Raw genomic sequence first — 60,948 nt, 5'->3', positions numbered from 1 at the left:
ATCTTCTTTGGCCAGGTGTCCAGTCAGATCGTTCCCTATTTTTCATGGGGTTGTTTGTGTTAGCATTCTTCGTATGTTTTGAGACAAATTCTTCATCAGATGTGTGTTTGCAAATATTTTTCTCCCAGTTTGTAACTTGTCTTTTGATTTTCTGAATAAGGTCTTTCATGGAGTAGATATCTTCAATTTTATAAAGTCCACAGTATTCCTTGTTTTTCTTTGTAGATTGCCTTTTTGTGTTGTGTGTTAAAACTCCAAAGCTCATGATCTACATGACCAAACTCAAACTCACTGTCAATTGTCTTCTACGTTTGCTTCCATAATTTTGAGGTGGGGACTGTCTTTCCCCTCGGCGTGTCCTTGGCCCCTTTGTCATAAATTAACTGACCCCAGCCGTGCGTGTTGAATTGTGGGCTCTCTGTCCGGTTCCTCTGGTCCCTGCGCCTGTTTTTGTTCCAATTCCACGCTGTTTCAGCGACTGTAGCTTTTCAACAGTGTGTGAAGTCAAGTAGGGAGACGCCTCCAGCCTCTTCTCCTTTCTCAGTTGATTGTTCCCTGTTTTCCGAAAACTTTGGGGATATTTGTCTCCATTTCAGTTTGAATTTCCACGGTTTAACAGATTCAGAAGTTCCGCCAGCAGGGGGCGCTGTCTCCAGTAACCGACCACTTCCCGCACCGACCACAGGGTGGCGCTGAGCCCGCCTCTCTGACCCCCACAGCGCATGCGCGTTCCCCGCGGACTCGGCTCTGAGCGCAGCTGAGGGGAGTTGTGTGTCCTCAGGCACTGCCGGGGCTGCGGCTGGGACGCTGGGCTCAGCGTCTGTGCTGACAGGAGCTCGGTCTCCTCAGGACTCGCTGGGGTTTCGGCTTCAGGACAACGTGGGGCTGCGTCCACGCTGACGGGAGCTGGGTTTCCTGAGGACGCAGGCGACGCCGGCGGAAAAGGTGAGGAGACAGTGAGGAAAAGTGGGGAGAAGCTTCCTGGGGGCGACGGACGGCTGCGGGGGTCCGTCTTCATGCGGGCCGGAAGGGCTTGGCGTGCAAAGCTGGGTTTTTGGTCAGGCTGGTGCGCGGTGGAGCCGCGTGGGTTACGGGGTGTGCCGTCTTCCCCGCACCGTTTACCGCGGGGCTGCCTTTCCGCTCGGTGTGTCCCTGGCCCCCTTGTAACTGAGCGGCCCCCCCCCCCCCCCCACCGTGCGGGGTGGGTTCTGGGCTCTCCGTCCCGTCCCTCTGGGCTGTGCGCCTGTTATGAGCCAGTTCCGCACTGTTTTGGGGACTGTAGCTTCGTGATGAAGTGTGAAGTCAGGGCGGGAGATGCCTGCGGCCCGTTCTCCTTCCTCCGGGTCGCCTTGGCTCTTCGGGCTCCTTTGTGGCTCCACGCGCGTCTTAGGAGGATTTGCTCTGTTTCTGTGGAAAATGCCATGGCCTTTCGGGAGGGCCTGCGCTCACTGTGTGCACCGCTCTGGGTAGAAGGCATACTCTAACAATGTTAATTCTTCGTTCCATGAGAACAGGGTAATCTTTCCATTTCTTGGTGTGTCTTTTTCAATTTCTCCATCGATGTCTTAAAGTTTGCAGTGTGCAGGTCTTTCACTTCCTTGGTTAACTTTATTCCCAGGTATTTTGTTCTTTATGGTGCAATTGTAAATAGGGTTGCTTGCTTTCTTTTTCTGATGGTTCATTATTAGTGTTTAGAAATGCAACTGATTTCTGTGTATTGATTTTGCAACTTTACTGAATTCATTTATTAGTTCTAATAGTTTTTTTGTGGAATGAAGTGGAAAATTGGACTTCCAAAATCCCACTGTTTCTACCGTATCCAGGTCGTCCACAACACGGAGGACAGTGGCCCCTAATATAACCTTCCCCCAGTGCCTCTAAATGACACGTGGACTTCGGGTGAACTGGATCTGGGTAGGGCTCGGCTGCTCTATGGAAGCTTGATGTTTTCTCTGCTTTTCTGGCGTGCTATTGACATACATGATGTTTTGAAAAGTAATTTACTTTCCAGTAATTTCAAACATACAAATTTACACACATAAAACAAGTCTTGTATCTTCACTAAATATATTCCTAAATATTGACATTGACATTATTTACAGTGAAATTGTTATCATAAATGCTTTTTCAGGTTATTTATTGCTAGTGTATACATATAAGATAGATTTTTGTGAATTGACATTTTGCTCTATAACTTTGCTGCATTAGTTAGTTGACTAGGTCAAATAATTTTTTGTTCATTATAGGTAGTTTTATATATAAAATGATGTGATCTGTGTTCTGTGAAGAGACAGTTTGAATTTTTCCATTCACACATGGATGCCTCCTATTTCTTTCCTCAAGATTCTGGGTAGGACTTCCGGCATCCTATTGAGTAACAATGATGAAGACCAGCTTCCTGGCCTCGTTCCTGATTTCAGGAGTAAATCTTTGTCTTTAACATTGAGCATGATGTTTGCTGTGGCTTTTTGTACTACTCTTTTCCATATTCAACAAATTTCCTTTTATTCCTGCTTTCTTGAGTGTTTGTATCATGAAATAACACTGGTTTTTTATTGTAGTTTTTTCTGCATTAATTGATATGATCGTGTGTTTTACTTCACACTTTTATTGTGGTTTATTACATTGCTTAATTTTAATATGTTGAACAACCTGAAATTTCTGGTGTAGAGATACTTGCTTATGGCATTATCCATTTAATGTTCTTTTCGTTTCCTGTTGCTATTATTTTGTGATAGATTTTTATATTCATCTTTATAAGGTATACTGGGGTATTCTTTTTTATGATGTATTTGTATAATTTGGTTAGATTCGGCTTGGTGTAAGTGGTGTGGAGGGTTAGCGTTAGGGCTGGGGCTCTGTATGGTTTATGGTTGCCGTTAAGGTTTACGTCTTATGGTTATGTTCACAGTTATGACTTATGTATGTGTATGGTTAATGAATACATTTTATGGTTTATGGTTTTGGTTATGGTTGTGGTTTTGTTTATTCCTTAAGGTTTATGGTTTTGGTCTCAGGGTGTTAGGGTCCTGCGTTAGAGTGGGTGTTAGGACATGGGCTAGAATTAGGGTACAGGTAGGATACGGGTAGAGTATGGGTTAGGGTAAGGTACAGGTTTAGGGTACGGGTTAGGGCTAAGGTTAGCTCAGGGCTTAGGGTCAGGATCAGAGTTTAGGGTGAGGATCCGTGTCGGGGTTAGCGTCAAGGCTGAGCTCGGCCGTTGTTTTCTGCTCCTCCAGCCCTGAGCCCTGATAGAAGATGAATGAAGTGTCTGCTCTGGTCCCTCACTGTTTCAAATTGAACTCAACATCAGTCCAGTGTTCTTAGGGCCTCAGAGGTCATACAGGGTTTCCCTACACCCTCCCTCCTGGGTAGGGAGCCGGAAGGGCTTGGCGTGCAAAGCTGGGTTTGCACTTCTTGAAGTTGTCTCCCACTCACGGGCCAGATAAAATGATTAGAAAACAAGCCAGAGCTGCAGCCCCTTGTCTATCCTGACCCTCACGACCCCACACCTGTTCCTTGGACCTGGCCGGTGCAGCAAGGCCCATTTTCTGTAGCTATGAGCCCCTGAGGGGCGAGGATTGGCTGACCTGGGCAGCCTGACCCGGCCGGCCAGCCCTTCCCAGGTGTGCCTGGGTTGAGGTCAATATGAACACCGCTCCAGGCAGCAAGAGCCCCTGCAGCTGTTCCTGACGCCATATTCTCTGCCCCGTCAGCAGTCTCGGGGCTGGGCTGGTGGGAGGGAGTGAGAGGCCATGGCTTTGTGGGTGGCCCAGTGTGAGTGGGGCTCTGCTGGACTTTCTGCAGGAGTTGCCAGGCTGCCACCTGCTAAAGAAGAGGATGTGTCACCCATACCGGCCACTGGAATTTCTCCCCGGGCAGATGTGAGGAAGGAAAAAAGCAGTGGGGGCCGGGACAGGAGGGGTGCCTCAGGCAGGGAAATGGAAAGCTTCCAGAAGAGCGCCCGGGGCCAGGACCATCTCGGCTGGCCTGCAGGCACCAACTTGGCCTGCGTGCTGTGGCTGGTGTGACTCCAAGCGCTTTCCTCTAGGCTTTCCAGTCCTTGCACAAGTTTTACCTGGGAAGGGTGGGAACAGTTCAGCAGCAGCTGGCCTGGGGCTCAGCTCACGTTTACTCACAGACGCCTCAGCACCGTCCCCCAGCTTTGCAATGAGGACGCTCCTTGCGGGGGGGCTGCTGGCTGCATGGGAGACGATTCCCCACCTCTGACCAACTTCAGAATTCTTTACCACTGGAGCAGGTGTCCTGATAGGGTTTTCATCTGTGTAACTAGTGGGTTCTTAATTAGCAATGTGAACGGTGACATCAGAAGTCCTGAATTAGGGTGGAAATACTTATCCCCAACAGGTACAGGTGTAAAAACCTGGGGAGGCCATGTGCAGTCAGTACCCTTGGGGATGGGCTTCCGAATTGACCCCTCAACATTCTGGTGTCCAGCCACTGCTTTAGGACTTCTGGGGCTCAGTGCTGACTCTTAAGGGTTCTGTAATCCAGCCCCTAATCTGCTTTTAGTGAGACCCGCACTTCCGGGATCCTACAGAGCAGGGTCTGTGTGACCGTTCTGTGGCTTCTGTAACAAATGACCACAAGGTGGGTGGTTTAAAACAACAGGAATTCATCCTCCCCCAGTCCTGGAGACCAGACATCTGAGGTCAAGGTGTTGCAGGACAGAAGTCCCTCCAGAGGCTCCAGGATAGGGTTCTTCCTGCCTTTTCCAGCTTCTGGGGTCTCCAGGCGTCCCCAGGCTTGCGGCTGCATCCCTCCCGTCTCTGCCTCTGTCTTCACGTGGCTTCTCCTCTGTGTCTGAGTCTCTCCTGTTTTGTCTCTCATAAGGACTCTCTCAATTGGATTGAGGGCCACCCTAACCCAGGATGACCTCACTTCGAGATCCTTAAGTACATATAGAAAGACCCTTTTCCCAGATATGGTCCTGTTCACGTGTTCTGGGCGGGGGGGCACATCTTTTGGGGCCAGCATTCAACCCATTGCCTGTGTATAAAATAACCCTCATTTTAGGAGATTACCAAGGTCCCGTATGGACTGGCACAGACAGCAGCTATGTGGGTGGGGTCTGGGCAGAGTGAGGACCCTGGAATCACCTGGAAAGGATGAGTCCTGGCTGCATTAGGTGAACTCTTCCACCACGGGGCACGTGGAAACAGCCACTCCACTCTGTCCGTGGAAAGTGCCGAGTCCAGAAATGGTTATATTGCAAAGCTGGCTCTCCTGGGATTTCATCATCAATAGCATCATGTAACCAATAACTACAGGCTTGGAGGAGTCACTCTCTGGCACATGATGACAGCACTGTCTCTTTAGGCTCATCCAGCCTAGAATAGGAATGTTTGAAGGAGAAGAGTTTGGGAGATTGCGAAGCTTGGTTGTCAAGGAAACTGAGAAGGTTTGTCAAGGAAACTTCTCCCTTAAACTGAAGGCAGGGCTGGGAGAGCTGAACTCCTGGGATCTTTTAAAGGGGCTGCTCTGAAGCACCATCACCCGAGAGGTGGTGTCAGCATGAGCTGGGGTTTGAGAAAAGTGTGATGAGATGAAGCCTGACTTTCTGTGACAGCTGGGGAGGGGTTTGTAAAGCACCTTGGCTTTTAAGGCAAAGTTTGTTGCTGAAACAAAGTGTCTCCCAAAACTGGGCTGAAGCTCAAGATGTCTCTGTCCCCTTCTTGCGAGAGTCCAGGGCAGGTGGGTGTGGGGGCCCAGGCTCTGTCCCCCTGGTTTCTCCTTCCTGCTTCCAGGTGAGGGCTCCAACAAGCAGGGTGGGGTGACCAGGTGGGCATCATGCCCTCCGTCCTAGGATGCAGGCTGGCCAAGGCCCTCACCACCTCCACCCATTTCCCTTGGTAACACGAGGCACTACGCCCCAGCTGGGAAGGCTGGGAGGTGCAGGGTAGCTGTGAACAGGAAAAAGGGAAATGGTTTCTCACGGGCAGCTGCACGGCTCTCCTGTGAGGGTCACCTGGACGGTAGCGCACAGACTCTGGGTCCTGTGAAGCTTCAGTGCTTTGTGGTTCTGGAAATCCTATAGGAGACGGTCCACAGCAGGGAAGCTAATGCTCTCAGTGGAGCTGGTGAAGCCAAAGATCTGCAGTTCAGACTGAAGGTGCCGATGTACATACAGGACAAAACCGTCTCGTGGGATTGGACTTCAGGCACGTTTCACATGAATGCAGTCATGTTACGCCGAAAAGCTTCTATCTTGTGCCTCCCCTCAGGGACCCCCTCCTCAGTTCCTGGGGCTCCTGTAACTCACGTACAGGGGGATGGAGAGTGGGCTCTGTCCAGTCTGAGCCCTGAGTTACCCTGCGTGTGAGTCTGCTCAGGACCACCGTAACAAGTAGCACAGACAGGGCAGCTTGGGTAACAGACCTATCTCCCAGTCCTGGATGCTGTCGGAGATCAAGGTGTGTGCACGCTGGCTTCTCCTGAGGCCTCTCTCCTTGGTGCTTAGACAGCCATCTTCTCCCCAGGTCCTCACGTGGTCTCCCCCTGTGCCTATCTGTGTCCTAATCTCTTCTTGTAGGACATCAATCCTATTGGATTAAGATCCACCCCAGTGACCTCATTTTTACCTTGATCACCTCTTTAAAAATCCCATCTCCAAATACAGCCACATCCTGGGGTCCTGGGCGTTAGGGATTCAGCATGTGAATTTGGGGGGATGTGACTGAGCCTATACCATCCTCCTTAGGAACCAGGTGTGCTTCAGTCCTTCCTTCCCTCAAGTCACACGAGGTGATGTAATGGCTCAAGGAGAGGCCACTCGTGCAGAGTTTGTGTCCCAGCCGGGGAAGCCTTCTCTGCTCTCTTTGATGAGGCCGTGGCAGTGCCGGCCCCGTCCTGAGATGAGCAGTTCTGGGGTTTCCTGCCGTGTCTCCCGGCCTGCTGAGGTGCCCATTGTCAGGGAGCTGAGGAGCCAGCAGCCTAGTGGGGATGCCGGGGACTCTCAGGGCCTTGGCAGGTGTCTCTCCCGGCAGATACCCTAGCGAAAGTGGGGAAACATTTGGGGGATTACAGGCGGGAGAGAGTCAGTCTCGTTTATGCTTCAGAAAGACCAGGTTGGGGTGGGATGTGAGACGCACCGTGCGGGCAGGGAGCTTTGTCAGCCCTGATGGAGGAACCAGGCACCAGATCGGGCTTGGGCCAGGGCTGTGGGCGTAGAGGGGAATTAGTGTGGGAACTGGCCACAGACTGTTGTCGAAATCTCAGCTTCCCTGTGCACCGAGGCCAAACAGAAATACAGAGACAGGGATTTTGGAGGAAGAGAGAGATGGCTTTATTTTTCTGCCAGGCAGCAGGGAAGACACAGCCAGCTAGCGACTCAAGAACTGGGCACCCCCCGGCTCTTTGAGAATCAGGGAAGATTTTATATGTGGGGCTCTCGCAGTCGGGGTATAGGATAAGGATAAAAGTAGTGAAAATCTTGCATTCCTCCTTTCCTTTGCATTATTTCAAAACAGTCACAGTTGGCATCAGGCTGCCTGGTAATTGGGGTCCAGCAGTCTGGTAATTGCGTCCGTTTGCCTCTGGTTTATCGGCGGTGACCTCGTTTCTGAAATGCAAAAGCTATAGGGGGTGATTTGTTAGGAGGGGCGTGTAGAATGTAAGTGCTGGACATGATAAGGTTAGGGAGTGAGAGGCAGGGGATGTAACTCACACAGAGTCAGGGGTGATGGGTGCCGAAGGTAAATTACATAGTGTCATGGAGTGAGGTTAGTCTTGTAAAGTACAAATCTAGTTACTACAAATGAGTGACAAAGTAAAACAAGGAGTGATGAACTCTTTCAGGCCAGGTTATGTTTCTTCTCTAGCCTGTTCACTGTTCCCTTTATTTTCCTTGTTCTCAGGGGAGGGAAAACTTCATTTCTATTTTTGCTACAACAAGACTCTGGAGGAGCAGATGACAGTCACTGGGGCACAAGGAGGGTGGGAGCCTGGGAGACCCCAGTGTTACCTAACCAAACTTGGGTCCACTTGCCCGAGTGCAGTAAAGCCAGTCTACTGACACCGGGTGTGGTGAAGGAAAGTGCAGCTTTAATTGTAAAAGTGCCAATACAAGGAGGACAGGTGGCTTGTGCTCTAAAACCCCAAAGTCCCTGAGTGATTTCAGCAAGGAAATTTTAAAGGCCAGGTGAGGGAGGGGGGTCGCAGGGTATGTGATCAGCTGGTGTACAGTTCTCTAGTTGAAGATGAGGTAACAGGCGGTTAACATTATAAATTATTAGGCAACAGAATCTCTGGGGCTCCCTGTTCATGATCATCAAGTAGTTAATTTCTTCCACTTGGTGGTGGTTTTAGCATCTGTAAAACAACTCAGGAAGTGTGCATCAGACACTGTTATCCAGGTACTTCAGAGAGGAGCTACAGCAGAGGATGTGGGGGAGGGGTCTGTCCTAGGAAGGCCCCGTAGGGTCCTGCTCGGTCACACCTGGTGCCTGGGCTAAGCAACCTGGGAAGGTGGGGCTGCTCCTGGGTGTGGGGAGCTGCAGGATCCCAGTCCTCTGAGGCGCCTGTTAGCCCCCAAGGGAGACGGGGATGCAGCGGCTGGACAGAGGTGTCTGGCCTGGGAGAGGGGTCCGGGCTGGAAATGTCACTGGAATCATCACAGGGAGGGAGAGAAAAGGCCAGTGGGGACAGGTAGGTCACAGCAGACTGTGCAGGTGACTGCGGTCCTGGTGGAAGCAACTCAGAGCCAGAAAGGAGTGGCCATCAGGGGCTGACCTTCATTCTCTTGTTCGTTTGTAAAGCCGTTGTGTCAGAGTTTGAGACACCGCCAGGAGTCGTCTGGGCCCAGTGCTGCCATGGCTTCATCAAAGGGCCCAGGGGGAACAGAGAACCACTGCAGGCCTCGCCCATGTCCGCACTGGGAATGAACCCCATCGGGGCTCCTGGGCTCACAGACTTGAGGGAACCTCTGTCCTCAGGACCGGTCTTCCTCCCTCCTCTCACCTGCTGGTCAGAGGCCCAGGAACCCCCAACCTGGCTCCACCCCCAGGGCCTGGATTCAGAGGCCCAGGAACCCCCAACCTGGCTCCACCCCCAGGGCCTGGATTCTGGGACAGCTTAGGGGTAAGCAAGACCCTCATGCTCCTTTATCTGCTTAGGGATGAGAATGTCTTAAAAGCTGCAAGTGACTGATTACAAAAGACTGGGTGTTTCCAGCAGATATGGGTGGAAAGATGGGGTGTGAAGTTCCTGTGTCTGCAGGGTCTTCCCAGCATGAAGATCTGTGTGTTTCCCCCGGCCAGTGAGCATCCTCCCAGGAAGCCCAGATCCAGGATTACGAGGGCAGAGGCTCTCCCCTTGCTTATCTGTAACTTCCCACGCCCACAGCAAGGAGCCTGGCTCCCACCATCTGCCATTTATCTGTGCATTGCTCCTTTCCAGGTTACATGTGCAGAGGTTTCAGAATTGTTAGCTACTACAGCCTGGAAAGAACTTCGTAGAATAAAGCCCACTGTTTATATACCATCCATTTTGCCTTTAGTCTGCAGATTCCATTCATTTCCAAAGGTGACTTAGGTCAGCACCTTTTATCCCATCCCCTACAGTGAGTTGTTTCCATATATTTCTAATACATTTAGACTCTGTCACATTATGTATTCCATCCTGCAACATGCCTACATTCTAAATAACTAAATTTGAATAGATTATGATTGACCCCTTGGGCTATACACGTCTATGGGCTTAGACAAATGCATAGTGACAGGTATCCATCCTAGAGTATCACATGGTATACTTCAACCCCCCCACCCCATGATCTGCTTATCATCTATGTAGCTTCGCCTTTCCCAGAATGTCATAAATGGGGTCATACTGTGTGCAGCCTCCTCAGACTGGATTCTTTCACTTAGCAACACATACTGAGGATTTATCCATGTCTTTCCATAGGTTGATGGTGCATTCCTTTCTGCTGAGTAGTATTCCACTGCACGTGTATGGGAGGAAAAACAATTTTCCCTCTATTTTTCTAGGTTCTTGGTTGAGACCCCCCCTGCCCCTGTAATAAAAGATTACCAGGAGAAAAACAAATTTAATGACATGTATACCTTCTGAATACAGGGGGGATACCACGGAAAACTGAGTCACTCCCTGAAATGATCCCCTTAAATACCATCTTCAGCTAAAAACAGAAGAAAGATGTTGGGGAACGGGGGGAAGGCCAATTATGGCAGGTTATCGTGCAAAGCACAGTAAAGAAGGGTATGATTGTTTGCACATTTAAGTCAGGACATCTCCATTGATAAGTGTTACTTGAGCTTTCATTATCCTTCTATTTCTGGTGCAAAGCGGGACATACTCTTATAAATGGGGATTTCTGTATTGTAAATGTCCTTCACAAAAGGGCAATCTCTACTCAGTTTTCTGAGATTCCTTTTTTTCTTTTTTTTAAAAAATCAGACAAATAATCCTCGTGCCAGAGGGAGATATTTTGGGGTGGCATATTCTGCTTGCCTTGACATGGATGTATGCATTCATCTTTTGAAGGATATCCTGATTTCTTCAAGTTTTTAGCCATTATGAATAGTGCTGCTGTGCCTAATTGCATCCTTGTTCGCATTTGGACATAGATTTTCAAAGCAGTTGCCTAAATACTGGAAGCACAATTGTTGGATCCCAAGGTAAGACTTATTTAGCTTTGGAAAAAACTGCCAAATTGTCTTACAAAGTGGCTGTACATGCATCCCACCAGCAATGAGGGAGAGTTCCTCACCCTCTAGCAATTGGTATTGTCATATTTTTGGAGTTTAGCAGTGCTAATAGGTGTGCTGTGATATCTCATGATTTTAATTTGTAATTCCCTAATGGTATATGATGTTGAGCTTGTTTTTGTATGATTTTTACTATCTGTATATCTTTTTTGGCTGGGTGTCCAGATCAGATCCTCACCCATTTTTTTTTATGGGGTTGTTTTAGAGGTCTTTGTCTATTCTGAGTCCAGATCCTTTATCAGATACAAGTTTTGCAAATCTTTTTCTCCCAGTTTGTGTCTTGTCTTTTGATTTTCTGAATAACGTCTTTGAGAGTAGAAATCTTTAATTTGATAAAGTCCATAATATTACTTTTTTCTTTTGTGGATTGGCTTTTTGTGTTGTGTGTTAAAACTCAAAGCTCATGATCGAGAGACTAAACCTAAGGTCATGTATTTCTGTGTTTATCTCTGTAATTTTGATAGTTTCACATTTTACATGTCTGTTAATAAATTTGAGTGAGTTTGGCGTAAGTTTTAAAGTTTGTGTCTAGTCATTTCATTTCATACAGTTTCCAGTTGTTTCTTAACTATTTTGGAGAAGTCATGGGGTACTTGTCTGTATTTCGGTTTGCATTTCCACAGTTTAGTGGATGCAGCGGAAGTGCCTTCAGGGAGCGGGGCTTCCACTGAACTGGGAGGTAGCTTGGTCTGCACGTTCCCATTGGCTGGCAGGGAACGTGAGCCCGCCTCCCTGGCCCTCCGCGGGAAGGCCCGTTCTGCCTGCGGACTCGGCGCCATGCGCAAATGATGGGAGCCCTGCCACCTCAGGACCCGCTGGGGCTTTGGCTTCTGGGACACGCGGGGCCGATTCCACGCTGATGGCCGGGCTTCGGGACAAGCCAGGGTCGAGTCCACACTAACAGAAGCCGGGTCTCCTCAGGACCCGCTGGGGCTTCAGCTTTGGGACACTGTGGGGTCCAGTTCATGCAGACAGGAGCCTGGTCTCCTCAGGACCTGCCGGGAGGTGATGCCGCTGAGGGAGAAGGTGAGGAAAAGTGGGCAGAAGGTTCCTGTGCGTGGCTGACTGCTGCGGGTGTCTGTCTTCAGAGGACCCAGGAGAGGAAGGGCTTGATGTGGGAAACTGGGTTTTTGGCCCCTTTGGTGTGTGGTGTAGACAGAGCGCAGTGTTGTTCTTTGGCGCGTGGCGTCTGGTTTTCCCAGCACCATTTATTGAGGGGACTGTCCTTTCCCTGGTGTATGTTCTTGGCTCCTTACTTGTGAATTAACTGACCACATACCTGTAGGTTGATTCCTGGGCTCTCTGCTCTGTTCCTCTGGTCCGTGTGCCTGTTTTTGTGCCAGTTCCACACTTCTTTGGGACTGTAGCTTCGTAATGAAGTGTGAAGTCAGGGAGCGAGATGCCTCCAGCCCGTTCTCCTTCCTCAGGGTCGCTTTGGCTCTTCTGGGTCCTTTGTGACTCCACACACGTCTTAAGATTGTTGGTTCTGTTTCTATGGAAAATGTCATTGGACTTTTGGTAGGGATTGCGTTGAATGTGTACATTAATTTGGCTAGAATGCATATATTTTTTTAATTAAAAAGAATTTGGGGCCACACCATGTGGCATGCAGGATGTGGGACCTTAGTTCCCCAACCAGGGATGGAACCTGCGCCCCCTGCAGTGGGAGCGCAGAGTCCCAAACCCTGGATGGCTAGGGAAGTCCCACCTTAGAATGCATATTTTCACAATATTCTTTTTACCCATGAACATGGGGTATATTTCCATTTATTTTTGTCTGTTCAGTTTTCTTTATCAGTGTCTTCCAGTTTTCAGTGTGCAGGTCCTTCACGTCCTTGATTAAATTTACTCCTAGTTATCTTTTTGGATGCAATTGTAAGTGGGATTAAAAAAATATTTCCCTTTCTGATGGTTCATTATCAGTGTATAGAATCACAAATGATTTTTGTGCATTGTTTTTTATTTTTTGTATCCTGCAGCTTTACTGAATTCATTTTTTAGCCGTAACAGTGTTTTGGTGGTTGAATGTGGAAAACTAGAATTCAGAAATCCCACTGTTTCATCTACATCCAGGTCATCCACAGCACCCAAGACATCGTGGCTCCGAATATAATCTTCCCATGGTGCCTCTTGTAGTATGTGGACTCCTACAAGGGTGATTAGCATCCCCACTGTGGGCGAACTGGGTCTGGGTAGGGCTTGGCCTCTATAACAGAGTTTGATGTCTGTATTTCTGGCATGGTATGACATGGTTGGTTTGATAAGTACTTTATTTTCTAGTAAATTTTAAGTGTATAAAAAACTTTAAATAGCAGTATAAAGTTTTCCACATTCACAGAATACTCCAGTTTGTTTTACCCTGTGAGAGTGTGAGGGCCACTCTCCCAGAGAACCAGCACATAATCCCAAAATGAGGAATAATTATGATTTCCACATTATAATCCTATCCACACACCTGCTTCAACTTTCACCAGCTGCCCCAGCGTTGTGGAAATGTAATTTTCTATTCGAATCCAGTTTTCTCTTCTTGGAACCATCACTGGGGCTTGTCCTCACTTTAAAAACCTTGCTGGATTGAAAGTGTACAAGATGAGCATGATCTGGGTGGTTTTCTGTATGGCTTCTTTCACTTGGGATGTTTTCATTGTTTATCCGCATTGTAACATTGATCATTATTTCATTCATTTTTTCCATTGGGATTAAAAACACATAACATTTACCATTTAAACCATTTTTTAAATAAAATTTATTTTATTTTTAATTTTTTGGCTGTGTTGGGTCTTCATTGCTGTGCGCGGGCTCTCTACTTGCGGCGAGCGGGGGCTACTACTCTTTTTTTTTTTTTTTGGCGGTACGCGGGCCTCTCACTTTTGTGGCCTCTCCCGTTGCGGAGCACAGGCTCTGGACGTGCAGGCTCAGCGGCCATGGCTCACGGGCCCAGCCGCTACATTGCATTTGGGATCTTCCCGGACCGGGGCACGAACCCGTGTCCCCTGCATCGGCAGGCGGACTCTCAACCACTGCGCCACTGATGTTTAATATCTTTTCGTGTCCTTGTTGACCATTTGTATGTCTTGCCTGGAGGACAGTCCATGCAAGTCATTTGTCCGTTTCAAAAATTGTATTGTTTGTCTTTTTGTTGATGAGTTGTAAGAGTCCTGGGTATATTCTAGATAAAGAGTCTTATCAGATATATAATGTGCCAATATTTTTTTCAGTTCTGTGGCCTTTTTACTTTCTGGATAGCCTCTTTTAATGCACAAAGGTTTGTAATTTTGAGGAAATCCAATTTATCTATTTTTTTCTTTCATTTCTTATGCTTTACTGTCAAATCTAAGAAACCATTGCTAAATTCGTGGTCGGGAAGATTTAATTCCTTGGTTTATTTGAGAGTTCATAGATCCTTTCTCGGTACCCACTAGGCCAGGCTTTAGGCCTGGGGTTGAACAGTGTGAGGGTTCAGGGGTCACGGTTTAGGGTTATGGGTCATTGTTGGAGAGTCATTGTAGAGGGTTGTGGTTAAAGGTCATGGTCAGGGATTAGAGTTTGGGGGTCAGGGGCGAGGGTCTAGGGGTCTGAGGCTAGGGTTGTTAGGGGGTTACGGTTAGAGGTTAGGGTTCTTAGGGTAAAGGTTAGAGTTAGGTTTAAGCACAATTGGCCCTCATTGCCCTCCCCTCTTCTTCTCTCTGAAGCCTCCAGAATGGATAGGACTTGCCCTGGGTCAAACAGGAGTCAGGGAGCTGAGGTCAATAACTGGTTTTCTGGCCTTCCTACCCACAGTCCTGGGCTCTGAGAGAAGAATGAAATGTCTGTTCTTGTTTCGGACTGTTTCTTATCCAGCTCAACCTCTGTCAAGGATTGGGGAGGGTGTCAGAAGTCATGCATGGTTTCCTTCTGACCTCCCACCTGGGAAGGGTGATGCTGGCCCTACTCTGCCTGGGCAGCCCCAGGTTCCAGCACAGCCCAGACAGGAGGGCACTCAGTGGACATGTGTGGATTTATACAGAACTGGGTGCAGTGACCTGCCAGCCCCCGGATGCTGCCTTCTTGAGGGCTGGTGGGGCCCTCCTGGCACTGGAGGCATCCTTTGTCCCATCTGAGTGGGCATGAATAGATGATCAAGTCTCAGGCAGGACAGCCCTCGACCTCTGACTATCCAGGCAGGCATCTGTGGTCCTCTAGCTCAGTCCAGCCTGGGCATTGTCAGGCCCTCATGCACAGATACGGAGCTGACCATGATGCTGGGCAATTCAAGAGCTACCTGGGCAGTGTAGACATTCCTTTGAGAAGTTTCAACTACCAACATGCATGTGGCTGAGAAGAAGGCCTCCCGCTCACGGCCTCATAGGGTGCCAAGAGAGGTAATGATCCTCTAGACATTGGAGTGTGGCCCTGACACAACACCCATACAGCAGACCATGGCCCTGCAATCCTCTGTCCTTTCAGTCCTTAGAAACTTTTGACATGCATATTCACTAAGAATCAAAGATATGGGAGCAATTGGACCTCCCAAGGTGAGGTTTACACTGCCACTGCCATTGTCTTGGAGAGCCTTATGCATCCGTGTGGCCTCGGGAAAGCCTGCCAACTATGCGTTCCATGGCATGGAATAATTCTCGAGCCTCCCGTTACTTCATTGCACAAGAGTTTCCTTACCACCCTAGCATTTGGTTTCTTCCCTTAGTAAAGGAGACAGAAGAAACTGGAAAAGGAGCAGTATTGTTTTTCAGGGATGGGCAATTAATATGGCCAGGGAGACGGCATAACTCAGGGCTCCCACCTCTCAGGGGCAGGAATGAGTTGTGTGTGTCTTCTGACGGCACATGGGCTCTTCTGGGCCATCCTCTGAGATGTGAGGACCTGGTGCCCAAGGCAGGAGACTTGAGTTTACCATCAAGAATAATCCTACCTTTTCAGCAAGTGAAAGAACTTCCTGCAGTCTTGGGAGGACAGTAAAAGCACTGGATAAGTAGCTGTAGCCCCTGACCCTAAGTGAACCCCTTTCTTCCTTTTGTGTCAAATTCTGTGCTGTGCAGTGAGCTGTCATTGACATAGAATCTGTTGCTTTCTCCCGGCCAGCATCTGTTGTCATGCCCAAGTGCCTCAGTTTTCCTTTGAGAATTACATCTCACCTGCTTCCAGTCCAAACAGTTCCAGAAGGATGACCCCATGTTCCACCCAGCTCGAAGATGGGTTTACAGCCCACATCTAGCCAGTCCCATTTTCCATCTTCTGGTGATGGGTGAAGTATGAGACTGTAACCCAAGCCAGACCAAAAGCATTTAAAACCATGACTTTCTTGGAATCCAGGAAAAGGAGAAACTCTTTCTCGGAAAATGGATGGTGAGTGGTTGTCAGCCTAGAACTGCTGTTGGCCCAAGGGCAGTGAGAGAGCCTGTGCCTGTGAATGGGGTCCCCCAAAGGCACTGAGCGGGACAAAGGTTTGGAGAGAAGCAAGGTCACACTGAGACAGTGTGAGCCCCTGGACCTGCCAGGTCAAAACCCATTCTTCAACTTGCCACTTGCAAGTATTAATGTATTTATACCCTTACAATAAATACTAATTTATTTTACTTCAGTAAGTGTGTCCAGTTGCTGGGAATAAAAAAAAGTCCTAGTTGACACATCCAAATCAATACTCCTTGATCCATCCTCAGGTGTCCTCACTGGGTAGGCGTGGCTGGGGGAGGTGAAGACACTGGGTGGGGTCATATACTAGGGGAGCTGCCAAACAGCTCTGTCCCTGCTCCTTCCCTGTCCCAGGAGAGGGAAAGCCTGGAACAGTGATAGGATAACCAGTAGGGGAAGAGGTTCCTCAGTGATTAATTGGTCTTTTTGTGTTTTCCGTAATTTAGGGTTCATTTTGGTAATGTGTTTTTACAAAGAAATCACCCATTTCCTCTAGATTTCCTGTTACAGTAGTTTTCTCATATTTGACTTTTACTTTTTCCTGTCTAATTTTCTACAGAATCATCACAAATAATGAAGAAATACTGATACTTTATTATTAACTGAAGTCCCTATTCACGTTCCCTTTGTTATACCTTTCCTTGTTCCAGGGTCGCATAGGACATGGGGTCATCATCTGTTTAGTCTCCTCTTGGCTCTGACAGTTGCTCAGACTCTCCTTGCTTCCATGACCTTGACAGCATGGAGGGCTGCTCAGGTATTGTATAGACTGCCGGGTGCTGGGATTTGCTTGGTGGTTTTGTCGTGGTTAGACTTGGCTTTGAAAAAGCAGACCACAGAGGTGAAGTGCTTCCTCTTCACTATATATCAAAAGGACAGGCTCTTAAGGGAACTTCTCACTTATATTCTTAATTTTGATCACCCAGCTGAAGTAACGTTTGTCAGGTTTTCCCACAGTGAGGTTGATTTTTTCCCATGTCCATCCTGTATGTCTTATGTAGGAGGAAGTCATAATGCAGAAGCCACACTTGAGGAGAGAGGGGTTAGCTTCACATCCTTGATGGACAGCTGAGTGGCTACATACATTGTTTAGAAGCTTTCTGCACAGGAGATTTCTATTTAACACCATTCACCAAAAACTGTGTAATTTATTTTTACCAGTTTGGACACGTGAACATTTATTGTAAACTTTTGGTTATGATCCAGCACTACATTATTAGACTGCTTAGTTCATTCTTGCTTTGGCTGTTGAGAGCTTTTTCCATTTGCTCTTGTTTTCATTTTACATAATTTTTCTTTTGTGGGTTTTTAAAAATTTTTGGTACTTCTTTACTTTCTGATATTTTAAGATTATCCTGCTTCATATATTTACTGTCTCAGTCCTAGCATCAGCCCTTTCTTCAAAGAGCCCTTGTTCCTTTTATTAGAGAATGGTGTTAAAAACTTACACGTGGGAGCTAAATATGCTCGGCTGACAGTGCATCGAAATATGTGCCTGTATCCCAGCCTGTGCATATACACATAATATAAAGGTTTCCATGTGGAACTATGTGCAGGCTAAAGAGAGTTTATACTGATATCTCCAACCTGATCTGTTATGACATGAATACTGTAACCTTCTCCCTTTGTCTGTGACTTCCCACTCCAGTGGTCAGAAACCTGGCTTCCTCCATTTGTCGTTTATTAAATTCACTGCTTGTTCCATTCGATTACTGATATAGTAGTTTCAGTACTGTTAGCTGCTACCCCTCATGGGAAAGAACTTAGAGTCCGCTGTGTATGTATGGCATATTTTGCCTTTGGCCTACAGAGTCTGCTCATTTCCAAAGTTAACTTAGGTCAGCCCATTTTGTCCCACCACCAACAGTGAGTTTTTTCATACATTTGTCAATCAATTAGATTCTTTGTTACATTCTGTATGCCAGTCTTTGACACTCCCATATCCTAAGTAGCTAAGTTTGAATTGATTGTAATTTACTTGTTGGGTTATAAAAATCTGTGGGTGTAGCCAAATGCATAGTGACAGGTATTCACCACTGAAGTATCATATGGACTGTTTCAACCACATATTCCATAAACTGTTTACCATGTCAGTTTCGCCTTTTCTAGAATGTCATATAAATGAGGTCATACAGTGTGTAGCACTTCAGACTGGATTCTTTCACTTAGCAATGTAAGTGTTAGATGCATCTATTTTTTTTTTTTTTGGCCCGGGTTGATGGTCCATTCCTTTATATTGCTGAATGCTATTGCATTGCATGTATATGAGAGGAAAAATAATTTTCCCTCTACTCTTCTGTGTTCTTCATTGAGATCTCCCTTGTAATGAAAAGGAGATGAACTGGAGAAAACAATCAGAAGTTTAATATATACCATGCATACCTCCTGTATACTTGAAAGATACCCAGGAAAACTGAGTCACTCCCTGAAATGGCCCAAGCCATTACCTTAAATGCTTCCGCTGAGAACAAAAAAAGATGTTAGGGAATGGAGGCAGCCACTTAAGGGAGGTTATTAGGCAAAGCCCTGTAAACAAGGGTATGGTTGTTACACAGATTTATATCCAGGCCTGTTTCATTGACATGCTTTTTTTTTTCCAAACATTTATTTACTTAGCTGCGCTGGGTCTTAGTTGAGGCCTGTGGAATCTTTAGTTGCGGCATGCGGGCTCTTATTTGCAGCATGCGGGATCTAGTTCCCTGACCAGGGATTGAACCCTGGTCCCCTGCATTGGGAGCATGGAGTCTGAACCACTGGACCAGCAGGGAAGTCCCAACAAGCTTTTCCTGATATTTAGTCATCATTCAATTCCTGGTCCAGAGAGGGACATACCCTTACAAATGGAGATATCCTTAATAATTGTAAATTTACCTCATAAAAGGGCATTTTCTACTTGGTTTTGAAAGATTCTCCTGGGTCTGTTTCTTTTCTTTTCTTTTCTTTTTTTATGCGGTACGCGGGCCTCTCACTGCTGTGGCCCCTCCAGTCGCAGAGCACAGGCTCTGGACGCGCAGGCTCAGTGGCCATGGCCCACGGGCCCAGCCGCTCCGCGGCATGTGGGATCTTCCCAGACGGGGGCACGAACCCATGTCCCCTGCATTGGTAGGCGGACTCTCAACCACTGCGCCACCAGGGAAGCCCCCGTTTCTTAAATTAATCCGTCCAAAATAATCCTTTTGTCAAATGGGCATATTTTGGGGTGATGTATTCTGCTCCCCTTGACATGTATGTGCCCTAATTTGCTTATGAATTCATCTACAGAAGGACATCCTGATATCTTTAAGTTTTTAGCCATTATAATAGAGCTGCTGTGCATTACTTGATGCTAGTTTTGGTTTGAACACAGTTTTTCAAAGCAGTTGTCTAAATACAAGAGGCACACTTCTTGGATCCTAAGGTGAGAATGTTTAGATTTGGAGAAAACTGCCAAACTGTCTTCTGAAGCTGGTTGCACATGCATCCACCAGCATCTTGAGCTTATTCTTGTATGCTTATTTACTGCCTGTTTATCTTCTTGGGTCAGGTGTGTGTTTCAATCTTTACCAAATTTTAATGGTGTTGTTGGCATAATTTGAGTACAGATCCTTTATCGGATACGTGTTTTGGAAATAGTTTCTTGCAGTTTGTGGTTTGTCTTTTGGTTTTCTGAGTAAGGTCACCAGACCCAAAGTCATGTAGATTTTCTTTTTTTTCTAGGATTTTTATAGTTTGGTAATTTAAATTTGTCTATGGGCAATTTTGAGTGAATTGGTTTAAGTTGTGAAGTTTGTGTCTACATTCATTTCATTACATATGGTTTCTGATTAATTGTTCCTTAACCCTCTTTTGAGAAGATACAGAGAGATACTTGGCTCCATTTCAGTTTGGATTTCCAAACTTAGTATACACAGCAGAACTGCCTCCCGGATGAGGCCTCTGGGTTTGTGAGTGCGGCACTCCCGGCGCTTCTCTGACGTCCCACAGGGGGTGCCGAACCCACCTGTCTGACCTTGGGGGCACAGGTGCACCCTGCCCACAGGCTTTGCTCTGTGACAAGCAGACAGGAGCTTTGTCTCCTGTCAGGGCTTAGGTTTCTGGACCATGAGGCATTGTCCACACTAACAGGAGCTGGGTTTTCTCAGGAACCACCGGTGAGGAGACTCCACAAGAGGAAAAAATGAGCAAGTGTGGAAAATCTTCCTGTGCAGCTGACTGCAGGGTGGGTGGGGTGCCTCTTCAGGGCACTCAGGAGAGAAAGGGTTTAGTGTGGAATATTGTGCACTTTAGTTAGTTTTATGTGCAGTGGGTGACCAGTGTCATTCTTTGGAGACTGGTGTCTAGTTTTCCTGGCACTGTTTGTTGATGGCTTTGGGTAGAACAAAGATTTTTTGTGTGTGTGGTACGCGGGCCTCTCACTGTTGTGGCCTCTCCCGTTGCAGAGCACAGGCTCCGGACGCGCAGGCTCAGCGGCCATGGCTCACGGGCCCAGCCGCTCCACGGCATGTGGGATCCCCCCGTACCGGGGCACGAACCCGTGTCCCCTGCATCGGCAGGCGGACTCTCAACCACTGCGCCACCAGGGAAGCCCCAAACATTTTAATAATAGTCATTTTTCTGATGCATGAGCATGGAATATTGTTTTCTATTGTGTCTTCAGTTTCTTTATCAATGCTTTATAGTTTTCTGAGTATAGGTCTTTCATGTCCTTGGTTAAATTTATTCCTAAATAGTTTGTTCTTTTTGATGGAATTGTAAATGGGATTGTTTTCTTGATTTTTTTTGCTGGTGGTTCATTATTAGTGTGCAGAAATAAAACTGATTTGTGTATATTGATTCCATATTTTGCAACTTTACTGAATTTATTTTTTAACATATTTTTTGAAGTAATGTGAAAAATTGTAATACTAAAATCTCACTGTTTCTACTGCACCCCAGGTAATCCACAGGACCCACGACATGGTAGCTAACTAACATACTCTTCCCACGGTGCCTGTTAATACCATGTGGACTCCTACAAGGGAAGTAAGTATCACAACTTTGGTTGAACGTGGTCTGGGTAAGTCTTGGCCTCTATAACTAAGTTTGATGTCTGTCTTATCTGATTTTCTGGCATGGTACTGATATGGTTGTTTACAAAAGTTATTTACTTTCCAGTAACTTAAAATGTACAGAAAAGTTTCAATAATGGCAAAAAGTACTCACATTTGCCACTTCACACAAAATGCTCAGTGTGTTTTACCCAAGGAACCAGCACATAATCCCTAAATGAGGAAATCCTGATGTCCACATTATAATTTAATACACAGGCCCACTTTAACTTTCATCTGCTCTCCCAACTGTATGAAAATGTCTTTTTCCATCCTGATCCAGTTTTCTTTTTCTGGAACCATTACTGAGTTTTCCCCTCATTTGGACAACCTTGATGGATTTGAAGCAGACAAGATGAGTATGGGATCTGGGTGGGCTTTTCTTTCTTTCTTTTTTTTTTCCCCTTGTGATACGCACAGGCTCCGGATGCGCAGGCTCAGCGGCCATGGCTCACAGGCCCAGCTGCTCCGTGGCATGTGGGATCCTCCCGGACTGGGGCACGAACCCGTGTCCCCTGCATCGGCAGGCGGACTCTCAACCACTGCGCCACCAGGGAAGCCCTGGGTGGCCTTTTCTGTATGGCTTTTTTCACTAAAGATGTTTTTAACGTTCGTTTTTGTAACAAATATCAGCACTACACTTTTTTTTCATTGTCATTACAAATACAAAACATGACTTTAGCGTTTAATTCATTTTACGTATCCAGTTTTGTGGTATTAACTACCTTCATGTAGTTGCACAAACAAGTTAACTAACACGTGTACATCCTGTGTGCATGGGAGATACCCAGGGAATTGAGTAACACCTTGGAATGGCCCAAGACATCACCTTAAATACCGTCTTCATCTAAAACGAAAACAAAGGAAGGGTAGAGTTGTTTCTGTCCACATTCATTTGATTGCATATGGTTTCCAATCGATTGTTGTATAACTAGTTTTAGAGAAGTCATGGGATAGTTGGCTTCATTTCAGTTTGAATTTCCAAATTTAGTGGATTCTGCAGGCTTGATACAAGGTTTACAAACTTGATATTGAATCAGGACATCCCATGGTGTAACTGGTATTAATGGTTTGTTCAACAATTAAAGTTCTGTGTGATATGAGTTCAGCCTGGAGTAATCCAGGTTAGTTTCTATCTGTTATACATTTGTCCCAGGATGAAAGGACAAGGGAAATAAGGCCTGCTTTATAAAAGTGACTTCAAATTAATTGATGGTATAATCTCAACCTGATTTTTAAAAAATTTATTTTATTGAAGAATAGTTGACCTACAAAGTCATGTTAATTTCTGCTGTACAACAAAGTGATTCAGATATATATACACACACACACACATATACATATATACATACTGTTTTTCATATTCTTTTCCATTATGGTTTATTACAGGGTACTGAATATAGTTCCCTGTGCTGTACAGTAAGACCTTGTTGTTTATCCACCCTATATATAATAGTTTGCTTCTACTAATCCCAAATTCCCAATCCATCCCTCCCCCCTGTCTTCCCCTTGGCAACCACAAGTCTGTTTTCTTAAATCTGTGAGTCTGTTTTTGTTTTGTATATAGGTTCATTTGGGTCTCATTTTAGATTCCACATATAAGTGATATCATATGGTATTTGTCGTTCTCTCTATGACTTACTTCACTTAGTGTGATAATCTCTAGGTCCATCCATGTAGCTGCAAATGGCATTATTTCATTCTGTTTTATGGCTGAGTAATATTCCATTGTACATATGTACCACATCTTCTATAGCCATTCATCTTTTGAGGGACATTCAGCTTGCTTCCATGTCTTGGCTATTGTGAATAGTGCTGCTGTGAACGCTAGGGTGCACGTATCTCTTTGAATTATAGTTTTGTCTGGATATATGCCCAGGAGTGGGATTGCTGGTTCATATTGTAATTCTATTTTTAGTTTTTTGAGGAACCTCCATACTGTTTTCCATAGCGGCTGCATCAGTTTACATCCCCACCAACAGTGTAGGAGGGTTTCCTTTTCTCCACACCCCCTCCAGCATTTATTTGTAGACATTTTAATGATGGCCATTCTGACCACTATGAGGTGATAACTCACTGTAGTTTTGATTTGCATTCTCTAATAATTAGCGATGTGGAGCATCTTTTCACGTGCCTATTGGCCATCTGTATGTCTTCTTTGGAAAAGTGTCTATTTAGACCTTCTGCCCACTTTTTGATTTTTTTTTTGAGTTGTATCAGCTATTTGTATACTTTAGAAATTACACCCTTTTTGGTCACATCATTTGCAGGTATTTTCTCCCAAACAGTTAGCACAGGTGCTAGAACAACTGGATACCCACATGCAGAAGAATAAAGTTGGACCCTTACCTCCCCCACCCCGATTACAAAATCAACACAAAATGGACAAAAGGCCTAGATGTAAGAACCAAATTTATAAAACTCATAGAAGAAAACATGATAGTAAATCTTCATGACCTTCAATTTGGTCATGATTTCTTAGATTTGCTACCAAAAGCACAAGCAACAAAAGACAAAATAGATGAATTGGACTTCCTCAAGATGAAAAACAGTTGTGTATAAAAGGAGCAAGGAATAAGATAATCCACCATCCAAAATGGCCCAAGATGTTTGCAAACCATGTATCTGATAAAGGACTGGAGCCCAGCAGCCAGACCCCCGGTGGTCCAGTGGAGTGTCTGTGCGGCCCCTCCCGTCCTCGGTGATCAGGGGATTTCAGGCCCCACAGCACCCGAGGGGTGGACACGGGTCATCCTCAGCACCCTCAGGGAGTGAGTGCTGGATGCTTTTGAGCCCAGATGCACTCCCATTACTGCCCTCAAAGGCTGAAGGCTTCAGCATGCCTCCAGAAGGACACAGAGTATTTGCAAGTCTTTGAGAACCAAGAGAACAGTCTTCACTTTTCTGAAAGGGCATCTCATTATTCCACAGCGTGACCATTTTCAATCTGGCTCTCAGGGGTGCCCTCCCACCTTCCTGGTATCTCTGAGAGTGGCCATGGGGGTTTGGCTGTCCCCAGTCCCCACACCAGGTGACAAGGCCAGTGGGGCCAGACCCTGGTGGTCCTTAGATTCGCTGGAGACTAACCCAGACTCTCAGCGTGCGATTGAACGTGGACGCCACTGCTTCTCCCCGTCACCGATTCTCATCTCCTCCTCTGTCTCTTTTCCTCTTGCTTTTCAGTCTCAGATTTACCTGATGACCACCACTCACAGTTCCCGCAGAGCCCAGAGATTTCTCCTGGAAGGAAAGGTTCTGGAAAATCAGAGGGATAAATAAAGGATGCAGCTGATTCCCGCCTTGTGCTGACGCCCAAGAGGGTGAGGAGAGTGAGTGTTTTCTCATTAGAATTTTAAATCCTCCAAGTAATAGATCATTGGGGGGGCATCCAGTGTTCTCCTGCTCATTCTAATAATGTCATTCCTGAATTTTAATGTGGTAAATAATTTATATTATAAATATGCTGAGGGGGCGATATCCATTTAAAAAATGTTAGAGGTAACTCCAAGGGATTTACAACAAACAAGGACACAGAACCCTGTGTCCAGACACTGGCTGAGAGATTCCTACCCTGAGCCGCAGTCCCCTGGAAGGTGGAGTGGCCATGACTCTCCTCCCGCAGGTGAGCCTACACAGGCACATCCCACGTGGGACCACTGCATCGTAGAATCTTAGAGTGGCCAATGGCAGGCAGCTGTCTAGAGATGCAGACAAGAGAAAACTGCTCAGCAGCCTGGGACAGTCCCAGGGTGAGGCCTTAGTAAGAGCCAGTGTCAGAGCCTCAGTGATAACTTGAAGAGACAGTTCGGGCTGTTAGGGACATCGTCAGAGATGTACTTAGGGACATATTCAGGGCCTTAGTTATGGACAGGATCAGGGCATTATTTAGTGACAGCTTAAACTATAAGGGACAGCGTCAGGGCCTAAGTTAGAGATAACGTGAGAGCCTTAGTTAGTCAAAAGTCAGGCTGTTACTTAGGGATATATTCAGGGCCTTAGAGCCAGCATCATGGCCATAATTAGAATCAGTGTCAGGGCATTAGTTAGGGCCAAAACTAGGGTGTTAGTTAGGGAAGGAGTCAGGTCTTTAGTTACAGACAGTGTCAGGGTTTTAGGTAGGGACAGCGGCAAGCCCTTAGTTAAGAAGAGTGTCAGGGCCTTGGTTAGGGGCAGCGTCAGGGCGTAGTTAGGGGAAGAGTGAGGCCATTAGGTAAAGACAGACTCAGGGCCTTAGTTAGAGACAGCATCAAGTCCTTTGTTAGGGACATTGTCATGGCCTCAGTTAAAGATAACTTGAGTGTCTTAGAGATAGTGTCAGGGACTTAGTTATGGACATCTTTAGGGCCTCAGAGGTAACTTGAGGGCCTTAGTAAGAGACATTTGGGGTCATTAGTGACATGGTCAGGACCTTAGTGCCATCTTCAGTACATCAGTTATGGGCCGCATCAGGGCATTAATGAGGGACAGCTCATGTTATTAGGGGCCGTGTCAGGGACTGTGTCAGGGCCTTAGTTAGGGAAAGAGTGAGGCCATTAGTTAAAGACAGACTCAGGGCCTTAGTTAGAGACAGCCTCAGTCCTTAGTTAGTGTCAGGGCCTCAGTTAAAGATAAGTTGAGGGCCTTTGTTAAGGACAGCCTCAGGGCCTTAAAGGGATGTACATAAGAGTATCTTTGGGCTCCTTACCAAACTAAAACCCCCACAAAATAGAAGATTTTAGCATTCTTCATTCCAGAGAAGCTCATCAAGAGACCATCTGAGGCCAGATTAAAGGGAGTTAAGGCCCTGTACACACACTAAACCTTAGGAGCAACTGTGTCCTTAAACCATTGCTGTAAAACTCCTCACCAGATCCTCCTGCATTGGGACACACAGTTTTTGAGGACACGAGTTTTCTGTGTCCCCCTGTGGCTGGCAAAGCAGTAAAGCTATTCTTTTCTACTTCCTCCAAACCTCTGTCTCTGAGATTCGATTTGGTGCACTGGTGCACAGAGGTCGAGTTTTCGGCATCAAGTTTAGTACCCAATATGGGGCTGACTTGGGGAAGGCCCCTGTGGGTCCCCTGACTTGATTGGACACTTCTGATTTTCTCCATGCCAGCCTCTTTTGAGAGAGTGTAGGGTTGGAGAATTCCTTTAGAGGCCAGACTGCCTGGGACCCTTGCCTGGAGAGGCCAAGCCCCAGTCATACCCCATCTGCCATCCCAGCAGTTGGAACTCTGGGGCAGGAGAAGATGGTGGAAGAGGGACCACCCTAGCAACTGCCAAGGCCATCTTTGCCTTGAGGATGTTCTTCTCTTCCTCCTGCCTGGGCTGCCCTGAATGTCCTACTCCAAGGGATTATTTTGGGGAACCAGAAAAGTAGCATTTAGGATGTTGCGATACCTCAGCCAGCATGTGGTAACTCCCCTGGCATGCACTCTGAGGTCCTTTTAGCCCTGTACATTGGGGGGAACTTTGGTTCCCATTTGGGTGACTTTTCATTCCAGGAAATCTCATTTGGAAGGTGCACCCCTTGGACCGAGGTCACAGGCTAAGTTGAGACTTGGAAGCTGATTTGAGTCTTGTGCTGTTTGGTTTTTGGTTTCTGTTTGGTTTCTGGTTCCTTTGGTTTGAGGCTTCCATTAGTGGTGAGGATTTTGTTTTGTTCTTAGTCCGCGTATGAGTGTTCTATGGTTCAGACATAGGAAGTGCTTCTTCTTCAATTCCATCGGAGAGCCAATGGGCAAAATCCTGGCAGACTGCTCAACCTGTAGTTGTAAACCTAAGACTAAGAAAATAATGGAATTCTATTGTAATTTTGTCTGGCCAATGTATGGATACATTCTTGAAAATGAGGAAAGGTGGTCTTTGAATGGTAGCCTAAATGACTATACTATCCTTCAGCTAGAGTTCTTTTGTCACAGGAAGAGAAAGGCAAAAGAAGTTCCATATGTTCAAGCATTTATGAAGCTACATAATAAAGAAAGTGAGCAGCTAGGTACCAGGCTGATAGTACAAAGAGAAAAGAAAGTCACTTTTTACTAGAGCTGTTAGTTGCTGAATGCAGAAGAAAATAAGGGGCAAAATGAGATGGATACAGAAGGTGATGAAAATTTGTGAAAAGGGAAAACTGAGGAAAGAGTTGTGCATGACCAGGATTTTCTATTGGATTAAATTTAGTTGGGTAAATGGATTTTGTTGGAAGTGGGTTAGGGCAAGACTGGCTTTGGTTTCTCCCTCCAAAGTTTTCTTGGAACGCTGCTTTTAATAACAGCTTGTGAGTTCCTCTGCCTGTGTCTGTGATCTGTATTTGTGTTTGAAATCTCCTTACTTTGGTTCAGTGAATAAGTGTTGTTTGGCCGATTCTAACAGTTCTTTTTATCTCCAGCTAACTTTGAGGTGCTTTAGAAGGCCCCTGAGCCACCTCAGAGAGAAATGTTTGATTAGTATGTTACATTACATGGAATTCCTAAAACTCTAGTATGTCCTGGTAAAATGTTATCAGTCATAATTCTAGTTATTTTTAAATGTTTCATGTAACAGCAGTAATTGTTTCTTTTGTCATTTACATTGTGATCAAATGCTTAACAGTGACCTTTTAAGTCTTTATGTGATTTATAGATAGTTATTGTTGTGCTCTAACACTTTGGAAAAGTGCTCCATCTTCAAGAAGATCTATGTGGAGGACCTTTTGGCAAACACAGGTCTCTGATAAATTTCGTATCATAACGCCAAACTGGGTAAGAAATGAAAAATCTTAATGGAGAATCTGATGGCTTCATAAAAAGTTAACAAAAGGATTGGTTACTGGGTGAACTGGTGAATATGGTTATAACGTTTTTGTTTTTTTGTTACTGGCTTTGATCTGTGTTTTCCAGACACAGGGAAGTCCTTCCCCTGGAGCTACTTAGGACTTTGAGCAGTTGGGTAAATGACACCTCTGTATTGAAGTCTGTATTTATGAAAGTTACTGTGTTGGCTTCACTTTTGCCCTGATGTTTAGGAGGAAAGGAAAACTACCTAGTGAAATTATCAGAATGTAATTACTCATGATGTATCACTGTTTGCTTTAGGTCTACTGCTAAAAGCACATGTACAATGCTTGTGTGACAATTGGGTATGAATAATAAAATGTATGGCCTATATAAAGCATTTTCTCATTAACATACCTCTGAGCATGTTCATGATACCTGATCAGTATTCCCCCAATGTGGATTAACTAGGCAAATATAAAGGAGGCCTAGCGCTGAGGGACATGATCTACACCTGGACCAAACAGCTGAATCACTCTGGCATTGAGGGATTGATATTTTGATCATGAATGCTCTCTATTGAAAAACTTGTAATCAAAAGGGAAAAAAACTCTTCACGTATTGAGGTGTGAGGAAGTTACTTTGGCTTATACATGGTTTAACTTAAATTTTACTGACCAAAGAGGCCCATTTTGTAGCCTTTCGGACATGCATTGTACATCTGCTTTGGCATTGAGGAGGGGAATGCATTTGACAGTCAAAAAGGAGTAACTATGCTTCAGACATCCAAGGTAAAGCTAAGTGACCATTGTAGATGTGATTTTAGATGCATTCCTGTATTGTTTTTTTGTTTTCTTTTTCAAGATTTTTTTTTGATGTGGACCATTTTTTAAGTCTTTATTGAATTTGTTACAATATTGTTTCTGTTTCATGTTTTGGTTTTTAGGCCACGAGGCATGTGGGATCTTAGCTCCCCACCCAGGGATCAAACTAGCACCCCCTGCATTGGAAGATGATGTCTTAACCACCGGACTGCCAGGGAAGTCCCCACATTCCTGTATTGTTGAACTTGAATTTCTGAGCTATGTCAGACTTGGGATGCCACTGGCCATTTTCAAAACAATGTCTGCTGGTAGCTGCAACTGTACGTTTTCAAGGACTCCTCTCTTAACTATTAAATTTTAAACAATGATGTTAGATCAGATACTAATAGAAAGATGAGACATATGTGTAGTGGTCAATAGCTCCTGTTATGGATATGTTAATACTACATCAGAAGTTAAGACCTACTTAGGTAGAATTAGACAACTGGCTACAAAGTCTCTCCGAAGTGCCAGTTCCAGACTGGGTTTCAGACTTATTCTCCTGAATTCCTAAGGGAATGGGATGTACTTTTACTATTAAAGTTTCAGTTGTTACCCCTCCTATTGTAACTGGGTTGGTTGCACCAAAATGGCAGACCAAGGGATTGAGATCTTAATCATACGAGTCTCAGGTCCAGGACTTGGAACTCAAATATTTGTAATTTGGTATCCATTCCCCCAGATTTAGGCAGGATGATGCCCGCCCCCGCCCCCAGTTTCAGCAGGAAGCAGCCAGAGCAGTCGTTGCCCCGTTGCCTGAAAGATGTGGGGAAAGATAAAACTGAAGTGGGGATTAAAACTGAGTCCCCTTAAAACCGAGTTCCTGTGCCAAGTTTATGATTGATGTCTCAATCTGAAATGATTATTCCTTTTTTTGTCAAAAACCTGTTGTCCTAAAGATTGGGGAGTGTCTAGAAGAGGAGGAGTTAAACTGAGTGGGACTCTGTGGGTCTCCTGGGCACAGAAGCCTTTCTGTGTGCCTCCTAACTTGTTTGTGGGGAATAGACTAGACACTCCAGGACCTTCCCTGAGTTCCAAAGGGTGGATTCGAACAGTTGCTAATCAGGGAAGGGAGGGGATGCAGAGACAGGGAGGAACAGTCAAGAAACAACAGTGCAGCCTTGAGGCAGGGTCCTGGTTCTGCCTCAAGGGATACACATAACAATATTTTTGAGCTCCTTAAGTAACTAAAACCCCCAACAAATGGAAGATGTTAGCATTCTTCATTCCAGAGAAGCTCATCAAGAGACTGTCTGAGGCCAGATTAAAGGAGTGCAGGCCCTGTATACACCCTGATCCTTATCAGCAACCACACCCTTGAACCAGTGCTATAAAACACCTCACCAATCCTCCCCGCACTGGGACACACAGTTGTTGAGGGCACGAGCCTGCCATGTCCTCTATTGGCTGGCAGAGTGATAAAACTAATCTTTCCTATTTCTTCCAAAACACTGTTGTTGAGATTCGATTCAAAACTGGTGCCGAGAGGCTGCTTATTCAGTATCAGGTACAGAGTCAGGCTGTTAGAAACAGTGTCAGGTCTTTAGTTATGGAAAGCCTCAGGGAATTAGGGACAGACCAAGATATTATGCACAGCGTCAGAGCCTTAGTTAGGGAGAGTGTCAGGGCATGACGTAGGACCAGCATCAGGACCGTAGTTAGGATCAGCATCAGGGTCTTAGTTAAAGACATTGCCAGGACCTGAGTTAGGCACAGTATCAGGGCCTCCATTAGGGACAGGGTCAGTGCTTGAGTTAGGGACAGCCTCAGGGCCTGAGTTAGCGATGGCCTCAGGGCTTACTTAGGGACAGTGTTGGGACTTTGGTGAGTTGCCTCATGACATTACCTAAGGGTAGTGTCAGGACTTCAGTTATTGACGGCATTAAGGCCTATGTTAGGGACAGCTTCAGGGCCTTAGTTAGGACCAGTATCAGAGCCTGAGTTAGGCCTAACATCAGGGTTTGCATTAGGACTAGCATTAGGGCCTTAGGTATGGACAGTGGCAGGGTCTGAGTTAGGAGTAGCTTCAGGGCCTTTGTTAGGGACAGCATCAGGGCTTTTGTTAGGATCAGAGTCATGACATTAGCTAGGGACAGAGTCTGGGAAAGAGCTAGGGATAGTGTCAAGATTAGTTATTGAGAGCATCAGGGCCTGAGTTAGGACCAGCCTCAGGGCTTGAGGTAGGGACAGAGTCAGAGCCTGAGTTAGGGATAGCCTCAGGGCCTGTGTTAGGGACAGCTTCAGGGTCTTAGTTAGGGACAAAGTCAGGACCTGAGTTAGGGACAATGTCAGGGCCTTAGGGACAGAATCAGGACCTGAGTTAGGGACAATGTCAGGGCCTTAGCTAGGATCAGCATCAGGGTCTTAGTTAAAGACATTATCAGGGCCTGAGTTAGGCACAGCATCAGGGCCTCAGGGATAGCTTCAGGGCCTGTTAGGGACAGCAACAGGGCTTTCTTAGGGACAGTGTCAGGACCTTGTTTAGAGATGGGTCAGGATATTAGCTCAGGATAGTGTCAGGACTTTAGTTATTGCCGGCATCAGGGCCTATATTAGGGACAGCTTCCAGGCCTTAGTTAGAGACAGTGTCAGGGCCTTAGTTAGGACTAGTCAGGGCCTGAGTTCACCCCCACCCCACCCCACACACCAGACAACCTCCCCAAGCAAGGGCAACACTAAGCCTGAGATTTGCCCTGTGCCTTAAGTACTGTCTTCATCCCCTTAAAATAAAAACACCCTGGAGTGCAGCCACCTGAATCGCAGCACAGCCTAAGTGAGAACCACCCCTCTCTGCTGTGCCCCAAGGGACTCAGGGAAAAAAGCAGATGCGAAGAACAGAAGTGTAGAAGGACTAATAGAATAGGAATAAAATAGGGATAATGAAGAAAAGGAAAACAGACTGAAGGGCTGGAGGTCATTTATCATTTATAAAACTTTATACGAAGTATGAAAAATAGCCCAGCAGGTTTCCTGCCTCTCAAGTCATGTCACTGCATCACGTAGTCGTCATCCCCAATATGGGATTCCTGGGCTCTGCTCTGCATCTGGGCTGGCAACAAAACAGTGTCTACAGTTTAAGCCCACTTTTAAAATATATGCATATACACATATACATATATGTGTGTGTACATATACACATGTAAATACGGAACTGTGTGCAGCATTAAAAAGAACGAAGGTGGGTTTGTACACACCATCATAGAAATAGGTCTACATCATAGTATGACTTGAGAAAGCCAGGCTGCAGAATAGTATGTATGGTCCTGCTTCTGGGAGAAAAAAAGGAAAGACTGAGAGAGAGGGAGTGAGTGGAAGAGACAAAGAGTCACAAGCCAGTTCACACCCTCACTTCACTCAAATTTCTGCACAAAGTGACAGCCTGCGAAAGCCCTTCCCTGATGACCCCCAGAGCTCTCTAGCCCCTCATCCTGCTTCACTTTTCTTCCTAGTACTCGTCACATTGTATATTTGTCTTATTTATTGTCTGTCTGTGAGTACAAGGGTCTTAGACTGTTCTGTTCATCCCTGAGTCCCCAGCAACTAGAACAGAGTGCAGCACACAGTAGGCCCTCTGGAAGTATTTTTTGAATGAATGAATAGAAACTTCAAAGAAATAGTCTATAGGGAGTGGAATAAGTGGGGAAGTATAGAGGATATATATTTTATTTCTGTACTCCTGTAGTCTTCTGCTTTGTATTGCAATATTATTTCCCTATTAAAAATCAACTGCAAATTGGGGAAGGAAGGTCTTCCTTTAGGCTGAGCTTGGCATCTAACCCCCTGAAGCTCCCTAGTTCTAACCCAGAGCCAAGCAGAGCAAGGACCTGTCTTCCTTCCCTGTGACGGTCTTTCTTGCCTTCTCTTTCCTCCCTTCTCCAAGCTGAACTGCTCCCTGTGTCCCTGTACTGAACTCAGAAGGACTGAGAAAGGTGGGTACCGACCACGACCATACACAAGGCAGGCATTAAGCAAGAAGGACAGAATGAAGGGAGAACAGATTCACTTGTGTTTAAGGCAGGAGAGGTCTTGGGCTGAAACAATACAGTACATGGAACAACAGACGCAAAAGCACTTCAAGGGAAAAGTTACCAGGTTACCAGAAGAAATCACATGCTAATGACGTCCTCCTCACTGTGTGACTGACGGATCTTCATCCCTTCAAATGCTGTTCTTTAGACTCCTACTGTGTTTGTCAGGCACTGCACCAGGCGCAGACCTGGCGTTTGCTCCCTAAAGCAGGAATCTGTCAGGAGGCTTGCAGCTTCCTCATTCGCTTTGTCACAGAGCAGGATTCCCACTACTTCACATCCCTTCTCAACCCGCAACCCAAGTGGCAGGAGAGCAGTGTGGCCCATCACAGGGGTGGGGACCCAGCACCTGGTGTCCTACATACACTGTGGACTCTCCCCAGCAAGACTGTGCATCCCTCGGACAAGCTAGTCCAGGGAAAACCAAGCTTGTGAGTTTCTTCCTTAGCAGCATGACACAGGTGGCGTATCTCTAGTGCACTGACACATGGCTTCATAAATCAGGGCAAGAAACGTATACATGTTTCCTGGTCATGAGGCCTGCAGATCCTCATCTTAGGGACATGGAACTTCTTCCCATAAGTTGAGGCTCTCTCGAGGAGGAAAGCATCAGCTCCATCTCTAAGCTTTACAACAAAAAGCAAGATTATCTACCCCATTTAGCCAAAGTGGCTAGAGAATGAGATATATGAGTAATCTGAATAGTCCGATTAATAGTAATAAGTTCATTCTTTCCCTGTTTAACCAACATAAGTTTTTCCATTCTTAAAAAAATGAAAAAACGACTCGCTCCTTCTTTTCTCTTGAGTTGGTTTCTTCACTGTCTAGCTGTCCCCTTGCCAGAGCTGCCGTCACTCCTTGCCACCTGAACCCCATAACAGCTGGCTTCTGGACCTCAGCGCCAGCTTGAATGTCCTCTCTTGAAGTTCACCAGTGACTTTCTGGTGCTTTTCTCAGTCTTCAAGTTTATCTGGATCTCCCTACACTTATTACGTGGATGGCTCCCTGCCTCTGAAACACCCTCCTTTTATTTCCATGCTCTGTATCCTCAAGGTTCTTTTTCCTAATTCTCGAACACACTAAATGAGATTGTTGCCCAAGAATGTATCCACGGCCTCTTCTCTTTCTATTTGCCCATCCTTGTCAGTCCCGTGTAAGCCCATAGCTTTACCTTGCACCTTTGAGAAAAGACCTCAGAAGTTGGTTATCCTTTGCCCTGACTCTCTGCCCAGCTCCAGGCCAAAGGCCCACCATCTGCAGACCTCTCCCCATAGAAATCGTGCCTGGACTGCCAACAAATGGACCAAAACGCTCCTTCATGCACCCTCTAAAATCCGGGTCATGTGTCACCTTCCTCCCAATCCCTGTAGCTAAAACCCACCTGCAAGTATGTCCTCCTTTCTCTGAGCAGCTGTGGTCCTTGGCCTCACCTCTTGTCCCAGGTCACCATTTCTGCAGTGCTGTCTAGTTATGTTTTCTGGGTTTCATTCTCCCAGGCTAACCTGTCAGCTCTCCTACGTACGTGCTAAAAGAATGAATGAAAATATCCTTAACAGCACACCTAGAATGAACAAAGCATGTTAACATTTTAGTAGACACTTCCCTTCAATATTCTCTTACCATCTTTCCCTTTGAGCAACTCTGTGCCAGGTACTTAACTAGACACTGCAGATGTTGCTCCTACTGCCCCCACTACTTCCACTGCTTCTATTAATATTGATACTCCTGCTGCTACTATTAATAATAACAATAGACATTCGGCACTTACTATGTGTCAGGTACCGTGATAAGCATTTATGGGGATTACGGCATTTAATCTTAACAGCCGCCCTGTGAGAGAAGTAATAGTTTCTCCCCATTTCACACATGGGCAACTAAAGCAGAGAGGAAAACTGGGTAACTTCTTTGTCTTCAAGGAGCATTTAGTCCAGCAAAGAAAGACAGGCCTTGGACACACAATTACAGTGTGCTGCATGCTGTGAAGGAAAAGCGCAGGATATCACAGGAATGCATAATAAGGGGACCTCGCTCAGGCCAACGACCAGGAATGCTTAAGTGGGAATCGGAAGGGAAAAATGAGAATAAACCAGCCAAAGAGGAAGGAAGAACAAGCCATATCGAGGGGCCAGGCTAGCCCTGGGAGCTCATGGTTCACAAGGTGCTAGGCACTGACAGTGGGAAAAGAGTGCCGTCCTAAATACAGCACCCATCCCCTGCAACTGTCCTGTTCACTGGAAAGGGAGAAAAGCTGCATCGCCCTGCCTGGGGGGCTGGGAACTGGACTCACCTACCAAGCAGAGCTCCTATTTTCCATTCACATTTTAAACGCAGGATGTGGAGATGCATTTATAATCAAATGCTTTGTGGAATGCATCCTGCTTTTAAAAATCCTTCATGGGGCCATACTTTTTAAGAGTTTCATCATCAAGTGTGAGCAAAATGTAATAATGATGATGGGTATAATAGATTCCAGTTTACCAAAAATGCAGAACCTCTCCCAGAATTCCATGGAAAGAGTTCTGTGCCGTCAAGTCAAAGGGGTTTTGTCTCAAAAAGAGACAATAGTAACAGTCCCATGGCAGTAAGCCCTTTAGACAGCTCATGCAATAGGGTTACCCAAAGTACTCTGGACCAATGAATTTCAAGAACAAGAAAAATATGAACTGCATTAATAGAGTGTAGGCTTGTGTGTGAAAGGCATAATATATCTTTTAGTATTTTAAGAAGAATTTCTAGCATAGTCCAAACAAGTGCAGATATGAGATGCAAATCTATGATTTATAGATATTAGTTGGCCTATTGGTTGAGATCCATCTTCCTGTCTCCTGTTTGCTGGAATCACATGGAATAGGATATGGAAAATTCATTCTAACAACATGCTAATTGTGGGAAGATAAAATAGAGATATGGTTGGAAAAATAGTAATATGAAGGAGATTGTTTTTTAATGCTTTGCAGAATGATTTTACTCATTCTGAAGAGTGCAGCTCAGCTTTAGCTGTGCAATTGTTGTATACAGTATAACACTAATTTTGCCTAATAATGTCTTCTAAGAAATCCATGACCATATTTTTGGATTTTGTTGCTGCTTTAAAGTTAGAGAAAAGCAACCTGTTTTCAGAACAATTAACAAGGTTTACAAATCACTGAAGTGAAAACTTGCGAAACTCCTGTATATTTTAGAATAGTATATTAGCAGTATGTTTTTTTAAAAAGGAGAAAAAAGAAGTTTTGACATACATACATATTATAGATACAGAAGAAGTTACTATTTGGGACTTCACTAAGGAAACACATTAATCTCTTTTCTATTTTATTTCCACCTGTAGAGTTTTCAGATTGCTTTCCCCACAGGTCCGTGGGCAGCAAATAAACCCACCCATGCTGAAGCGGCAGCTTAAAGTCCTAAATGGTTTGGTCAGTAGCAGTCAGGAGCCAAGAACGCTCTGTGCCAGGAGAGCCTGCGTGGCTAACAAAGCAATCAGCAGCCCTTCCCTGGCGCAGAGCGTCGTCGTCGTGCTTCATCCAATTACTCAGAGTATATCAGAAGCAAAGTGCCAGGGTTATTTTACGAAGAATTAGAATCCTAAACTGCAAGTTACAAGGCTGTTCTCTGGTTTACTCTCTCCCATGTGGAGGGTTGGCTGAGGCCACGGAAGTGAATGTGGTCTGCTTGCCTGGTTTCAAACGTAGCTTCAGACAAAAATAAAGATACTCATTTGTGGACAACATGAATGTTTATACCTTTCAGTGACTCATCTTTGCCATCCTTCCAAAAGCTCGATACATTTAAGAAATGTTAGCTACACTGTCATAGTTATATAAAAGGTAACTAAGATTAAGAGATCAGATGCAGGGTTGGTGTGGGGAGGAGTGATGCCTATGTATGTATGGTCACATTTTTAAGTGGAAGAATTAAAAAGGGGAACTATAACTTTCACGTCTTACCCAAACAGAGGTTTCTGCAGACATCAACAGAACTCTTATTTTACTAGCAATGCAGTTGAGCACATATATTAACACTGAAAGGGTTGAAAGGAAAAAGGGGACAGCACTGCTTTGCACCCATTAACAATGTGATATCAAAATGGAAACATACGTCTTTTAGGATGAAATCTAATAAATAATTGAGAACCACTGTGATGCCTGACACTTTACTACCAAATACTCACATCTAACAGTTTTTAGATTGTCTAACAGAAGATAAACATATACCCAAAAACAGACCTGATTCACCTAGATTTGAGATACAAATTCATCTTCTCTTTGCTAATTAAAGGGAAAGAACAAGGTATTTCTTACCTGCACGTGATTTCGTGTGTGGGCAAGACTCGGCGCATCTCTGGGTTCTCGTCTTGGCCTTCATACGCTACGGCCTGTAAACAAAGGCACGATTTGAGCTAAGAATGGAACCAAGTAGCAGAGGACAAACTACCATAATCGAGTTCTTGACCATTCACCAGTGCTGCAAGGCCAACTAGCTTTCAGAGCCAAAGGCCTCACTGGGCTGATTGTTTTAAGACAGTTGTTAAGGATCAACCCAAATTGAGTGGAAGGGGATATGTTCCTCTCTGTCCCATCAACCACCTTATTATAATGCACATCTTTGGATCCTTGTATGAAATGGGCTTCTGTCATCAAGACAACCACAGTTCTCTCTTCAATTCAGAATAAAAATAAATCTAATAATGGGGAAGGAAAAACCCCGAAGGCTTAGCAGACTGAGATACTAGTGATTTAAAATATAGAAAAGCACATGGATTTTATTTTTAAATGATTTGTATTTGTCGCCTCATTTTACTACTTCCAACTCCAACATGTAATATTCTAGAGGTAAGTAGCAGAAAACAAGTGAGGCTATGGTTATGAGTCCACTCACTGTCTTGTGATGATTCATCAATCCAGAAATCCTTCCTGCCTACAGGTTGAAAACGTGCTCTCTGGGGAGTATAACCACCCAAACAGTAATACTCGCCCGCGTATGCTGGGGGAAGGGCAGGGTTGGGCGGGGAGTTAAGCCATAGTTATCTCCCTCAACTAAGAAGAATTACATCTGACTCTCAAAATTTGGAGTCCCAAACCACCTCACCAGCCAAGATGTTTTTAGTAATATGTGTACAAACATGTTACTTAAGGTCGCTGGAAGTTTCCTTGAGACCTCTGCTTACTGGAAGATCTACATGTTAATACCTGGGCCAGAGAAAAGCTCACAGCTATGGGTAGAGCAGTGCTCTGCATGGGGATACATTTTAACTAACTTGACAATGTAGCACTGCGTAATACTAATATAACACAGCTTCAAATTCTTAATAAAATTACTTTCACACATTCAGATAACTCAGTTTCTCGGTGATGAAACTACTTAAATTAACCAGAGACTATCCTTTTTTTAGGACACACAAAAACTGCAGTAACTAACTTATAGTTGTCAGGAATGTGCTTGTTTATGAACCTGAGACTTTTAGAACTGTAAATGATGGAGGACAGCTTATGACACTCTGTGTGCAGACCCTCAGAGCAGGCTCTGGCTTTGTTACCTAACTCCAGTACAAAACAGAAATTGCAACACATTAAAAAATGAGAAAAAGTACCTGTATAAGGAGAAAACATTTCTCTACCATTGGCCCATCAAAAGCATTTTTTATGGTTAGCCTGTTATAACCCTATAGTTTTAATGTTTTATTTTGCCATAATTTTAGATGTATAGAATTTTAGATGTATAGAAAAGTTGTGAGGATATATAAAGAATTCCACGATACTCTACCCAGATGCCTCAAGTGTTTACATTTTAGTAAATTTGCTTTATTCTTCTTTCTTTCTCTATTTTCTTTTCCTGAACCATTTATTAGTTAACTGCAGACATGCCCTAAATACTTCAGAATGTATTTCCTTAAAACAAGGAATTCTCTTACATAACCATAGCACAATTATCTGAATCAGAAAATTAACATTGGTACAATACAATAATCTAATCAACACCTGAGATTCACCAAATACCCAGTAATGTCCTTTATAGCAAACAACAACAAAACCAATACCAATCACAACATTCAGTTGTCATATCTCCTTAAAAAAGGAATATTCCTGAGTCTTTGTATTTCATGACATTGACATTTTTGAAGAATACAGGTCAGTAGCAGTCAGGAGCCATTTTGTAGAACATCCTCAATTTGGGTTTGTCTAATGTTCCCTCAGGCTTAGCCTGAAGTTATGTAATTCAGGCCCGGAATACCACAGACAGGATGCTGAGTTCTCCTTGTATCACATCACACTGTCAACTCATTCCACTAATGCAGTAAACTCTGACCATTTGGTTAAGGGGGTGCCTGCCACCCATCAGAGAGCACAGCCAGATTTGTGTACTGTGAAGTTACTACTTTAAGTAATTCATAACTATCTTCTGGGGAAATCATCTAGATTATGTTAACATCATATTATGACTTAAATTTTCACCCATTAGTTTTAGCATGCACTGATGATGCATTCCTGCAATCTTAAAAGACCTTTTAAATACCCAAGAAGTTGCTTTACTCAAGAAAATGCATTAATTGAAAATATTTTAAAAACCAAAACTTACATCTGCCTGATTTACTGCAATCACTGCTTTAAAAAGTCAAAGAAACACTGTAAATAACTGATGAGATCTCATACATGGTGCTAAAACATTCTATCATGCATTTCTGCGAAATCCTATTATCACTACATGTTTTGTACGTTCTCTTAATACCCCTGAAAACCTCTGGTTCAACTTTAGTTTTCTGTCATGCTAAACTAATACAAGTAACTTGGTAAATGAAATTCACAGGTATTAATGGGGTTTTCCTTCCTGTTTAAAAAAAAATTGGTTTTGGGAGGAGAAAGGAGTATCAATTACATCAGACCTTCTCATTTTGAGTCTTTCTAGATAATACCAATTATTTTTTACTGAGGCTGCTGGTTCCACTGAAATCAGTGGGCCCGTGATGATACTCAATTAAAGAGATGCTGCAGGGCGCTTCCCTGGTGGCGCAGTGGTTGCGAGTCCGCCTGCCGATGCAGGGATCGGGCACGGGTTCGTGCCCCGGTCCAGGAAGATCCCACATGCCGCGGAGCGGCTGGGCCCGTGGGCCGTGGCCGCTGAGCCTGCGCGTCCGGAGCCTGTGCTCCGCAACAGGAGAGGCCACGACAGTGAGAGGCCCGCGTACCACAAAAAAAAAAGATATGCTGCAGTGAAAATATGTTGACGACCCCCCAAAACAGTAGATGATCCATGGTCTCCCAGGTATTCCATGTTTTTGTCTTTGGTGACTGAACATCATTCGTTGAAGGCCCAGGGCCTCCGTAATACATCTCTACCAATCTCAACCTGCCACTTCGCTTCTGGCAGCAGAGTCAAAATGGAGAATCTTTCTCTACGTCAAGCATAGAAAAATGAAAGCATGAGTTTGGATTTTTGCTCAGAAATAGTTAAACTCTGGGGACGGAAGGAAGCATGAAGTTTCTTCTGTCCCTTTCCTTGGGGCCTAAGCAGAACAATACTTCTCAGCACATAATCACAGACAAAGAAGTGCTTGCTGCTTCTGTGACTTCTGAAATAAAAACAAGTGAACCAGAGAGTCTTTTCTCTCTCCTAAGGAGTAGAACTAAAATCCTGGAAATAGAGTAATAATCTAGAACCTCAGTGTAATAGAGTTAGCTATACAGTGAAACTCCATCAAAGGCAGCTCCACCTCCAACCTCTCCTAAGGAGTTTTTGTTACTGAAAAAGCTTGTTAAAACACACACACACACACCACACACATAGCACACTATCATATAAAAGTATGGTCCAAGAAATCGACATTCTGATGAGATCCAACATAGGAAAACAGGATAAGTCTATTTTGATGAATGTCTCCGATGTAGTGTCAACAATAAAACAGACTTTTTAAAAATGTCAACAAGTTCTCCCTCCAGCTTTCACACACATCAAATTCTACCGTGTACATTTAGTACACACGTCAAGACTGGTTCACAGTTCAGCAAACGCAGACTTCGAGCCTAAAAGGAAAGGGGTCCTCTAACACCAGCTTAGGGAGAAGTTTCTGCTTGTTTTCCCAATTTAATATGTGCCTCTGTGGGGTGTGAGTGAAGCTCGTTGAGGCCGGATCAGTTGGGAGATCACAGAAGCATATAAACAGCATTGACTACTTTAAGTGAAACCATTTTAACAGACAGCTGGTTTAGGAGGTAGACAATGGAACACCAAGAAGAAGGCTTATCTTCAACCTCCATAGTAAGTCATGTGTCTGCTCACTGGGAGGAAGGGAGGTCTGCCGTGAAAGCGACAAAAACAACAGTGGTTTAAAGAAATCAGTGTGTTCATCAGGAAGGAGTAAGGATGGGAGGCCTGTTCCAGAGATGGGCAGGAGGGGAGAGGAAGCATATCAAATATATTATTTAAATAAACGAATTGATGGTGAAGCAAGTGGAGGTTTAACCTAAGAAACAACAACAACAAAATACAATATCAAATAGAAAATGATGTTTACATTAATCCTGCCAATGCAAATAAATCCCTTAAGGTGGCAGGACTGCTTGTACAGGAAAAAAAGGAAAAGAATAAACAGCACGAACTTCATCTCAACTTTAAACACCTAGTGAAACTGATAAACAAGTTGTCAAAACTTGACATGTTTGGAGCAGATTTATTCTTCGGATATACTAGCCTCCCTTAATGTTCTCCTCTAATGAGAATAATGAAAATATCACAATTGTTTTAAATACTCTGTTGACTTTCTGATTGAGGGTTTTTTCAAGAATAATTTTTTTTTTTGCGGTACACAGGCCTACTCACTGTTGTGGCCTCTCCCGTTGCGGTGCACAGGCTCCGGACGCGCAGGCTCAGCGGCCGTGGCTCACGGGCCCAGCCGCTCCGCGGCATGTGGGATCCTCCCGGACCGGGGCACGAAGCCGTGTCGCCTGCATCGGCAGGCGGACTCTCAACCACTGCGCCACCAGGGCAGCCCAAACTTTCACATTCTTACACAACAATAGTGCCAGAAGGTTTGCTGTGAGAGGATGCAATGCCATCAGTTTCAAATGCCCAATTACACATTAACCTATACCATCTTTGAAAAGAAATCAATCAATAGAAAAAATCTGCCTCTGTTGCCACTGTTTTAGAAGGCATCTTGTGAACTGTGGTTCATCTCCACCTTTCTAAAACATCACTGGGTCTTAAAAGTTAATTGCGATAAAGACCGCATAGTAAAACAGAAAATACACGGTGGACTTACACAGGGATCACACCTCAATGGCACGCGGAAAGAAATACAGGGAACTGAGCACAGTTTTCTTTGTTTACTTTTCAAATAATTTTAACTCTTTGTGTTCCATGCAAAACTGAAGTGGGCAAAGAGGATACTTTTGACTTTGGTTCATTAAAGTCTGAAAGGTTTTTAGGAACAAAATTTTTTCATTAGGGGTCTTTCTTGGTGTACAAACCGACAATCGGAGACTTGCCATCATTAATGTAGAAAGACAGAGAGAGAAAGGGAGGGAGGGAGGGGGGAGGGGGGGGACAGGCACATAGGCAACCTGTAACTAACAAAAACTCCCAATTTTCCATTTAAATCGAAACAGTAACCTTGAAAATACATCACTCTTTTTTCCAAATACAGAATAAAACGCCAAACCTCATTTGTCACCTTAAAGAATACATTCAGGAATGTACAAAGTATCTCCTTCAACCAGAAGTAAAGTGTCCTCTAAATACAGATTGTCAACACGACTTTGGCAGCAAATTACCAAGAATCAAAACTAATAAAAAAAATATGAGCCCCTGTTATCAACATGCTGTAATATTAATCATTACTTTCAACCACCAAGTTCCACTGCTTGTCATTAAAAAAAAAAAAAAGTGTTAGCTAATGCGGTTTGAGAAATTTCCAGTAGGTGAGGGAGCCTTAGTTAAAAATTAACCTGTGCCAAAGAAAACACTACAAATTTGACGTTTCATAAACAACTGTATCAAACAGCAATCCAAAATTAATAGTGAAATAAAAAATTATTTTGCTTCACTTAGCAGCTTGGCTACTGGTGAACAAATTACAAAGATGTAATTTAAGCTCAGCAGCTAAGCAGGCCTGTTTGCAGAACTGAATTAGGGAAGTTGCATAGGAATATCATATTCAGTATGCTGTTCAGTTACACCACAGCCCTGAACAAAAAGAGGACGTGCACCAAAAGCAGGTAGCTTCAGAATGCATCTTTTGTGTCTCAAATAAAATCTCTCATATTATTCAAACACCAAGATAAAAACTGAATCATTCTAACAATATCATGCAATATTTCTCTTTCTAGCAGTAATAAAAGATATTTCACTCATATGATAACTACATTTACAACTATATTAGTAGATACAACTGGCTTTGTCAACTCAATGGGGTAATAATAATAAAATAATAAAAGCATCTAATTTATTAAGCACTTAATGTATGCTAGTCACTGTTCTAAGCATTTTCCATGTATGAATTCATTTAATTTTCACAACTGAGCTTCCAGGTAGGTGCTGCCATTACTTCAATTAGTTTCCAAATGCTTACATAGTTTAATAACTAAGACCAAATCATTCTTGCTCAACAACTATATGAACAATTCACCAACATCCAGACACTTCTTCATTCCTCTCAGCAACATAAGACACAAGAACAGACTGTGTAGTCATACAAATTCGATAAATGCATCACTACTAATATGTTCGTTTTTAATGCTGTTCAAACATTCACATGGAAACAGCTCTAGCGTAAATATCCCCAAACAAATGACTGTATATTATCCAGGAGGGAGCAGTTGGACCGCCAGACTGGGAAAGTACTAGGCCATCTGGCTCTGGCAATCTCTCCAAAACCATCAGCTTTGTTTTCACCCCCAGACTCCAAACAACACATTTTCCACTGTGATGAGTCTACATCTTCCCAAACACAGGTCCTGATCATGCATAAAAATTCCACACTTCTTCATTCCTCTATATGCAAGAAAATTCAAATCACCTGCATTTTTGACATGTTACCAAAGAAGAGAGACAGCTGCTAAAATACAGCTCCTAACTATAAACTTGCCGTGTCATTTTTTGTTTGTTTGTTTCCCCAAATATATGAAAGAACCTCTCTGCTGGCCTAGTTGAATTCCTTAGGAACATATTGATACACTAAAAATGTGCTTCTCTACCAATGAAGAACCATGAACAGAAAGGGCTGTTAATCAAATCTATGTAGCTGTGGCAGGATATGATGAAACAATCAATAGGAAAAAATGCACTTGCATCAATAACTTAAAGTACCAGGAACATCAAAACAAATATATAAAGATTAGCTGGAAAGAGAACTATAACAGTAGTTCTGATTATTGTACCTTAGACTTCCCACTGCCCTGGGGTTTTTTAGGGGTCCCCTCACCATATCACCTACCTTCAAATCCATACACACAAGGATTATGTGACTTATTATTTTTCCCTTTCCAAAAAAGAGCTTTGGTTTGGGGGCAGGGAATGTTTTGTTTTTGATAACTTTATGGAATTTGGTACTCTCTCTTTGAATTATAAAAATGTCCCTTTTTTCAAAGCAAGATGGTAAGAGGGCAGATAAGTTAAAGGTTTTTTTTTTTTTTTAAAAAAAAACTATTTAAAGATAACTCACTGAAGCAATCACAGAATGTAATTATATCTCAGATACTACAGGAAAATCTGAACTGAGGCGCATTAAAACTCAGACGTCTCCCACTGAGTTCATTTGAGTTTCTGCAGTAGATACTGTTTCCGGATGCAACAGCCATAAACTTCTGGATCCTACAGGCCTTTCTGCATGCTCACTAATGGAATACCAAAAACAGCAATGACAAAAACCAGAAGAACCCTATTTTTAGTCCAGCTAAACCTGGTTTTGAAAAACCCTTCCCAAAAGCAAGCTTCTTATTTTCTAGTTGGTGGACAAATATTTTATTTTATTTGTTTTCAGAAATTGAACGCTTTTATTTTATTTATTTTTTACATCTTTATTGGAGTATAATTGCTTCACAATGGTGTGTTAGTTTCTGCTTTACAACAAAGTGAATCAGCTATACATATACATATGTTCCCATATCTCCTCCCTCTTGCGTCTCCCTCCCTCCCACCCTCCCCATCCCACCCCTCTAGGTGGTCACATAGCACCGAGCTGATTTCCCTGTGCTATGCGGCTGTGGACAAATATTTTAAATATAATTATATCCTTAGTGTTTTATAAGAAAAGCATAGGGATAAGAGGGCTCAGATCCTTACACATTCACTTCTAATAAAGCTTTCCCTTTCCTGGTAGAGTCCAAAATTAAGAGTCATTACCCCAAATAGCGTAATGAGACACTTTGAAAAGGTGTGAAATACTGTGTCCTACCAATACATCTTGGTTGATTGAGTACATTTCTGTTTGATCTCAATGCTGCTAACTCCACTCAAGATCACAAACATTCTATGAAAATATAAAGTGCACAGCTAGTTTTGAATTTTGCTTGCCAAAGATTCCAAGTTTTAACCCCAACTTGTGAGTCAAAGATATGACATCACATACATAAAGCTGCATCTCTGACGTGAAAAATGTTATGATAAATAAGCAGCTAAGAGGAGACACTTGAACTATGCTTAGCTATTCCCACTGAAATTTATGATGTTACTAGAACTCATCAGTCACTGAAATTATTCCATTCTGCACTCTATCAAAATCCTGAGTCAATCTACCTGGAAGAATTTCACAGGGGGAAAAAAATAGTAACTGTTTAATCGGTCACCTTCTGTCAAGACTTACTTCTGATTGAAGGGGTCACTGCACACTTAGCTAAAATCAAAAATTTAAGAATTTAAAAATCCGACTTGGCATTTAATTATCACAGAATAATTGCAAGCTAGATGAGAATCCACTGTTTTACTCTTCGAAGCTAAAACATAGTAATTATGTCACAGCTGAGGAAAGTCATGCTGTCCACGCTGATCTGCTTTTTGAAGACTACTGTATTAGCTGTGTACACAAGAAGCTCACCTACTTCCCAAACTCTTACAGCACATAATCAAGGAAGAAGCAACCGGATAACGGGCAGGGACTGCCTTTCAAAGTAAAAGCTACAGAGAAGGCATTAGACAACTATTATGAAAGCAAACAGGTATGCCTGGAAAAATCTTTTTTCTTGATATTTTTAGACTGAATTCAGATAATTACTAAGCCTTTTTTTCAGGTCACTCCCCACCAAAATATATAATTGCCTACATTTATAATTTTATAATTTTAACTTTCAGTGAGATGTCACAGTATGGCAAGTAACCCTCTTATACCTGCTATTACTACACTGTATCTTATTCTGGTCCCATCCCCACCACGATAGAATTTATGAAGCCGTGCAAAGAATGCCTTCAGCTATAGTTTTCCCTAAGTTCTATGACCTTGTTAGTAAAATGATATTAGATGTATTGCTTTATAAGAATCAAGATTATTCTTCCTCCTTAGAAGAGTGTGTAAAGTCATTTCATCTCATAATGGGAAGATCAATTCTTGTGGCACTTTTGGTTTACGGGGCCTAAAGTAAAGTTTTGAGAGAAGGTATCACGCCAAACATGTCCTAATTTTGTGTTCCTTACAACTGTCCACTCCGTAGAGTTGCCGATAATTTAATATTTAAGTGGCCAATGTTTCACAAGCAGACAGGTCTTACATACTGGTTTGTGGGGAGTTTTTATTCTTTAAAAAATAAACTGTAATAAGTACATAAGGAATATGTATTAGAAATCATACTTTCCCTCTCCCCCTCCCATCTTTTCTTTCCTCTGATGGGAATGGCAGGAAAAGATATCCAGGGTATCAAAGACAATTTTTTAAAAACAAAACTCCACTTAAGACACTTTTTTGATATCATTTGTTTAAAAAGTTACTGAAATCAGGCTTTTGCATTTTTTTGCTTGGCAAAAGAAAAAATTTAACAAAATACAGAGCGTCCAAATCAAAGGGAATTATCCTATGTAATGATCAAAACCAGTAATAGTAATAATAACAAAAAACAATAATAATACCAAAAGTATAAATGTGCGTTTACTCTGAACAATCAACTAAGAAATAAAGCAGATCTTCAAGAAAGTCAAATATTTTAGGCTAATAACTTGAAATAGATTTCAAGAGATATGTATTTATCATTTTAAAAAATACATGTCGGGCTTCCCTGGTGGCGCAGTGGTTGGGAGTCCGCCTGCCGATTTAGGGGATGCGGGTTCGCGCCCCGGTCCGGGAGGATCCCACATGCTGCGGAGCGGCTGGACCCGTGAGCCATGGCCGCTGAGCCTGCGCGTCCGGAGCCTGTGCTCCGCAACGGGAGAGGCCCGCGTACCGCAAAAAAAAAAAAAATACATGTCATACCCTCATGTTTTTCACTTGGTTCACAATGAAATATGAAGGTAATAATTACAATTAGCTGTTATTAAATTGGTTCTTGCTGAGTATATTTTAAAACTCCCAACAGGTTATCAACGTGCATTTTGTACAACATATTTAAGCCATGGGTATCTAAAAATAATTTTTAAATATGCATGTATACTCTAATTTGAAACCTTCCAAGTCAGCATTTATGAAAACGTCCCTTATTTTAAAGGGAATCTTTTAAAACCGCCATCAAGCAAACCAGTCTTACCCTCTCACTGAACTGGTGGTTAGTACACAATGGGTAAATTTCTGTCTTCGTTTTTGTCACGAAATCCTCCAACCACCTAACCAGATATTTAATTCCTAAACTTTTACTTAAAAAGAGAAAATGTCCATGCGCCTCGTAAAAACGTCAGACCTCTTTTCTGACTCGTCTCATAATTGTATCTTTTAAACCATAACTCAACTTTAAGGTATACCGCTCGGCACCCGCGTGCTGGGAATGTAAGAAAATGCCGTCTATGTACCTTTAAGACCACAAGCTCGCTCACGCTGCCTGGCTTCTTGCCAAACTTGGAGGCAAAAGCAGGGGGATTTTTGCAAGATATCTTCTGACAATTGTCGCTCCGTCTTCCAGCTCTACCACCACCACCATCTCTTCTTTAAAAACTGTGTAGAGTGGGTCAAGCGCGCTCTCAGACTACCGCACCGTTCCTGGGGAAGCTGCCTTTGCCCCTCACCCGCTTCCTCTACCTCTGCCCCCCGGCGGAGGCCCTGACGGTTTGGGTTTCACAAGTTCAGCCCGGTCTGCACCAGGGTCTCTGGGCACCTTTGCGCCCCGTGGGGCCCCCCGTCCGGGTCAAAGGAAGTTCAGCCCGTACTCTCCCCGCGCAGCACCCCGTAGTCTCAAATCGCAAGGTCTGAAGTTCCCTTGAGAAGAAGGGGCCGCCCAGCCATCTCCCGCGCGGCGAGTCAACGTGCTTTGGGGCGCTTGCAAGGCTGCGCTGAGAGCGCGGTCCGCCCTGGCATTGAGAGTTCGAGTCCCAGCCCTCCCGCTAAGGAGTAGCCGGCTTCTTGACTCTCCCAAATTTCGCGGCCGTAGAGTCACCCCCGCGGCGCGAATTTAAGAAACTCACTTGTTTTGTCATGGAGTCAATGAGGCGAACGTAGAAATCCCGCTGCGTCCTCATTCCTGGGGGAGGGGCGGGGGATAGGGGAACGGAGGAGAATTAAGTGAGAGAGGATCTGCAGGAAACAAACAAACAAACAAAGAATGGGGCTCCGAGGCTGATGGAAGGCCGACTGTCCCGGAGAAGCACAGCCAGGACCCCTTTCCCCAGTTCCCGGCTGAGGACCTCTGGTCCAGCCCGAGAGAGTTTGGAAGGCAGCCCCGCCCCCAAGCACAGCAGCTGGGAATCGGGCGGGCGGATCCCCCACCGTCCCCCCACCCCGGGTTCTCGCCCTTCCCGCGGCTGGAGGAGTCCCTCTGCGTGCTCTCCGGGAGCCACCAAGGCCCTGACCGCTCTAGCCCGCTGAACGCAAGGGACCTGGGCATGAAGTCTATGCTAAGCGGAGGAACCCAGCCTTAGGACGGCGAAGAAGAAAGAAAGCGGCCCAGCGGGGCCGAGGCGCCACACCTGGGCCCAGGTACGCGCTCGCTAATGCGGCCGCCCTCGAGCCACTCAGGGCCTTCTCGGGTGAAGCCTCTTCGGGCGAAACTTAGCAGAGGCCGGTTTACCCCGAGGATGGCGGACGACTGAGCTTTGCTCCCTGCTGGCATCCTAGGCCGCAAAGACACAAGAGACGCGGGAGGGAGGTCGGCGTGAGCTAGTGGACCGACTTCGAGGCAACTTTCCCCAAGCGGGGACCCCTGGCCTGGGAGCCGGACAGGCCCGGGAGCAGCAGAAATTGCGGCCAGCTGGGATCCCTCTGCCGCCCTCCCGACCCTTACTGCTCCAACTTTCCAAAAAGTTCCGTGGGGCGCGCACGGGCGATCCCGTTCCTAGGGCCTGGGGGCTCGAGCCCGCGCCAGCAGAGGCAGGAGCCGCGCGTGGTCGCGCGGTCGAGGGCGGGTTCGTCCCGGCGCCCTTGACTCTGGAGTGCGAAGCCGGGCTCGCCTCTCTCCGTCTTTCGGGACTCAGCACGAACTTCTCTGGAGCAGAACCTCAGGAACGAGGAGCCCGCGTTCTCCCGGAACGGGAAGCGGCTTGGGGGACCCCGAGCGGGGCGTGTTACGGATGCTTTGTCCTCGCGGGGGAGCGCGCCTCCCGAGGGGCCTGGGCCTGCTCCCCGGCCGGAGGCGAGGGGCAGCGGCGCTGCGCCCACTTACTTTTTCCTTCTCCACGAACCCCGCAAAGGCTGTCCCCTCGATCTCCGCGGGCTGGCCCTGTCTGTCGTAGAGGGCCAGGACGAAGCGGAAGAAGTTGGATTTCCGCATATTGGAAGACGGCTGCTTCGGAAAGTGAGCCCGGGCCAGACCCACCCCGCTGCGGCCAAAGACGCAGAGTTAGACGGCTCAGCGGGACAACACCCGCGACCCCTTGTCACCCCTTACACACGCGCGAACCCTCAAACACCCGCCTCCTCTCCCCCCAAAACGCCCCGTGGGCCCCCTACACGCTCCCTCAGGCGCCCCGGGCCCAGCCTGCGACGGGACATGCGTGCTGTCGCCCAGCCAGTCCTCCCCGCCGAGGACCTCCGCGCCCCCCGAGCCCGACGAAGAGGTGTGAAAGTTTTGTTTGGGTTTTGCGCAAGAGACAAAACGCTGTACGCGTTTACTCCGACCTGACGCGCGCTGCGTGGGGAGGAAGAAAAGTACCGGTGGATGAGGGGACGCGCGATCGTGGAACAAAGCCGGTCGTTTACAACTTAGGGGGAGGGTGGGCATGGGAGTTGGTTCTCGACACCCCCTCGAATCTCCCTTGCGCAGGTGCGAATGGATGGGGAACATGCCCAGCTCCTCGCTGCAGCAGCCATCCTCCGGGAAACCTCATGCGCCCCCTGCCTCCCCTGCCCAGACGCGGGTGCCCGGCCTCGGGGAGCCGTCTGTCCCCCCCTCCCCAAATAAAGCATGTGGAGAAAAAGGATCTGCGGGTGGAACTCAGAGCAGTCAGGAGTGGTCGCTGTGGGAAAGGGAATTGGGGATTTTTAAAAAAGACCTGTCCTGACAAAGGTTCGCTGTTCCGCAGACATCCTCACACCCTTTCCAGAAATCCTATGGATAAGGGCTGACGGTTGAGGGCGCCCTCCCGGGGGCTGGAGCCTGGGGCGCCGGGGGCGCAGGGCGGCCACTGACAGCCCAACCTGGCCAACACAAGGGTGCGCGCACACACACGCACGCACACACACACCCTTTTGTTTCTAGCCCAGTTACCCAACTCACTCTCACTACCAACCACCCCCACCTTTATGATCATCGGGGATGGGAACAGTGTTGTGGACACTTGTCCCCAGCCCGGAGAAGATGAGGGTGATGTAGTTAGTCATCTTCATTCTTCCCCTTCCGCCCTCTCTGGGCCGGAGAGAGCGTGGAGCCACCAGATCTCCCATTCCCCCAAGCCCAGCTGGTGGCCTAAAAAAAGGGGGGGGACCATTTCTCACTTGGGACCAGGAGTCCCCAGAAAGGGTACTGAGGGTGCCCAGGAAAGTTCCCCCAGGTCCATCTCCAAAAGCAGTACCTCTAGGCCATACAGCCTAGCATCCAGGAGCTGAGAGTGGCAAAGGGGCTAGAAGGGGCCATGGTCCTAGACGGTGGGGAAGACTTTTAGGAGACATCAGAATTAAAGTTAGGAGTTGCTGTTCTTCAGGTGGACCAAGAAAAACTGAAAGCTAAAGGGAGAGGGAGGGAGAACCAGAGAGGAGAAATAAGAGATGATTCTAGGGGGACATGGAAAGAGGGGAGAAAAAGGAGTTAAGAGAAGGAAAAAGAGGAAAGAGAAAGAAAGAGTGAAGAGGAAGGAAAGAAGGAAGAGGGAAGGAGAAGAAAGGGGGAAAGAAAGGGAGGAAGTAAGGGAGGAAAGGAAGGAAAAGGAAAGTTTTTTAAAGGGGGGGAAAAGGAAAGAAAGAAGAAAGAAAGGAGGAAGGAAAAGAAGAACGAAGAGAGAGGAAGGAGGAAGGAAAGAAATAGAGAAGAAAAGGCAAGGAAAAGAAAGAAAGAAAGAACAGAAAAAAATAGGAAAGGAAGGAAAGAAAGAAAAGACAGGCGGCCTGAAAAGAAACAGCAATCACAGAGAAACACAGATATCCAACATCATACTGGTGAGACGCCTCTTCAGACTTAAAACAAAATGAAAACAGTCACAGACCAGGCAGGGAAAAGTGCCGGTAAAGCGCGGGCTCCTCGCAGGCAGCTCCCGGCTCTGCGGCCGCAGGCAACCAAGACAGAGCGGCCGGGGGGCGCGGAGCCCCGGAGACGAGCAGAGCCGAGCGGCAGACGCACGAGCGCGGCCCGGCCCCGGGGCGGCGGCTTCCGCTACCACCTCCGGGCTCTGCTGCTCGCCGCTTGCCTCCCCGGCCGCGGTCCCCAAGCGGTACTCACCTCTGCGCCGCCGTGTTGGCGTCCAGCACCCCGGCGCCCTGCATCCACGTCCGCACCGCGTTCCTGCCGCTGCCCGGCGGCTCTTCCTTCATGCTGCTTCCACTCCATTCGATGCTTTGCTGAATCCCAAACATGAAAACAACCTTTTCTTGTGGAAAATCTCCTCCCCCTTGAAAATTTGAGAAAAAAAAAAAAAGGAAAGAAAAACGCCAGCCAGAGATTTTTTTTTTTGAGTCGTTGAACTCGCGCTAGAAGATCAAGGGGGGCTGGATAGCAAATTTTTAAAAAATGTAAACCTTCGCTCAAAACTGAGCGATAACCCGGAGGAAAAAAAAAAAGAAAAAAGGAAGGGAAAATCCAACAAAAAGACCAAAATTTAAAAAACAGAGATGTATGCTTGGCTGTTGGGGATTGTTTGGTTGGTTAATTTTTGGTTTGGGTGCTTTTTTTTTTTTCTTTTTCTTTTTGTAATGATCACAGGCCAGTGGAAGACAGGAGGGACTGGAGTTTCCTTTTGTAGAGGTACCGTTCACTTGAAGCAGGAAGGAAAAAAAAAAATCCTGAGGGCAACTTAAGAAACAATAGACTCAACTCGCGCTGCCGGCTTTGCTACTTCAAGTGTCATTTTCCACTACCAGGCAAGTTTTTCCTCTCTCTCCCTTTTTTTGTTTTTTTCCGCCTTCTCTCCCAACCAAAGATGTTTCTTTGGTGCGTATAGATGAGGAGGACGCTGGTTGCCCTAGACAGATAAACCAGAGAGGGAGAGTGGGGTGGGGAAAGGGGGAGGGGGGTAGGGAAAGACAGAGAGGAAAGGAGAGGAGAGGGAGAGAGAGAGAGAGAGAGAGAGGTGGACCCTGTTGAACGGAGATTCTGTTTTCTCCTTGCTAAAATAGAAGTGATTTGCAGGCTTTCCCTATGGAATCCAGTTTGACTCTCCCCGGAGCTAAACACAAGCACACTAACCCCAAGGGGAGGAGGCGGGGCCCGCGCGGCAAGGGCCCGCCCCTTCATTTGCATAACGCCATCCTTCCGCCTCGCCGCAGCCAATCGCGGCGCAGGAGCCTGCCGGCTCTTAGCGCAGGGTCACGCTCCCTCGTTAACATCCCTCTCCGGCTGGCGCAGGGGAGGCGGCCAAAGTTCCTCGCAAAGTGGCGCGCGAAGGATCGCTTAGTACCCGTGTCCGAGCTGGAGAGGAGCGGCGCTGAGCTGGGCAGAGCCGGGCAGGAGAAGGGAGACAGAAGGAAGGGGAGGAGGATATTCTCCTCAGGGATTTGAGCTGGGGTCTGCATCCCGGCCATTGCAGTCAGCTAAGCATCCTCGCCGAGCCCTGAGCGCGCTCGAGGCGCGCAGGCTGCGCCCTCCCAGGGTCGTGTCCTGCTCCGTTGTCCTGGGACGTCGGGCGCAAAAGTGGAGGAGATGGGAGAGCCCGGGCAGAAGAAGCAGGACGCGCATGCCAGGCGCCCACCTCTTCGCTTTGAGGAGGGGTGGTGGCTGGAAAAATGGGTGCGTGAGATCGGCGCTGGGAGCTCGCAGATGGCACTGCCTCCACTCTGGGAGGGTGGGGTGGACCCTGGGTCCCGGCAAGCAAGGCGCCGTGGATCCCCAGGGAGTGGGGGACCCGCGCCCTGCCCCTAGTCAAGCCACTGAAACACCTCTCGCTCCGCCGCTAGCCTGGAGACCGCCGGCGTTAGGCACTGTCCTCACGTGCTCACTTCTCTGGAGTATTCCGCGGGATAGGTAAACCACCATTTACCTAACGATGCTCGCACTGGAGCTGTGCCAGGCTGCGTTTTAAAATTTGGTCGGGTTCAATCCCCAGCCCCTCATCCCCGCCCCCCCAAACAGTTTTTTCCTTAGAGTAGCTACCAAAGCAAAAACAACGTCTCTGATTAGTTATCTGGTGTAGAGTTTCTCTCTTCCTCATTCTGTTAAAATGGGGGGCTTGAACAAACCTTCCCCCCAACTTCGGCCTCTGACACCTGTCAAGAAAGAGAGAGATGGGGAAGGAGGGAATGAAGGGAGGGAGAGAGGGAAGAAGGGAGGAAGGAAGGGAAGACGAAATGATCTCCTCCCTCAGACCTTTCAACTTATATGCTTGTGGCTGGCAAAGGAAATAGCTAGATGTTTCTGGGTAACGTGCCCCATCATTTTTTAGCAGGCTGTAACCTCTAATAAGCACATGGTGAAATTCTGTTTCATTGCCCTCAAAGGAACTCCCTGAATGCAGCCAAGTCTGCTAAGGGCTCCTTCGGGGAAAGTGCCAGAAATCCAGGTCCCCTTCCTGCCGGCCTTTCTTGGCCCTTTGAGTTAGGGACCTCATGGGATCGATGATGGAAAAGTACACATGCCCATGTTGAATGGAATGGAGACAGGCAGGAGTTAAACTTAGTACTGTTGGCAGAGCAGGAAAGTGGGAGCCACTTCCAGATTCGTAAACTAGTTGAAAGACTGTGTTTCAGGCCTGAGGATACATGGCCACTGTCTTCAACACTGCTTTATCTCTTGTGCACAAAGCCTGCCGAGTTTCATACCATTTAATTTGGACCATTTCATGTGCTGAGCTCTTCCCCCCGGTACCGTAATTAATGCCATTTCCTCCAAGATGCTCTCAAAGAGATCTGTTTGTTCCATCAGGATCCCCACACCACCCACCAGAGTTCCTGGCACACAGTATATGTTCAGGAGAGGTATGTTGGTGGAAACCCTGGAAGGATTATAGGTTTGTGAAGGGGGGAAAGGGGAAGCTGGACATTCTCCATCTCTACAAAATTTAAGTGCACAGTTGAATCTTGGCCTGCTGAAAATTTCCCAAAGCTCCAAGTTTAACCTCCAAGGCCCAAAGGGTCCCCAGAGCCCATCTCTTCCCCTTCCTGGACCATCCCCTGCCTTCTCTGAGGGGATCCTTCGGAGAAGGGGGACCAGAAAGCAGAGGCCACCCTCCTATCAAAGAGCCCCAGGTAGCACCGGCATGAGACCGAGACCTCCCTCTCTTTAATTGCCGGAGTCTCCATTTCACTCTCCAGTAAACAGTGTTAAGACTCCCAGGTTGAGTCTGGCGAGGTACACACCCCAGTGATGGGGAACACACAATGGGGCATCAGATCACTGCCAAAGGTGACAGAGAAAGGAGAGACACAGCCACTCTGATGACCAGGATCAGTGAGAGTAACACAACAGATGGATTTCTAGGGGGTCAGGCAAATCTAGAAGCACTCTGCAAATGATGTGTTTGTGGAGGGGCCTGAAGCTGCATGATCCAAAAGAGAAACTGGCCCAGAGAAAGAAGCCTTCAGCAGCCCAGTTCCTGCCCCAGAGCCAGTAATCTCCAGGAACTAAATAGGAGGAAGGCAACCTGCACATCCACCAGGCCACGGGAGGAGAAGCAAAAGGGGGCAGGTATCGTTCGCTACGACCAAGTCCATTTGGCCATGCAGAGGCAGCAGGTACCTCACCTGGGATGCTGAGTGTACTTTATTTTAACCAAGCAGAGTGTATTCGTAGTTTTTCTTCTGGGCATCCTTGTGCTTTCAAACTTGCTCTCTTACCCAGTAAGAAATGTTTAAGTAGGAAAGAAGCTAAAGAGAAGGTGGAAAAGAGACGAAGAGGGTGATAGAAAACTGGGGACAACACCCAGGCCAGCAGAATGGTACCTTTTTGTGGATTTCCTCTGGTGAATCATGAAGTAGCACTGGCAGTTTTAAACTTTGAAAAATCCCTTAAAAGCTTTTCAGTCTTCCCTCATGTAAGGTTTGCACCACCTGCAGCGAGCAAAACGTGTGTGTACAGGGGTGACTGTAAAGTACGTACCGAGACTGTCTTCATCCTCTTTACGTTATAGTCACATCCTCTGTGGACAGACAAACTTGTATGCATAGCATTGCCCAGGCTTTATAGCAGGGGTGATATGACTTTAGGGTAACTTATAACGGTAATCAGTCATAAGGTAAACCCTGCTTATCAGCGTAATCAAATGGGGAAAGGAGGAATTGTGTTAGAAATGCAGATTTCCAGGCCTTGTCCAGACCTGCAGAATTAGGGAGGAAGAAAGTGAGGGGTAAAGGGCATGTACATGAGGAACACATACAGCAGAGTGAGTCTATATGTGGCAGGAGCAATTGGAAGGGCTTGATATTCCCCTGGAGTGAAGACTCCCTCGGGGCTTCTCAGAGTTTCCTCCGCCCGGCGGTGGGCGCGGTACAGCGTCCACCCTCTTCCTCTCCGTTGCTCCAGACAGCAGACAAGGCTGCCCAGACCTCAGGGTCTCCCCGCGCTGGGGGCAACTCAGGCCCTGTGCGCAAGCCCTTCTCCCCACCCCGACCTTGCAAACCCTCTCACTCGCGGCCATCCCAAGCCTCTTACGTCACAAAGAGATCAATTCCGTTTCCTGGAGAGCATCAGTCGCCGCGGTAACTTCCGGGGAGTGCAAACGGAAACACCCCCGCTCCCCAAAAGAGCGGAGACAAGATGAACACCGCTCAGCTAAGACTAGGGGGACGTCCCAGGGAAAGAGGGAATCTTCTCCGCGAGTCCGCCCCCAGGAGGCCAGACTTGGGACCTGTCATTTAGAAAATTCCCTCGTTTCGGTCCCCCTTAGGGAGACACGCTCCCAGAAGGGCCGCCTGTCGGGGAAAGGCCCCCTGCCTTTTGCCGCTAGCCAGAGACCAGAGTGAAGCCGGAGGAAAGATGCCTCCTCCAAAGCTGGGAAGAAGGGAAAAGGGAAAGACGGGGCGATGAAGGCCAAAGTCTCTGAAGGCGGCCCTGCTGGAGTCACGGGCAGGGTTGGACAGAGGCCAAGGCACTGCCCCAGAGAGGAGAGGGATAGGTGGGTGCAGGGTGGTGGCCCGGGGCCCTGGGAAAGAGAGGACCTGAGCGGGACGCAGCTCCGCAGCGGCCCCTGATCAGCACCCAGACGCCGGCGGGGGTGGTCAAACAACGGGTCCCGGTCGCCCGCGGCAAAACCCTGCCCCTGCCCTCCTAACGCCTCTACGCGCAGCCCTGGCCACGGTTCCACCGGAAATCGTCTGTCCTCCCTCCTTGCTGTCAGTCCTCTCCGGCAAGCGGCAAAGGGAAGGGGGCATTTCCCTGGACCATGAACCCTGATTCCGACCCCCAGCGCTGCAGAGAAGCCCCGGTTTGCGCCCAGTCCGGCTGATACTTCCAGACTCTGGGAGCGTGCCTCTTCCCACAGCACGGACAGGGAAACTGAGGCCTAGAGAGGGACAGAGTCACCCACAGAGAGCTAGGAGGTAGAGGTCAGGCAAATAACACCGCTGGGGCTCTGGCTTTGGAGCGCTTAGTCTGCTGGGACGAGGGCTTGAGGCCAGGGGTTCTAACGAACCTTTCCCGGATAGAACCTGCAGACTCTCGGGTTTCCTCTGGGGTGGTCCCCAGATAAGAATAGATCCCATTTGTTGAAGGTTTTATGGGCATAAACTCACCGAAGCCCCACAACAGACAAACGAGACAGGTAAGATCACCCCTATTTTACAGGTGAGAAAACTGACGCTCTGTGATTAAAATGAAGCTTGCCCACAGCTGCATTGCTAGTAAACTCGCCCACAGCTGCATTGCTAGTAAACTCGCCGAGCCGAAATTTCTCCAGAGCCTATATATGCTCTGAACCTTGGGTCCAAACCAGTCACCCAGCTTCGGTGCTCATCTCCCGCATTCGCCTTGGTGCTTGACCCCATGGCTCGAAGATCCCTTTAGCTCTCGGGCCTGTAGCTATCCTGGATGACAAAGGAGCGTGGGCGCAAGCTGTCCCCCCGAAGGCAGGCAGCAGAGGGTAGACAGGAGGGTAAACGGTTCTGAAAAGCCGTAATACGCGGACTGCGTGCGCATTCCAGCGGTCGGATACAGATGCCCGCGTCTCTCCGGGCCGCCGGCGGCAGGGCGCGCTAGGGTCGTGCCAGCTCCAGCCCTGGCTCTGCCACATTTGTTATGTGACCTCCAGTTAGCCGCTTCTCCCCAGCCCTAGTTGAAGTTTTAGAGCTCCAGGCGGACGCAAAGTCGCCTAATTGAAATAGACTAAATAAAAGACTGCGGGGATGCCTGGGACGCCCATCAGAGGGCAAAAATCTGGACACCTGCGGATGTCCACCGCATGGACATCCATGTGATGGACACCACACACATGGTCTTGGAATGACCATAGCTAAAAGCTGAAGTTACTCTGTGCAGAGACAACACAGTTTCTGGCACTGCCAGAAAGGTCCCAGTCCAAGGCTGCCCCAGGGCGCGACCTTACCCCTCCCCTGACCCTTCCACACAGTCCTCCAGCCGGTGGGATTGGAGTCTGATCAGGCTGCTTGATTCTGGAGTCTGAATGGCCCTCGCTCCCCGCACGGAAGGAGACTCCAGGGTGGGAGAACAGGGCTGCCGGGCTGTTTGGAAATTAGCATCCCTTCAGTAGTGCAGATCTGAAAGAAGGAAACTGAGGCCTCCGAGGATTTGGAGCGGAAGGGAAGGAGGAGAAGGCGTGTTTGCTTAGAGGAAAGTAGTAGGAGGAGTTTAGCAGACAAGTTCGAGATGTCCCAGTCACAAAAAGTTCTCGAGTGTGTTTTCTTTAAGGTACAATTCACTGGGTGTTTACGCACCACTCCGCGCTTGGAGGTCTTTGCTGGATGTGTGTGATGTGAGTGTGCAAATATGTTTGTACAAACGAAGAGTGGTTGCATACCGTGGGTCTGTGGAATACGAGTCTGTGGCAGTGAGTGACATCGCGCACTTGGGTGCATGTGTGCGCGTGTGCTTGAGGAGGATTGTTGCACACAAAAGTGAGTACACGAGTGCATGTGTATAGTGTGTGCATGTGTCACGTGTAGACATTCCTCCTTTATGTGAGCGGGTGTGCATGTAATATGTGTGCAGAAACATGGTACTCGTGTCTGAGCCTGAGCTCATATGTGATTCGTGTGTCCATATGTACATGTGAAATCCAGCGAAGTAGTCCTCCAAAGATCTCAGGTCCAGTCAGAGGAACGGTGCAGGCAGGCTGCAGACTGAGCGCCCCACGGCAGGCGTGGAAACTGTGGCTCCTTTGGCCTGCAGGTAGCAGGAGGTCGCCCACGGGGCGCAGGAGCCGCCCAGAGGCTACAGGTTAGCGCCCAGCTCGGCTCCAGGCGGGCGAGGCAGGTTCCGCCGGGGTCCGCAAATTATGCGGAATGCGCGCGCACTGATCCCTGGTGGACAGTTCCGCGCTTGCAATTGTTCCTCGCGCACAGTTTCTGATTATTGATGCAGTGTGTCCTAGAAGAGACTGCTTCGGGTTATCTGCGTATTTATTATCTTTATCACCGTCATTATTTGGTGGCTGTATGAAGATGGTGCCAAGCCCACCAAGACCGCCGTGCCCCGCCTCCTCGAGGCTGCCCTGGGCGCGCAGTGACCCGCGGGTGCCCGAATCTTCCCTTTACGTGGAGCCACAGCGCCACCTCGCGACCACCCAGCCTACCTCCCTCCCGTCACTGCCGCCCAAGGCAGAGCCTTGCCTGGTCCAGACCACCCAAGTTCCCACTACTGGCTTTCCATTCGCTTTTCATTCCTCTTGCCCTCACTAGAATGTTCCACTTCGCCGGAGCCTAGAGATTCCTCCAAACACACCTTTGCCGCCGCACCTTTGTACAGGGGCGGAACGCCTACACCCTTCTCCACCTGGAGAAGCTCCTCTCCTCTTGCAATCACCGGCTCAAGCTCACCTCTTCCGCGAAAACTTTCCAAACCCCTACTATAGGCAGTCACTCTGTGCCTTGCAAATTTATTCAGCTCTATATCCACAGGCTTTAAGACAGGACCAGGCACAGAGTGGGCATTCACATATTTATGAATAAAGGAACCACTGCCAATTTAAATTCTTTCCTCTTCAGGACAGCTGGATTAGAAAAACACTGCAATTATCAGATACCTTGCTTGAAATGTTACCACGATGATTTATCCCAAAATAGGATTCCACTGTTAACTAGATAGGTGACTTTGTTGAAGTCATTTCATCCTCAATTTCCTTGTTTGTAAAAGTTTCCTTGTTTGTAAAAGTAAGTTTGCTGTGAGGAATAAGTGAGGGGAAAATGTAAAGTATTTGGTACAGGCCCTGGTACTGTAGTCCATATTCAATAAAAGTTTGCTATTTATATAATTAGTAATGATAGTTTAGAAAACTAAGGCAAAAAACACAAAATCGACTTACCCCAGTTCACAGAGAATTCATGGTGCCAGAAAGGTCCCAGTCCAAGGCTGCCCCAGGGCGCGACCTTACCCCTCCCCTGACCCTTCCACACAGTCCTCCAGCCGGTGGGATTGGAGTCTGATCAGCCTGCTTGATTCTGGAGTCTGAATGGCCCTCGCTCCCCACATGGAAGGAGACTCCAGGCTGGGAGAACCAATGTTAAAAATGCAGTGAATGGACACAGGCACATTGCTGCTCTCATGCATTTGCACTGGAGGTCCTCCCTGCCTGGAAAGAACATCCCCCAGACATCCTCTTGAAAAATTCAGGTCCTTCAGTCTTTTCTCAAAGGTCACCTTCTCAATGAGGCCCACACTGACCACAACAGACATCTTCCCTCTCCCCACACACTTGTACTCTGAATCACCTTCTTTAAAGCATTTAGCAACTTCTAATATAAACACTTCCCTCATTTACTATGCTTATAGTATACAGTCTGCCCCTTACCAGTAGAACATATGCTCCACGAAGACAGCAATGGTTGCTTGTTTGTAGTTCACTGAGGTTTCCTAGATGCATAAATACCGTGTAATATATCTGACACACAACAAATATCAGTTGAATGAAGGATCAGTGTAGAGCAGCCCCCATTTTAGAGACAATATCTTTATTAATGTAACCTTAGGCCAAGTGCTGTTGTGTGGCAGCTACAGCACGACAGCCACTCACGTTGACATCAGGGCCACCTGTACGTGATGTGCCGCCTTTCCCTCCCTCCACTCACCTCCCCACTCCCACACCAACTCTCCCTCACGTTACAGCACACAATATATATTTCTCTCTTCAGAAAAGATGAGCCTAGGCTTATTGGTCCTATTTTCTAACCAACTGTGAGTCTAAATTAGACTGTATAAATCCATGAGTTTGCACTAGAGCCAGCACTCAGATTACTAGAGCTAAGGGCAGAAAGAGGTGGCAGGTTGCAGAGAAGATAAAAAAAATACAGTGAATGAGGGGCT

General features: G+C 46.4%; 1 long non-coding RNA gene across 1 annotated transcript; it reads left to right on the top strand.

Moving 5' to 3' along the window:
- Window positions 1–764: 764 nt before the first annotated feature.
- Window positions 765–29,630, top strand: LOC113606342 (uncharacterized). Its single transcript, XR_003427499.1, has 3 exons — window positions 765–945; window positions 24,401–24,546; window positions 28,895–29,630. It is a non-coding gene; the product is annotated as an uncharacterized LOC113606342 (long non-coding RNA).
- Window positions 29,631–60,948: the final 31,318 nt, after the last annotated feature.

Source organism: Aethalodelphis obliquidens, unplaced genomic scaffold, assembly GCF_003676395.1.
Source record: "Aethalodelphis obliquidens isolate GAN/ISIS:26980383/991018 unplaced genomic scaffold, ASM367639v1 scaffold44, whole genome shotgun sequence".
Classification (NCBI taxonomy): domain Eukaryota; kingdom Metazoa; phylum Chordata; class Mammalia; order Artiodactyla; family Delphinidae; genus Aethalodelphis; species Aethalodelphis obliquidens.
Note: the sequence above shows the minus strand (reverse complement) of the source record. Positions and strands in the feature narration are given on the sequence as shown.